At 49.8% G+C, this 64,857-nt stretch overlaps 2 protein-coding genes across 2 annotated transcripts; both read right to left on the reverse strand.

The window, feature by feature from the left end:
- Positions 1-8,876: 8,876 nt before the first annotated feature.
- On the reverse strand, positions 8,877-10,645 carry LOC143989290 (E3 ubiquitin/ISG15 ligase TRIM25-like). The gene has a single exon (XM_077489370.1). It carries the CDS (start codon positions 10,610-10,612, stop codon positions 9,062-9,064), a length of 1,551 nt encoding a protein of 516 aa, XP_077345496.1. The 5' UTR covers positions 10,613-10,645; the 3' UTR covers positions 8,877-9,061.
- Positions 10,646-23,258: 12,613 nt separating this feature from the next.
- Positions 23,259-56,283, reverse strand: LOC143986843 (uncharacterized). Its single transcript, XM_077485251.1, is given in 3 exon segments — positions 23,259-25,350; positions 54,614-55,512; positions 55,515-56,283. Coding segments are annotated over 3 exon segments (3,150 nt in total). The 5' UTR covers positions 56,131-56,283; the 3' UTR covers positions 23,259-23,715.
- Positions 56,284-64,857: the final 8,574 nt, after the last annotated feature.

Here is a 64,857-nt window from a genome sequence, read left to right on the forward strand (position 1 = left end):
ACTTATGGCTCCTTCTTGGCAGATATGGCCTGGAGGGGGGTTTCATTGATTGGCTCAAGATTTTGTACAAAGGGGCTGAAAGCTTTCCGCTAGTTAATGGTTGGGTCGGGCAACCCTTTGTGGTCGGCTCGGGTGTGCGTCAGGGGTGCCCATTGAGTCCTCTGTTATATGCATTTGCAATTGACCCCTTCATCAGAAGGCTGGAGAATGGGCCATTGTGTGGGGTACCTTTGGGCATCGCTGGTGAGCCTCCTTTGAAAGTTGTGGCCTATGCTGATGATGTTTCTGTTTTTGTCTCTGGGACTGGGGAGGCGCAGGAGGTGGTCTCAGTGATAACACAGTATTCAGAGGCATCAGGTTCAAAGGTCAACCAGGACAAGTGTGAAGCTTTCTGGATGGGCGTGGAAGGTGAGAGCTTTGTTCTCCCGGATGACTTCCCGGAGCCCCAGCAAAAAATTAGAGTTCTAGGCATTGAATTTGGCCCAGGTGACTATGGTCATGCAAATTGGGTGAACAGGCTGGAGAATGCCGATGCCAAGGTGGCAAGCTGGAAAGGTTGGCAGCTTTCCTTGAGGGAAAAGGTTGATCTGATCAAGACTTACCTGATTCCAATTTTTCTATATGTCAGTTTTGTTTGCGTTTTGCCAGCTTCTCTCTATACCAGGGTCTATACTTGTTTCTTCCAGCTGTTACGGGGGAACAGAATAAACCTTGTCAAAAGGAATGTGACTTACCTTTCTAGGCGGGAGGGTGGTCTAGGGATGATCAACCCTGTAGTCTTTTTCTCTCTGATGTTTGTGAAGTACAATCTTGGTAACATGTTGGCAGAGAGACCGCCTGGGTGGGTTGGTATTTTCCAGTCCTGGTTTAGGCCCTTTCTGCGAGACTGGGAAAATGGTGGGCCAGTGAAGAGCCTGAGGGTCAAGCATGATAAGCTCCCGGCTTATGTTGCCCCGTGTTTGAAAATGCTTCGGCAGTGGCAAGTAACGGCAGGAGAAGTCAGATCTCTTCCAAGGAAACTTCTTGAGAAGCGGATCATGAGCTCGGTTTTTTGCGAGCCACTGGCCTTGAGGGATTGCCCAAGCCTGGTTTTGGGGGTGGGTTTGCGGTTGATTAATTTGGAGAGAATCCCAATGAAGTTTAGGGATCAGGCTTGGCTTGCCTTTCATGGAAAACTATATGTGAAGGGCAACTTGAAGTTTCTTTCCATGAGTGATCGGGGCTGCCCGAGAGTGGAGTGTGGAGGAGTGGTGGAGTCCATGGATCACTTTCTACTTCAGTGCCCTTTTAATATAGAGGTGTACAAGAGGATGGGGAGGGCTCTGAGTATACCCTTCCTCCCCCATATGAGTTATGCAGAGTGGGTGTATGGGGCTTTCCAGACTCGTCGGGATTATGATTTGGAAACACTTTTTTTAGTTAGTTTAGTAGTCCGTTATTTCACGTGGAGCGCACGGTGTCAGGTATCCTTACGGGGTAAAATCCTCCCTGTGGAAGTGGTGGTGCAGAACATTCTGGGTGAGGCTGGGAAGATTCGGGGTCTTGAGAAAGACAGGTGGCAGCAGGAGGCCTGGATAAAGGCGTGGAGGAATATCAGGGCTCTGTAGCGGCTGCCTGTTGATCTCGGGGTGTGCGGCTTTCTTTGTATTCTTCTTTCACTCCCTTAGATTTTCAGATCCAATACAATTTTGATAAAAGGCTACATGCATGGTGACGGTGATGTTCCTTAGTCTGGCTCTCCCATAGGGATTATGTAATGCGCAATTTGTTTTGCACTGTTTATTTTGTTCTTGTTCTTTCTGGTTTGTATAGTCATATTCAATTATTTTGTAAATATGTTTTATTTATTTATTTATTATGGTTTTATTGTATATAAGTTGTTGTTTGTAAGATTTTCAATAAACAAAATTAACCCCTCATAATGGGCACAATAGGTGTACAGACCCAGGAAATCTGCACAGGGATGGTGGGAACCCCTCATAATGGATACAGACCCAGGAACTCAGCACAGGGATGGTGGGAACCCCTCATAATGGGCGCAGCAGGTTTACAGACCCGGAAACTCTGCTCAGGGATGATGGGAACCCTTCATAATGGGCACAGCAGGTGTACAAACCCTGGAATTCGGTACAGGGACAGTGGGAAACCTTCATAATGGGCACAGCAGGTGTACAAACCCGGGAATTCAGTACGGGGACAGTGGGAAACCTTCATAATGGGCACAGCAGCCAGCAGGTGTACAGACCCAGGAAGCTCAGCTCAGAGATGGTGGGAACCCCTCATAATGGGCACAGCAGGTGTACAGGCCCCGAAACTCAACACAGGGATGGTGGGAACCCCTCATAATGGGCACAGCAGGTGTACAGACCCAAGAACTCAGTACACGGATGGTGGGAACCCCTCATAATGGGCAAAATAGGTGTACAGACCTGGGAACTCGGCACAGGGATGGTGGGAACCTCTCATAATGGGCACAGCAGGTGTACAGACCCAAGAACTCAGTACACGGATGGTGGGAACCCCTCATAATGGGCAAAATAGGTGTACAGACCTGGGAACTCGGCACAGGGATGGTGGGAACCTCTCATAATGGGCACAGCAGCCAGCAGGTGTGCAGACCCAAGAACTCAGCACAGGGATAGTGGGCACCACTCGTAATGGGCACATCAGATGTACAGACCAGGGAACTCAGCACAGGGATGGTGGGAACCCCTCATAATGGGCACGGCAGGTGTACAGACCCAAGAACTCAGCATAGGGATGGTGGAAACCCCTCATCCAGCAGGAGTACAGACCTCAGTTTGTTTGTGCCCCCTCCAAAAAAATTTGAGCACCAGCCGTCTCTGAACACCAGCAAGCGGTGAAGGGGGGGGGGGGGGGGCTTCCAGCTGCTTCTAAAAACAATCCAGTGCCTAATCAGCCGCTCGGACCACTTTCATGAGAATGAGAATCACTGGCTGAAAAAATAAATACCAAGGTTATGGCTGATAGCTTCATCTATAACCAGTAAACCACTTCAAAGCCGCAATGTATATATATGTATTTAAAGCGGGACTGTACTGGGGAAAAAAATATTAAAAGCCAGCAGCTATAAATACTACAGCTGCTGACTTTTAATAAATGGACACTCACCTGTCCCGGGTTCCAGCGATGCCGATCGATCGCTCGGCTCTCGGCTGCTGCCGCCACCATTCTAGGTGAGGGAATCAGGAAGTGAAGCGAATCGGCTTCACTTCCCGGTTCCCTACTGCGCATGCGCGAGTCACGCTGCGCAATAGGAATTGTCCGCGCTGTCTCTGGGACCCGTGTGTGTCCCAGCAGACAGCGCGGCAGGACAGAAAGAGGCATACACTCCCACGGGAGTCTATGCCCGGAAGTGGGTGTAAATACCTGTCTTTGACAGGTATCTCCACCCCCCTCCCCCCTGAAAGGTGCCAATTGTGACACCGGAGGGGGGGAGGGTTCCGATCAGCGGAAGTTCCACTTTAGGGTGGAACCCCACTTTAAGCAGTTAAGATAACAAAGTAATTCAGATTCCACTTTTAAGGAAAACGGGGGCAATCCATTGACGAAATGTATGAAAACCGAAGAAAAAAAAAAAACTTTTCCCATATTGTATTAGTTTAGCTAGGAAAAAAAATGGTACATTAGATAAAAGGTATACATTATATTCCATATTTTCTATTTATAATTTTTCCTGTTTAAAATGACACTGATGAGTCTATTTAAAATAGAAAACAAAAAAAAAAAGACTCCAATTTGTCCAATGATTCTGCATGTACTGTATACAGCGGGGAGGGGGGGGGGGGCAACCTTTTGAGCACAGTGTGCCGAAAAATGTTTTCAAAAAATGTCATCTTCACACTCTCCATCATGAAAAGGATCTGTCACACCACTGTAACCCCCTGCACATCTGCCCCACCACTGTAACCCCCTGCACATCTGCCCCACCACTGTAACCCCCTGCACATCTGCCCCACCTCTGTAACCCCCTGCACATCTGCCCCACCTCTGTAACCTCCTGCACATCTGCCCCACCTCTGTAACCTCCTGCACATCTGCCCCACCTCTGTAACCTCCTGCACATCTGCCCCACCTCTGTAACCTCCTGCACATCTGCCCCACCTCTGTAACCTCCTGCACATCTGCCCCACCTCTGTAACCTCCTGCACATCTGTCCCACCTCTGTAACCTCCTGCACATCTGTCCCACCTCTGTAACCCCCTGCACATCTGTTCCACCACTGTAACCTCCTGCACATCTGTTCCACCACTGTAACCTCCTGCACATCTGTTCCACCACTGTAACCTCCTGCACATCTGTTCCACCACTGTAACCTCCTGCACATCTGTTCCACCACTGTAACCTCCTGCACATCTGTTCCACCACTGTAACCTCCTGCACATCTGCCCCACCACTGTACCCCTCTGCACATCTGCCCCACCACTGTACCCCTCTGCACATCTGCCCCACCACTGTACCCCTCTGCACATCTGCCCCACCTCTGTACCCCTCTGCACATCTGCCCCACCTCTGTACCCCTCTGCACATCTGCCCCACCTCTGTAACCTCCTGCACATCTGTCCCACCTCTGTAACCTCCTGCACATCTGCCCCACCACTGTACCCCCTGTACATCTGCCCCACCACTGTACCCCCTGTACATCTGCCCCACCACTGTACCCCCTGTACATCTGCCCCACCACTGTAACACCCTGCACATCTGTCCCACCACTGTAACCCCCTGCACGTCTGCCCCACCACTGTAACCCCCTGCACATCCGTCCCACGTCTTTTTGCAAGGTTTCCACATCTTGCGGAGAAGTTATTGCCCTGCTTAGCTTAGTATCGTCCGCAAATACAGAGATTGAACTGTTTACCCCATCCTCCAAGTCATTGAACAAAATAAATAGGATTGGTCCCAGGAGCCTCGGGGACCCCTATACCCACCTCTGACCATTCCGAGTACTCCCCATTTATCATCCACCCTCTGAACTTGCCCTTGTAGCCAGTTTTCAATCCATATACTCACCCTATGGTCCATTCCAACGGACCTTATTTTGTACAGTAACCGTTTATGGGGAAGTCTGTCAAATGCTTTTGCAAAATACAGATACACTACGTCTATTGGCCTTCCTTTATCTAGATGGCAGCTCACCTCCTTATAGAAGGTTAATAGATAGGTTTGGCAAGAAGTATTCTTCATGAAACCATGCTGATTACTGCTAATAATACCGTTCTCATTACTAAAATCTTGTATATAGTCCCTTATCATCCCTTCCAAGAGTTTACATACTATTGATGTTAGGCTAACTGGTCTGTAATTCCTGGGGATGTATTTTTGGTCCTTTTTAAATATTGGTGCTACATTGGCTTTTCTACAATCAGCTGTTACCATTCCAGTCAGTAGACTGTCAGTAAAAATTAGGAACAATGGTCTGGTAATTACTTTACTGAGTTCCCTAAGTACCCTCGGATGCAAGCTATCTGGTCCCAGTGATTTATTTATGTTCCCCAAGTCTAATTTTAATTCTGTCTTCTGTTAACCATGGAGGTGCTTCCTGTGATGTGTCATGAGGATAAACACTGCAGTTTTGGTTACTGAAGCTCCCTGATACCCTAGTGAAGACTGAGAAGAACAATAAATTCAATACCTTCGCCATCTTCCCATCCTTTGTAACCAGATGTCCTTCCTCATTCTTTATGGGGCCAATATGGTCTGTCCTCCCTTTTTACTGTTTACATACTTAAAGAATTTCTTGGGATCTTTTTTGCTCTCCTCCACTATGTGTCTTTCGTGTTCTATCACAGCCGTCCTTATTGCATCCTTACATTTCTTGTTGCATTCTTTATAAAGTCTGAATGCTGATGATGATCCCTCAACCTTGTATTTTTTTAAGGCCTTCTCTTTTTCTTTTATATGCATTTTTACATTGGAGTTAGGCCATCCAGGACTTTTGTTCGCTCTTTATTACCCAATGGGATGCATTGGCTAATGCCCTTATCCCCCTATATATGCTCTTAAAGCAAACCCATCTCTCCTCCATGTTCTTTGTTCCTAAGGTTTTAGCAAAATTCATGCATTCTAACAAGGTTCGTAGTTTAGGGAATAATAATAATAATCATCATCATCGCTATTCTTGAAATGATACATTGTGGGTGATATGATAATGAGGTTTCGAAAAAAAAATTGTGTTAAAACTCTCAAAACTGGTATGTGTATATATTGAATGATACCATGCATTACAATTTTTTTAATCGTAAATGGAGAAAAAAAATGATATTCTAACAGTCATCATCATCGCTATTATTGAAATGGGTGATGTGGTAACCTAATGAGAAAAAAAAATTGAGTAAAAACTCTCGAAACCCGATATGTGTATTTATTGAACCATACCTTATACAATCTGATTGTACAATCGTAAAATGAATAAAAAAAAAAAGTAAATAAAAAAAAAAAAAAAAAAAAAGATAAAATAATAGCAGTAGTAGTAATAATAATAATAATAATTGATCATCATCCCTATTATTTAAATGATGCATTATGAGTGACATGGTAACCTAATGAGAATGAAAAAATAAAATTGGGTAAACGCTCTAAACTAGTATGTTTATATATTGAACCATACCTTTTATATAATCCGATTGTACAATTCCAAAACGGATTTAAATCATTTTTTTAAAAGAAGTAAATTAAAAAAATAATAGCGTAATAGTAATAACCGCTATTATTGAAATGATGCATTGTGGGTGATATAGCAACCTAATGCGAAAGAGAAAGGAAAAATTGGGCAAAAACTCTCAAAACTGGTATGTGAATACCGTATATACTCGAGTATAAGCCGAGATTTTCAGCCTCTTTTTTGAGGCTGAAAGTGCCCCCCTCGGCTTATACTCGAGTCATCGCTGTCTGTCTGCCCGATCAGCGTGTCGAGCAGACAGACAGCGGCCATTCTAGGATTCAAAGGCCGCGCCTCCGTCTCCGCCTTCGCCTGTGATAGGCGGAACACTGAATTTCCCAGCAGTCTGTGTTCCGCCTATCACGGACGTCCTCTCATCCTCGTCCGTAGTATGAGGATGAGCGGACGTCCATGATAGGCGGACCACTGACTGCTGGGAAATTGAGTGTTCCGCCTATCACGGACATCCGATAGGCGGAACACTCAATTTCCCAGCAGTCAGTGGGAAATTGAGTGTTCCGCCTATCACCGACGGAGGCGCGGCTTTTGAATCCTAGAATGGCCACCGACGAAGAGCTGCGGGACGGGCCGGGACGCAGGCCGGGACGGGACGCAGGCCGGGACGGGACGCAGGCCGGGACGGGACGCAGGCCGGGACGGGACGCAGGCCGGGACGGGACGCAGGCCGGGACGGACACAGGCCGGGACGGACACAGGCAGGCTGGACACAGGTAGGCTGCACGGACACACACACACACACACACACACACACACACACACACACACACACACACACACGGATGCATGCACACACAGGGATGGATGGACACACACGGATGCATGGACACACACACACACACACACACACACACACACACACACACACACACACACACACGGATGCATGCACACACACAGGGATGGATGGACACACACACACACGGATGCATGGACACACACGGATGCATGGACACACACACACGGATGCATGGACACACACACACACGGATGCATGGACACACACAGGGATGGACGACACACAGGGATGGACAGGCATGTCTCACCCTCGGCTTATACACGAGTCAATAATTTTTTCCAGTTTTTTGGGGGTAAATTGGGGACCTCGGCTTATATTCGGGTCGGCCTATACTCGAGTATATACGGTATATTGAACCATACCATACATTATGATTTTTTTTTTAAATCATAAAACAAACTATATAATAATATAAAGAGAAAAGGAACAAAGTGGATATCAGACTGTACAGGCCAGACAAGGAGCTTGATACATTATAAAAATAAAGTTTTATTTGGTAATTGTTAAAAAAGATCGTATAACATGTACAAGGCTTTAAATGAGTAAAAACAACAGCAAACAAATACAACCAATACTTGAAGAGTACACTGTGCATAATCATATACCAAGAATTAAATACTGGTATGGTAAATCTTCATGTGTCAATGCATTTCACCATTTGCTTCGTTAGGGCTCATGGAAAGTATACAGTATAATAATAATAATCATCATCAGCATCGCTAATATTGAAATAATACATTGTGGGTGATATGGTGACCTAATGAGAATAAGAAACATTTTTTTGGGTAAAACCCTCTCAAAGCTAGTATGTGTATATATTGAACCATACCTTATACAATCTTATTGTACATCATAAAACAGATTTAATTTTCTTTTTTAAATAAGTAAATAAAAAAAATAGGAAAAAATAATAGCACAATATTATTATTAATAACAATAATAATTATCATCATTACTATTATTGAAATGATGCATTGTGGGTGACCTGGTAAAGATGAGAAAAAAAAAAATGGGTAAAAACTCTCGAAACTGGCATGTTGAACCATACCATGCCTTATGATTTTGTAAATCGTAAAATGGATTTTATATATATATATATATATATATATATATATATATATATATATATATATATATATATATAAAAATCAGTAAATAAACAAAATAGAAAAAATAATAGTAATAACAATATTAACAATAATAATATTACTAATTACTATTATTAATAATAATGATAGTACTAATGGTATGTGTGTGTGTGTATGTATATATATATATATATATATATATATATATATATATATATATATATATATAATCTATCCCCATACCATACCTTATGATTTTTTAAATCGTAAAATGGATTATATATTAAAAAGAAAAAGGGAATAAACAAAATGGAAAAAATAATAATAGTAATAATATTACTAACTACTATTATTAATAATAATGATAGTACTAATAACAATCATAATCACGCTTGTTAAAATGGTACATTCCTAATATTTCCCCATTCAGAATAATGTCATTGGTGTCTAGACAGATTAAGAATATCACATCCCCCTTCAATCCAATGATATATATGAATGCCATACACCCAACACAGCATAGAGGGGCTCAGTGAAGGTGGCAGTGAAGGTGTGGAGGTGGCGGAGGGGGGCACCCATATAGAAGGAGATCTGTCCGGCCTCATAATCCAGATATACCCGGACTCGCTTACCAGGAACAACATAACGGAGCTCGGTCTCATTTTTGTCATGTACTGCTTTATATTTTGAACCCTTTCTGCCCAAACCCCAGGACACGTCATTCCTTCCAATCAAGGAGTCTCCACCATCCCTGTCTATACTGGCATAACACATCCCAATAATCCAGTTACTGGATCTTTGGAGATCTACTTCCCAGTAATGTTTCCCTGAGGAGAAACTCCGACTGCCTAAAACTTGATTATAATCCATAAATCTCTCCTCAGTATATAGAAGAGGTTGGTATGGACCTGCCTTGGTTGCAGTCTTCTTGTCATATGAGATAGATAGATCAGTATGAGCCGTGTCCTCATCCAATAAAATGTCTACAGCTTTCTGTATAACAATCCCCCCAATTACACCAGTTATTATATCCGATAAACCTGTGCTGATCATATGTGAGACCCCATACAGATCCCTTCCATCATGAAGGAGTTTATCATGTAGCCCTCTGTACTCATCTTCACCATCCTCAGTATCACACAAGTCACCTGTGTCCGATTTCCGTAGGACGGTCAATGGATCCGTCATGGGCCACAGCTCCTGTAAGGGGTGCAGCTTCCCGGACAGCTTCTCCATCTTTAACTCCAACTGCTGGATCAGATCATTGACTAGATATAAGATCTGCTCTGCCGAGGAGATCTCACTCAGGACTTTCTCCTCCAGGTCTTCCATACGTCTACTGAGGTCTCTGGACAGGGCAGTTACTCTCTCTAGTTCTCTTTGTGCTCTTCTCCTGTATTCCTGCAGACTCCGGACTCTTTCTTCTGTCTTCTCTCTCTTAGTAATCAGTTTCTCCAGATTATTTGTCAGTTTCTTCTTCTTCTTCATGAAGGCCTCTTCCAATGTCTCTACCTGGTGTCCTCGATGTTCTCCAGTTATAGCACAGGTGGCACAGATGGCAGCAGAGTCCTCGGTGCAGTAATACTCCAGGATCTTCTTATGGACGGGGCATTTCCTGTTCTCCGGGGTGGTGGTGGGGTCACATAAGACGTGTTCTGGTGACCTACTGTGGACTCTCAGGTGGTCATAACATATAGAAGCTTCACAAAGTAGGCAGGATTTCACGGCAGGTACGGAGGTGTGAATACAGTAAGTACAGAAGATGCCGGACTTCTCTGGTTCTGGTGGAGCAGATAGGAAATGCTGAGTGATGTTACGTAGAGTGATATTTCTTTGTAGTGGAGGTCTCTCCTGGAACTCTTCCCTGCACTGAGGACAGGAATAACCTTCAGACTCCTCCTGTGTATCAAACACACGGTCAATGCAGAACCGGCAGAAGTTGTGTCCACATTTCAACATGACGGGATCCGTATAAATGTTCAGGCAGATGGTACAATACAGCTCCACTCTCAGGTCTGAGGACGCCATCGCTGATAGAAGAGAGAGAATGAACAAGGTTCCTTTTTATTCTCCAAATTTAGTTGACCAGTGAGGGAGGTTCCTCCACAGAACAAGGCTAAGAATGTGGCCAATGTGAGCACAAAGGAGATGTAAATGTCACAAAACACAGCTGAAAGGCAATTGAAAAAAAAAAAAAAAAAAAATCAATGGTCCCACCCAAAAACAAACCAAACAATGGAAACTCTGCCAATTCTGACACTTTTTACATACGTTTAAAAATCAGCATTTTGTTTTTTTGCTAAAAAAATAATTTAACATTATATTTTTTGAAAGTAGAGACCCTGGAACTTAAAATGGTGGATGTTCCAATTTTTTTAAGTCACACGATATTTGTGCAGATTTTTAGAAAAAAAAAATACACAATTTTATTGCATACAAACACAATATAATACCCAATTTTTTTGGTAAAATATAAAAGATGATGTTATGTCACTCTTTTAAAATTGCACATGCCTGTGGAAGGGCGACAAACTTCGGTACCTATAAATCTCCATAGGTGACAATTTAAAAAACGTTTGAAGGTTACCAGTTCAGCGTCACATAGGAGGTCTAGAAGTGTTGAGTTTGGTGTGATCGCCGTTAATATATACTTGCGGGACCTACGCGAGCGCTCCCATTTCTGCGTGAGCATGGTAGTTCTTTACATTTTTTTTATATTATAACTTATTTTTTAATTTTAATTAATATTTATTAATTTATTTAATGTTTTATTATTTAATAATAAAAAAAATACACTGTCCTTTTAATTGTTTCTTTTTTAATTAACTTTATTGCTATCACAAGGGATGAACAACATCTTTTGTGATAGCATGGGCCATGACAAGTCCTCTTTATGGAGAGATCTAGGCTCTATTAGAAACCATATCTCTCCTCTGGCCTCCAAAGCATGGGATCTAACCGAGATCATTACGATTGAATGCTGTATTACCCGGTAATGGTAATGTACACAACAAACTGACTCCGGAAGCGACAAAATTCTTGTTGCTTACGGTTTGTTACATGATAGAGAGGAGGAAGATTATTATTATTATTCAGGATTTATATAGCACCAACAGTTTGCGCAGCGCTTTATAATATGAGGGCAGACAGTACACTTACAATACAAATCAATACAGGAGGGATCAGAGGGCCCTGTCTAGAAGCTGTATTACCCGGTAATGGTAATGTACACAACAAACCGACTCCGGAAGCGACAAAATTCTTGTTGCTTACGGTTTGTTACATGATAGAGGGGAGGAAGATGCATCCATATATTGATCAGCGGTGATCCCTGGCTCTCCGATCTCTTTGGAAAGCCTGGTAAAGGTGGCAGGAAGCGGCCGGATTGGGCCCCCATCTTCACTCTGTAAAAGTGATCGGGTGGCTGTATAGCCACTGGGATCACTTCTAAACTTGGCCATTGATGGGTACAAAAATTGTCCAAATATTTGTTCAATAAGGCTTGATCATTCGACTTTCTAAATGTTGGTGGGCTCATATGGATTCTTGAGATGCAAAGATTTATGGCAAATATACCTCAAAGAGTAACGTTGACATTTTTTTGTGGAAACAAACTATTTTTGAAGTGCGAGGAGTGTAATCGATTGGGAATAACACAAAAAAATGAAACTGCACATAAGCGCGTGGAAACGTAACCCTCAGAAGGACAACAAAGTTCTTTCCCTCCGTATGTTCCTCCATAAATGGTACTTCATAAAGAGGAATGCCAGGAAAGAGCAGTGGAAGGGTTTCATTGCACAGTAGATACCACTTGGCATCCAATATACTTTTATATAATAGAATTATGGGGAAAAAAAATGGAAACCATATTGTAGAAGGCACCTGAGGTCACCGCATGGAGAGGCAAAGTTCCGGGACGAGTTTAAAATGAATTCACTTAAATGGCAGAAACCAGGAATGGGATGAAATACATGGGTTCTGTCTAGAAACTAGATTGTGGGGGTGGACACGGGCCCCCCGGGGGTGGTTTTCACAATAGAGCCCTACACAGGTTCAGATTTAAGGAACTTGCATGCAAGTTGTCTTCAAATGTCTCACCACAGGGGGGCCTTTCAGACAATACGGACACTTTGGGCTGAATGGGAAACCAGTGATTGGAATGGTAATGGGTTTTCGGGCAGAAAGGTGCGCCGACCAAATCCATTAACATCCAAAAGCCATCATCATTTATTATTCAAGAGCACTATTTAACCTTGTGAAGACCAGGCCTTTTTCTGACACTCTTGTTTTCATGTAAAAATCCATTTTTTTTTTTCCTAAAACTAAAACACTTAAACCCCTAAACTTATAAAATTCTATATTTTTTTTTAGAAGAGACCCTAGAGAATAAAATGGCGATCGCTGCAATTTTTTATGTCACGCAATATTTGCGCAGCGGTTTTTCAAACACAATTTTTTTTTTTTATAAGAAATACACTTTAATGAATTTTTATTGCAGAAAAAAAATAAAATATATAACTCATTTTTTTGATTAAAAAAATGATGATGTTACACCGAGTAAATAGAATACCTAACACGTCACTTAAAATCGTGCACGCTCTTGGAATGGCGATACGCTATGATACTTAAAAATCTCCATAGGTGATGCTTTAAATTTTTTTTTTTTTTTTTAAAGGTTACCAGCTTAGAGTGAGAATTATTCCTCTCGCTATAACATTTGCATTGTTACATTACATGTGTGGGGCGAACACCGTTTACTTACGTGTGCGTGACGTTTGTATGCATTGGCTTCTGCGCACAAGCACGGAGGTATGGGGGCGCTTTATTTTTTTTTTCTCCTTTATTTAATTTTACACTGTCCCTTTTAATTATTATTTTTTGGATCATTTTTACTCCTATCACAAGGAATGTAAGAATCCCTTGAAAGGGGTTCTTACATTCCTTGTGATAGGAGTAAAAATGATCCAAAACAAAAAACTAAAGGGACAGCGTAAAAATAAATAAATGAGAAAAAAAATAATAATCTAATAAGGGATGACAGGTTCTCTTTACGGAGACCCCAAATCTCTCCTCTAGTTTTGAAAGCATCAGATTAAAAAAAAAAAAAAAATGGATCTTATGCTTAAAAAAAAAATAAAAAAAAAATGTTCACCCTAGGATGGATGTGACAACATGATGTCACTCCATTCCTCTTAGATCATCTCCTCACCTCCTGTGGTCAGCCATGCAAACTGTCGGGTCATTTCCCCCCAGCTAGCTGGTAAGAACAGTAAGCCCAAGAAACACCAGTGAGCGGCAGGGGAGGGGCACCCCTCCTGCTGTTTCTAAAAGTGACCCAGCGACTAATCAGCCACTTGGATCACTTTTATAAGAAAGAGAATTGCCTGCTGAAAAAAAAAAAAAATTGGGGTTATGGCTGATAGCTTCAGCCATAACCACAGTAAACCCACTTCAAAGTCACAACGTATACACGATTTTGTCAAAAGTATTGGGACACCTGCCTTTACACGCACATGAAATTTAATGGCATCCCAGTTTTAGTCCGTAGGGTTCAATATTGAGACGGTCCACCCTTTGCAGCCATAACCGCTTTAACTCCTCTGGGAAGGCTGTCCGCAAGGTTTAGGAGTGTGTCTATGGGAATGTTTGACCATTCTTCTAGAAGCACAGGTTAGGCATGTTGATGTTGGGTGAGAAGGCTTGGCTCGCAGTCGCCGCTCTAATTCATCCCAAAGGTGTTCTATCGGGTTGTGCAGGCCGGTCAAGTTCTTCCACCCCAAACTCGCTCATCCATGTCTTTATGGGCCATGCTTTGTGCACTGGTCCAAATCATTTGGTGGAAGGGGGATGATGGTGTGGGGGTTGTTGTTTTTTAGGGGTTGGGCTTGCCCCCTTAGTTCCAGTGATGGGAACCATTAAGGAGTCAGCATACCAAGACATTTTGGACAATTTCATGCTCCCAACTTTGTAGGAACAGTTTGGGGATGATCCCTTTCTGTTCCAACATGAGTGCACAAATCAAGGTCCATAAAGACATTGGGGTGGAGAAACTTAACTGGCTTGCACAGAGTCCTGACCTCAACTATACCTTTGGAATGAATTAAAGCGGAGACCGCGAGCCAGGTCTTCTTTTCCAGCATCAGTGCCTGACTTCACAAATGTGCTTCTGGAAGAATGGTCAAACATTCCCATAGACAAACCTTGTTTACAGCCTTCCCAGAAGAGTTGAAGCTGTTATAGCTGCAAAGGGTGGGCCAACTCAATATTGAACCTTACGGACTAAGACTGCGAATGCAATTAAACTTGCTTGTGTAAAGGCAGGCGCTCCAATACTTTTGACAATATAGTGTATATACTTCTCAGTAATGTCGCCTTGAGGAAAACGAGAGAGAGAGAGAGAGAGAGAGCCCCTCCTCACATCAGGGTCCCCAGAGAGCCCCTCCTCACATCAGGGTCCCCAGAGAGCCCCTCCTCACATCAGGGTCCCCAGAGAGCCCCTCCTCACATCAGGGTCCCCAGAGAGCCCCTCCTCACATCAGGGTCCCCAGAGAGCCCCTCCTCACATCAGGGTCCCCAGAGAGCCCCTCCTTACTTCATAGTCCCCAGAGAGCCTCCCCTTACTTCATAGTCCCCAGAGAGCCTCCCCTTACTTCATAGTCCCCAGAGAGCCTCCCTCTACATCAGGGTCCCCAGAGAGCCTCCCTCTACATCAGGGTCCCCAGAGAGCCTCCCTCTACATCAGGGTCCCCAGAGAGCCCCTCACATCAGGGTCCCCAGAGAGCCCCTCCTCACATCAGGGTCTCCAGAGAGCCTCCCCCTTACATCAGGGTCCCCAGAGAGCCTTCCCCTACATCAGGGTCCCCAGAGAGCCTCCCCCTTACATCAGGGTCCCCAGAGAGCCTCCCCCTTACATCAGGGTCCCCAGAGAGCCTCCCCCTTACATCAGGGTCCCCAGAGAGCCTCCCCCTTACATCAGGGTCCCCAGAGAGCCTCCCCCTTACATCAGGGTCCCCAGAGAGCCTCCCCCTTACATCAGGGTCCCCAGAGAGCCTCCCCCTTACATCAGGGTCCCCAGAGAGCCTCCCCCTTACATCAGGGTCCCCAGAGAGCCTCCCCCTTACATCAGGGTCCCCAGAGAGCCTCCCCCTTACATCAGGGTCCCCAGAGAGCCTCCCCCTTACATCAGGGTCCCCAGAGAGCCTCCCCCTTACATCAGGGTCCCCAGAGAGCCTCCCCCTTACATCAGGGTCCCCAGAGAGCCTCCCCCTTACATCAGGGTCCCCAGAGAGCCTCCCCCTTACATCAGGGTCCCCAGAGAGCCTCCCCCTTACATCAGGGTCCCCAGAGACCCCCCCCCCCTTACAACAGTGTCCCCAGAGAGCCTCCCCCTTACATAAGGGTCCCCAGAGACCCCCCCCCCTTACAACAGTGTCCCCAGAGAGCCCCTCCTTAAAACAGGGTTCCCAGAGAGCCTCTCCCTTACATCAAGGTTCCATGAGAGCCCCTTTAGATTAGTGTCCCCAGAGAGCCTTTCCCTTACATCAAGGTTCCCAGAGATTCCCCTCTTACATCAGGGTCCCCAAAGATCCCCCCCTTACACCAGGGTCCCCAGAGAGGCCCCCTTACATCAAGGCCCCCAGAGAGCCTCCCCCCACATTAGACAAACAAGATATTTGGGGGGCACACCCTAAAGAAATGCATAAAGATGGTGCTGCCATAAGACCATACAACAGAATAAAAATATTACAGCGCACACATGCAAAACTAACATTTACCCCCACATTAGGGTCCCCAGAGAGCCCCTCTACTTATATTAGGGTCCACAGAGAGCCTCCCCCTACATTAGGGTACCCAGAAAGCCTCCCCTTACATCAGGATCCCCAGAGAGCCTCCCTCTACATTAGGGTACCCAGAAAGCCTCCCCCACAGTAGGATCCCTAGAGAGCCTCCCTTTACATCAGGGTCCCCAGAGAGCCCCCCAAAGGTAGGATCCCTAGAGAGCCTCCCCTTACATCAGGGTCCCCATTTGTGCCTCTCCTTCCATCAGGGTCCCCAGAGAGCCTCCAATTACATCAGGGCCCCCAGAGAACCTCCCCCATCAGAGTCCCCAGAGAGCCCCCGCCCCTTTACATCAGGGTCCTCATAGAGTCTCCCCCTGCATTAGGTTCCCCAGAGAGCCTCCTCCCATATTAGGGCCCCCAGAGAGCCTCCCCTTACATCAGGGTCCCCAGAGAAACTCCTCTCATATTAGGGTCCCCAGAGAGCCTCCCTGCTTTCATCAAGGTGCACAGAAAGCCCCTCCTTACATCAGTGTTCCCAGAGAGGCCCTCCTTGAATCAGGGTCCCCAGAGGGCCCCTCCTTACATCAGGGTCCCCAGAGGGCCCCTCCTTACATCAGGGTCCCCAGAGAGCCCCTCCTGACATCATGGGCCCCAGAGAGCACCTCTTGACATCAGGGTCCCCAGAGAGCCTCCCCTTACATCAGGGTCCCCAGAGAGCCTCCCCCTACATTAGGGTCCCCAGAGAGCCTCCTCCCATATTATGGTCCACAGAGAGCCTCCCTGCTTTCATCAGTGTTCCCAGAGAGCCCCTCCTTAAGCCAGGGTCCCCAGAGAGCCTCCTCTTACATAGGGGTCCACAGAGAGCCCCTCCTTGCATCGGGGTCCCCAGAGAGCCTCCCCTGACATCAGGGTCCACAGAGAGTCTCCCTGCTTTCATCAAGGTGTCCAGAGAGCCCCCCTCCTTAAATCAGGGTCCCCAGAGCCCCCCTCCTTAAATCAGGGTCCCCAGAGCCCCCCTCCTTAAATCAGGGTCCCCAGAGAGCCCCTCCTTAAATCAGGGTCCCCAGAGAGCCCCTCCTTAAATCAGGGTCCCCAGAGAGCCCCTCCTTAAATCAGGGTCCCCAGAGAGCCCCTCCTTAAATCAGGGTCCCCAGAGAGCCCCTCCTTAAATCAGGGTCCCCAGAGAGCCCCTCCTTACATCAGGGTCCCCAGAGAGCCTCCCCCCATATTAGGGTCCCTAGAGAGCCTCCCCCCATATTAGGGTCCCTAGAGAGCCTCCCCCTACATTAGGGTCCCCAGAGAGCCTCCTCCCATATTAGGGTCCCCAGAGAGCCTCCTCCCCTATTAGGGTCCCCAGAGAGCCTCCTCCCCTATTAGGGTCCCCAGAGAGCCTCCTCCCCTATTAGGGTCCCCAGAGAGCCTCCTCCCCTATTAGGGTCCCCAGAGAGCTTCCTCCCATATTAGGGTCCCCAGAGAGCTTCCTCCCATATTAGGGTCCCCAGAGAGCCTCCTCTTACATCAGGGTCCCCAGAGAACCTCCTCCCATATTAGGGTCACCAGAGAGCCTCCCTGCTTTCATCAAGGTGCCCAGAGAGCCCCTCCTTACATCAGGGTCCCCAGAGAGACCCCCTTACATCAGGGTCTGAAGAGAGCCCCTCCTCACATCAACATCCAAAGAGAGCCCCCCTTACATCAGGGTCCCCAGAGAGACCCCCTGACAGGGTCCCCAGAGAGCCTCCCCCTACATCAGGGTCCCCAGAGACCCCTCCTTAACATCAGGGTCCCCTGATAGTCTCCCCTTACATTAGGGCCCTCAGAGAGCCTCCCCTTACATAAGGGTCCCCAGAGAGCCCCCCTTACATCAAGGCCCCCAGAAAACCTCCCCTTACATCAGGGTCCCCAGAGAGCCCCCCTTACATTAGGGTCCCCAGAGAGACCCCCTGACAGGGTCCCCAGAGAGCCTCCCCCTACATTAGGGTCCCCAGAGACCCCTCCTTAACATCAGGGTCCCCTGATAGTCTCCCCTTACATTAGGGCCCTCAGAGAGCCTCCCCTTACATAAGGGTCCCCAGAGAGCCCCCCTTACATCAAGGCCCCCAGAAAACCTCCCCTTACATCAGGGTCCCCAGAGAGCCTCCCCCCCACATTAGACAAACAAAATATGTGGGGGGCACAACCTAAAAAAATGCATAAAGATGGTGCTGCCATAAGACCATACAACAGAACAAAAATATTACAGCGCACACATGCAAAACTAACATTTACCCCCATGTTAGGGTCCCCAGAGAGCCTCCCTACTTATATTAGGGTCCACAGAATGCCTCCCCCTACATTAGGGTCCCCAGAGAGCCTCCCCTTACATCAGGATCCCTAGAGAGCCTCCCTTTACATCAGGGTCCCCAGAGAGCCTCTCCCTTCCATCAGGGTCCCCAGAGAGCCTCCAATTACACCAGTGTCCCCAGAGAGCTTCCCCTTACATCAGGGTCCCCAGAGAGCCTCCCCTTACATTAGGGTCCCCAGAGAGCCTCCCCTTACATTGGGGTCCCCAGAGAGCCTCCCCTTACATTAGGGTCCCCAGAGAGCCTTCCCTTACATTAGGGTCCCCAGAGAGCCTTCCCTTACATCAGGGTCCCCAGAGAGCCTTCCCTTACATCAGGGTCCCCAGAGAGCCTTCCCTTACATCAGGGTCCCCAGAGAGCCTTCCCTTACATCAGGGTCCCCAGAGAGCCTTCCCTTACATCAGGGTCCCCAGAGAGCCTCCCCTTACATCAGGGTCCCAAAAGAACCTCCTCTCATATTAGGGTCCCCAGAGAGCCTCACTGCTTTCATCAAGGTACCCAGAGAGCCCCTCCTTACATCAGGGTCCCCAGAGAGCCCCTCCTCACATCAACATCCTCAGAGAGCCCCCTTACATCAGTGTTCCCAGAGAGGCCCTCCTTGAATCAGGGTCCCCAGAGAGCTCCTCCTGACATCAGGGTCCCCAGAGAGCCCCTCCTGACATCAAGGTGCCCAACGAGCCTCCCCCCACATTAGGGTCCCCAGAGAGCCTCCCTACTTACATCAGGGTCCCCAGAGAGCCCCCCCACAGTAGGATCCCCAGACAGCCCCCTTACAACAGGGTCCCCAGAGAGCCCCCCCCTTACATCAGAGTCCCCAGAGAGCCTCCCCCTATATTAGGGTCCCCAGAGAGCCTCCCCCTATATTAGGGTCCCCAGAGAGCCTCCCCCTATATTAGGGTCCCCAGAGAGCCTCCCACTATATTAGGGTCCCCAAAGAGCCTCCCCCTATATTAGGGTCCCCAAAGAGCCTCCCCTTACATCAGGGTCCCCAGAGAGCCTCCCCTTACATCAGGGTCCCCAGAGAGCCTCCCCTTACATCAGGGTCCCCAGAGAGCCTCCCCCTACATTAGGGTCCCCAGAGAGCCTCCTCCCATATTAGGGTCCCTAGAGAGCATCCCCCTACATTAGGGTCCCCAGAGAGCCTCCTCCCATATTATGGTCCACAGAGAGCCTCCCTGCTTTCATCAGTGTTCCCAGAGGGCCTCCTCTTACATAGGGGTCCACAGAGAGCCCCTCCTTGCATCAGGGTCCCCAGAGAGCCTCCCCTGACATCAGGGTCCACAGAGTCTCCCTGCTTTCATCAAGGTGCCCAGAGAGCCCCCCCCTTACATCAGGGTCCCCAGAGAGCCCCCCCCCTTACATCAGGGTCCCCAGAGAGCCTCCCCCCATATTAGGGTCCCTAGAGAGCCTACCTACTTACATTAGGGTCCACAGAGAGCCTCCCCCTACATTAGGGTACCCAGAAAGCCTCCCCTTACATCAGGGTCCCCAGAGAGACCCCCTTACATCAGGGTCCCCAGAGAGGCCCTCCTTATATCAAGGCCCCCAGAGAGCCTAATCGTACGCCAGGGTCCCCAGAGAGCCTCCCTACTTACATTAGGGTCCAAGGAGAGCCTCCCCTGACATCAGGGCCCCCAGAGAGCCTCCCACCACATTAGGGTCCCCAGAGAGCCGCCCTACTTACATAAGGGTCCACAGAGCCTCCCCCTACATTAGGGTCCCCAGAGAGCCTCCCCTTACATCAGGATCCCCAGAGAGCCTCCCCCTACATTAGGGTATCCAGAGAGCCCCCCCCTCCACAGTAGGATCCCTAGAGAGCCCCTTCTTACATCAGGGTCCCCAGAGAGCACCTCCTTACATCAGGGTCCCCAGAGAGCCTCCCCTTACATCAGGGTCCCCAGAGAGCCTCCCCTTACATCAGGGTCCCCAGAGAGCCTCCCCTTACATCAGGGTCCCCAGAGAGCCTCCCCTTACATCAGGGTCCCCAGAGAGCCTCCCCTTACATCAGGGTCCCCAGAGAGCCTACTCCCATATTAGGGTCCCCAGAGAGCCTCCCTGCTTTCATCAAGGTGCCCAGAGAGCCCCTCCTCACATCAACATCCCCAGAGAGCCCCTCCTCACATCAACATCCCCAGAGAGCCCCTCGTTAAATCAGGGTCCCCAGAGAGCCTCCTCTTACATAAGGGTCCACAGAGAGCCCCTCCTTGCATCAGGGTCCCCAGAGAGCCCCTCCTTGCATCAGGGTCCCCAGAGAGCCCCTCCTTACATTAGGGTCCCCAGAGAGCCCCTCCTTACATTAGGGTCCCCAGAGAGCCCCTCCTTACATTAGGGTCCCCAGAGAGCCCCTCCTTACATTAGGGTCCCCAGAGATCCCCTCCTTACATTAGGGTCCCCAGAGAGCCCCTCCTTACATTAGGGTCCCCAGAGAGCCCCTCCTTACATTAGGGTCCCCAGAGAGCCCCTCCTTACATTAGGGTCCCCAGAGAGCCCCTCCTTACATTAGGGTCCCAAGAGAGCCCCTCCTTACATTAGGGTCCCAAGAGAGCCCCTCCTTACATCAGGGTCCCCAGAGAGCCCCTCCTTACATCAGGGTCCCTAGAGAGCCTCCCTACTTACATTAGGGTCCACAGAGAGCCTCCCCCTACATCAGGGTATCCAGAGAGCCCCCCCCCCCCAAAGTAGGATCCCTAGAGAGCCTTCCTTTACATCAGGGTCCCCAGAGAGCCCCTTTGCAACAGGGTCCCCAGAGAGACCCTCCTTACATCAGTCTCCCTAGAGATCCCCCCTTACATCAAGACCCCCAGAGAGCCTAATCGTACGTCAGGGTCCCCAGAGAGACTCCCACCACATTAGGGTCCCCAGAGAGCCTCCCTACTTACATAAGGGTCCACAGAGAGCCTCCCCTTACATTAGGGTACCCAGAGCGCCTCCCCTTACATTAGGGTACCCAGAGGGCCTCCCCTTACATTAGGGTACCCAGAGGGCCTCCCCTTACATTAGGGTACCCAGAGGGCCTCCCCTTACATTAGGGTACCCAGAGGGCCTCCCCTTACATTAGGGTACCCAGAGGGCCTCCCCTTACATTAGGGTACCCAGAGGGCCTCCCCTTACATTAGGGTACCCAGAGGGCCTCCCCTTACATTAGGGTACCCAGAGGGCCTCCCCTTACATTAGGGTACCCAGAGGGCCTCCCCTTACATTAGGGTACCCAGAGGGCCTCCCCTTACATTAGGGTACCCAGAGGGCCTCCCCTTACATCAGGGTACCCAGAGGGCCTCCCCTTACATCAGGATCCCCAGAGAGCCCCCCCCCCACAGTAGGATCCCTAGAGAGCCTTCCCTTACATCAGGGTCCCCCGAGAGCCCCTTTACAACAGGGTCCCCAGAGAGCCCCTCCTTACATAAGGGTCCCCAGAGAGACCCCCCTGACATCAGGGTCCCCAAACAGCTGACTCCGCCCCTTGCAGAGGTTCGGCTGTACCTGGCTGGAGGAGGTGGGAGGCAGCGATCGGCAACTCTATGGTGTGCACAGGCAGGGGGTCTCCCTGGGGCTTGTAGTTCTTCTCCCGAGTGTATATAGTGGAGAGGAGAGGGGCATCTGACTTAGGCATGTACCAGCAACAGTGTACAAGCAGAGCGACTCACTGAAAGCAAAACTGACCCCTGCCCGGTTCAGAGTCCCCTCCCTTCTCCACTGTATACACTGACATTCGGGAAGAGAGAACTACAAGCCCCAGGCAGATCACCATAGAGCTGCCGACCGCCGCCTCCCACCTCTGCTTTCTAACTGGCCAGCCAGAGGTGCAGGGGGAGATGCCGGGTCTTGGGCCCCCCCCCCCCCATAGCGGCAGAACGTCAGGGCCCAGTCACAGGTGTGACTGCAGCTACCCCTAAAGTTCCGCCACTGTACAAAAGTAACATTGTTTATAAACATTGAGCAGATGGGAGATAAACAATGTTAGAGCTACAAAAGTAACATTGTTTATCTCCCATCTGCTTAATGTTTATAAACAATGTTACTTTGTATCTCTCTAGCTGCTGTCTGATCAATGTTTATAGAGAGATATAAAGTAACATTGTTTATAAACATTGATCAGACGGGAGATGGAGAGATATAAAGTAACATTTTTAACGTTGATCAGACAGCAGATAAACAGTGTTGCTTTGTATCTCTCCATCTCCTGTCTGATCAATGTTTATAAACAATGTTACTTTTGTATCCGTCTATCTGCTGTCTGATTAATGTTGATAGAAAGATACAAAGTAACATTGTTTATAAACATTGATCAGACAAGACATAGAGATACAAAAGTAACATTGTTTATAAACATTGAGCAGACAAGACAGAGATACAAAAGTAACAACATTGTTTATAAACATTGAGCAGACGGGAGATGGAGAGGTATAAAGTAACATTGTTTATTTTCATTGTTCAGGTAGGAACTAAAAAAAAAAAAAAAAGGAATAAAATGTATATCTTTTTATGTACAATACTAATATTTTTTTTTTAAAACCCAAACTAATCAAAATAGAAAAAGTTTTTTTTTTTCTTCAGTTTTGTTACTTTTTAGTCTATGGATTGCAGGAGAAATCCTTTATAATAAAAATGAACGATAAAAGAATAAGACTTTATACTACTAGTTATATATTTACAATAAATGGTGAGTCTCACTCCTCCTGTTGTAAACTTCTCAATATAAAATGAAAGAGAGAATGGATCTTCCTCGTTATATCATCAGGGGGTGGGCAGAGCTGGGAACTCAATGCAAAACCTACCAGAGAGGGATTTAGCCAAAGCAGGATCCACACAAAATTATATTACTATACTTATGGGTTTGATGGGAGCGAACTGCTAAGCATGGTGCCAGTGGGCAAAGCTATATGGGTTGCTGGCTCCAGGGTATAGGATGGGGGGGGGGGTTGCTGCCAATCACTGGGATCTGGGACAACATTTTACAATATTCTCCCATACAGAATGATGTCTCCAGTGTCTGATTTATCACATCTCCCCTTCAATCCAACGAGATATATGAATGGCATACCCCCAACACAGCATAGAGGGGCTCGGTGAAGGTGGCGGTGAAGGTGTGGAGGTGGCAGAGGGGGTCGCACGTATAGAAGGAGATCTGCCCGGCCTCGTAATCCAGATATACCCGGACTCTTTTCACGGGAGTGCTGACGTAAATGTCAGTCTCATGATCGTCATGCACGGCAATATACTTTCGACCCTTCCTGTCCAAACCCCAGGACACGTCATTCCTCCCAATAATGGAGTCACCCTTGTCCCTGTATATACTGTCATAAGCCATCCCGATGATCCAGTTATTGGATTGTTGGACGTAGACTTCCCAGTAATGTCTCCCCGAGGAGAAACTCAGATCGGCAAAGACTTGATAATAATCCACAAATCTCTCCTCGTTATCTGGGCGATTCAGATCATTTCCCACCTTGGACGCACTCCTCTTATTAGACGAGATTAATACATTGTTATGAGCCGTGTCTTCATCCAAAAACATGTTTACAGCTTTCGGTATATAGATCCCACTAATTAAACCACTTATCACGTCAGGGAAACCAGCGTGGAGTACATACGAGACCTCATTCATATCCAGATCCCAGGTGAGCTTCTCCTTTCTCCCTCTTTCAGCATCAGCAAAATCATCATCTTCATCCTCAGTCTCACCCAAGTCACCTGCGTCTGGTTCCTGAAGGACGGTCAATGGATCCGTCGTGGCGCACAGCTCCTCTAAGGGGCGTATCTTACGGGACATTTTCTCCATCATTAATTCGAACCGCTGGATCAGATCATTAACTGGGCTTAAGATCCGCTCCGCCTGCCTGGAGACCTCATCTAGGACTTTCTCCTCCAGGTTCTCCAGACGTTTCCTGAGCTCTCTGAACAGGGCAGAGACTCTCTCCGCCTTAACATCGGCTTTTTTTTGTACTCTTACCTTGTGCGCCTGCAGACCCCAGACTCTTCTTTCTGTCTTCAACCTCTTAGTAACCAGTTTCTGAAGATTACTTATCAGTTTCTTCTTCTTCTTGGTGGAGGCCTCCTCTAGGGTCTCCACCTGGTGTCCTCGATGTTCTCCAGTTAAACTGCAGCAGACACAGATACAGGCAGAGTCCTCGGTGCAGTAATACTCCAGGATCGTATTATGGACGGAGCATTTCCTGTCCTCCGAGGTGCTGGTGGGGTCACATATGACGTGTTCTGGTGACTTGCTGTGGACTTTCAGGTGGTCATCACATAGAGAAGCCTCACAAAGCAGGCAGGACTTCACGGCGGGTACGGAGGTGTGAATACAGTAAGTACAGAAGATGCCGGACTTCTCTGGTTCTGGTGAAGCAGATAGGAAACGCTGAGTGATGTTACGTAGAGTGATATTCCTGTGCGGCGAAGGCCTCTCCCGGAACTCTACCCTGCACTGAGGGCAGGAGAAACCTTCAGACCCCTCTTGGCTATCAAACACTTGGTCAATGCAGTCCTGGCAGAAGTTGTGTCCACATTTCAACATGACGGGATCCGTATAAATGTTCAGACAGATGGAACAGTCCAGCTCCTCTCTCAGGTCTGAGGACGCCATCCCCGACGGGCAAACAGAGCAACGACTATCAAAGTCCCCTTTTATCCAAAACCAGTTTCCCTAGCAATTTCCTGCATAGGGGAGGGGGGAGGAGGCCGGGAATGTGCTCGGTGCTTGCACAAAGGAGATCACAAAGGTCGCAAACAGGGCTGGAACAGAAATGAAAAAAAAAGCCAGCAATCTCCCCCCCAAAAAAAACAAAACGAATTTAACCGCCCAATCATAAGCAGGGTTGCCTCGTCACATGCAGCCTGATTGGCTGCAGTCCTAGATTTCAAAAGCTGCAAAGCTCTAGTCGGTGACCCGGAAGTGTAGCCCAGCTGTCAGTTTTCCCTTCTGCCAGTAGGTGGTGTAGTGTCATATTTTGCTCCCCGTCATAGAATGCTTCAGAAGTGACGTTGCGGCCAGGATTTTAACACTGCGCATGCGCGATGCGTTCCAAACGCTTGCGCCATGCGTTCCAAATGATTTGCCACAATGCAGATCAGTTAAACGGTCAGATAATGTTAGAGGAGTGAGGGGAGGTAATCCCCCTCCCTGAGCTACAGTTACCTGCTCTCTCTCTCTCTCCGCCGCTCTCTGCTCTGTCTAAAGTTAATGTTACGATTACCTCCCCTCCGACGGTTTCACTGAACTACATTGTCGGAAATCCTCTGGAACGCATGGTGCAAGCATTTGGAACGCATCGCGCATGCGCAGTGTAACATTCCTGGCCACAACGTCTTTTCCGGAGCATTCTTTGATGGGGAGCAAAACATGACACTACACCGGCACCAGTACCTCAGAGATTTTGAGTAATGAATAGTCATATATGCAGTTTGTGTTCAGGAGGATTAACCCCTTGCTGGTGGGTGAGGCCTCCCCCCCTTGTTTCCATGATAATGCTTTTCTCTCTTTTGTTCACTCTGCAGACGAAGAGATCTACAAGCAGTGATATTTGCTTTGGATTGCCATGTTAGAAAACTGTTTATTTTGTCCGTGTTGCTGATTTGTTTTTAACCACTTGCCACCCAGGCCAATTCTGACATTTCTCTCCTACATGTAAAAATTATTTATTTGCTAGAAAATGACATAGAACCCCCCAAACATTATATATATATATATATATATATATATATATATATATATATATATTATATTATTTTTTTTTTTTTTTTTTTTTTTTTTTAAGCGAAGACCCTAGAGAATACAATGGCGGTTGTTGCAACTTTTTCTCTCGTGCTGTATTTGCGCAGCAATTTCTTTTTTTTTTTTGAACGCTTTTTTTCTTTTTGGGGGGAAAGAAATAGTTTTTTGCTTTAAGAAAAAAAAAAAGTAAAGTTAGCCCCGATGTTTTTGCATATTGCAAAAGATGAAGTTACGCCGAGTAAACAGATACTTAACATGTCACGCTTCAAAATTGCACACAGAATGGCGCCAAACTTCGCTACTTAAAAATCCCCATAGGCGACGTTTGAAATTTTTTTTTACTGGTTTTGAGCTACAGAGGAGGTCTAGGGACAAAATGTTTGCTCTCGCTCCAACGTTCGCGTCGATACCTCACATGTGTGGTTTGAACACCGTTTTCATATGTAGGCGGGACTTACGTATGCGTTCGCTTTTGAGCGTGAGCACACGGGGACAGGGGAGCGCTTTAACATTTTTTTTATTTTTTATTGTTAATTATACTTTCTTTTTTTTAGTTTGACACTTTTTTGAAAAAAAAAAAAAAAAAAATTGATCACTTTTATTCCTATTACAAGGAATGTAAACATCCCTTGTAATAGGAATATGACATGACAGGTCCTCTTTATAGTGAGATGGGGTCATTAGGACCCCCCCATGTCCCCACTAGGCTGGAAGCCTGAAATAAAAAAAATAAAAAAAAAAAAAAAAAAAACGATCGCCGCTTCCCAGCCGAAGCTGCGCCGTTTTATTTAAAGGGGCATTCCGGCCAAATTCTTTTTTTTTTTTTTCTAAATCTGCAGCTACAAACACTGTAGCTGCTGACTTTTAATAAGCACACTTGCCCATCCAGCGTTCCCGTGATGTCGGCCGCCCCAGAGGCCAATCCATCCATCGGATCGGCTGCCGGCGCCTCCATCCTAACCAAGGGAAACAGGCAGTGGAGCCTTGCAGCGTCACTGCCTGTTTCCTACTGCGCATGCGTGAGTCGCGCGGCGGTTTGTGAACGGCCCCGTTGTGTTCTGGGACACACATGTCCCAGAAGGCAACGAGGCCGCTCACCGAAGAGGAGGAAGCGCCGCGGAATAGGTAGAGGCCGATTAGGAAGACAGCCTAGCAACAGCGTTTCAGGTAAGTGACATTTTTTTTTGTTATTTTATTTTATTAATGCAATTTTATTTTTGGGTGTGGCCCTCCACTTTAATGCAGAGGCCGGGCGTGACATCATAACATCGCGTCCGGCCTCCGACGATCATAGAGACACTGGCGACCATCTAGTCCGCCGGAAATCTCTTTGATCAACATCCGGGGCTGGCGGATCCTCTGTCCGACTCACCGATCGTAGCGGTGAATCGGTAGAAGCACCAGAGGGTGGCGGGAGGGGGGGGGGGACTTGGCAATACATTTTTTTTTTTGACATTTGAAAAAATGCAAAAAAAAAGTCGTTTAACAGCTATGGGCGGAAGTGACGTTTTGACATCGCTTCCACCCTGCAATGGTATGTAGACGGGTGGAGACCATCTTGCCCTCACTCGTATCCATACCTTGGCTTGCAAGAGGCCCTGATCACTTCCGCTGCTGCTGACAGCTCCAGTAAGGGCACAGGAGAGTGGCGGGAGGGCAGCTCTCTCCCGCCGCTGATAAAAGTGATGTGGCGGCGAATCCACCTCAGAGACCACTATTATCGGAAATCAGACCGACGGCTGAAGACGAGTATATCGGGGTTATGGTAGCTAGCTGCTGCCATAACAGAGATATCTCCAGGGCCGGACTGGCCTGTGCAGTGCACCGCTCCTCTCTCTCTTGTGGATCACATTGCTGACTGGCTCTGTGTTCGGCGGCAGCGCTGTAACACAGTCCCCTTCCCCCCCCCAGACTGGCTCGTGTGATAGTAGATAGAATCAATGTTCCGCCTATCACACGAGCCGGACTGGGGGGGGGCGGGACTGTGTTACAGCGCGGCCGCCGAACACAGAGCCAGCCAGCGCTGTAATCCAGAGGAGGAGATGCCCATCCATAAAGCCCGCCCTGTGTGCCACAGTGCCTGGACAGGAGGATCGGCAGGGGGGGGCTGCATATAGGATCTGAATGCTTGATTCTCTTCCTCTCCCTCCTGCAAGCATTCAGCGGCTGCATGCAGGAATATAGAAAGCTCATTTCCTCTATATGCCCCCCCCCCCCCGATTCTCCTCCTATCCAACTTATTTTACTGCCCCCCCCCCCGCCCACAGTTCTCTCCTCCCCTGTTCTTTCCCCCCCCCCCACTCTCCAGTTCTCCCCATCCTTCTCTAACCACCATCCCAGTGCTCTCCAGTGCCCCCCCGTTCTCCTCCCCTCAGTGCTCTCCATTCCCCCCAGTGCCGCCCCGTTCTCCACCCCCAGTGCTCTCCATTCCCGACAGTGCCCCCCCGTTCTCCCCCCCCCAGTGCTCTCCACTCCCCCCAATGCTATCCCCCCTGTTCTTCCCCTCGTGCTCCCCCCCTGTTTTTTCCCCCCAGTGCTCTCCACTCCCCCCAGTGCCCCCCGTTCTTCCCCTCGTGCTCTCCCCCCCCTTTTCTCCCCCCAGTGCTCTCCCCCCCTGTTTTTCCCCCAGTGCCCCCGCCGTTCTTCCACCCCAGTGTTTTCAACTCCCTGTTCTTCCCCCCAGTGCTCTCCATTCCTCCCAGTGCTCTCCCCCATGTTCTCTCCCTCCCCCAGTGCTCTCCACTCCCCCCAGTGCTCTCCACCCCTGTTCTTTCCCCCCCCAGTGCTCTTTACTCCCCCCAGTGCTCTCCCCCCCCAGTGCTCCCCCCTGTTCTTCCCCCCCCCCCCCAGTGCTCTCCACCCCTTTTCTTCCCCCTCCCAGTGCTCTCCACCCCTTTTCTTCCCCCTCCCAGTGCTCTCCACTCCCCCCAAGTGCTCTCCCCCCTGTTCATTCCCCCCAAGTGCTCTCCCCCCTGTTCATCCCCCCCAGTGCTCTCCACTCTCCCCAGTGCTTTTCCTCCCTGTTCTCCCCCCAGTGCTCTCCCCCCCCCTATTCTTTCCCCCCCCAGTGCTCTCCAACCCTGTTCTTCCCCCACCCCAGTGCTCTCCACACCCACCCAGTGCTCTCCTCCTGTTCTCCCCCCCCCAGGGATCTCCACTCCCCCCAGTGCTCTCCCCCCTGTTCTTCCCCCCCCCCCAGTGCTCTCCACTCCCCCAGTGATCTCCCCCCCTGTTCTCCCACCCCCCACTGCTCTCCACCCCTGTTCTTTCCCTCTCCCGTGCCCTCCACCCCCCCACAGTGCTCCCCCTGTTCTTTCACCCCCAGTGCTCTCCACTCCCCCCAGTGCTCTCCCCCGCCCCCATTTCCCCCAGTGCTCTCCACTCCTGTTTCCCCCCCCAGTGATTCCCCCTGGGCTCTCCACCCCTGTTCTTCCCTCACCCCAGTGCTCTCCACTCCCCCCAATGCTCCCCCCCCTTGTTCTTCCCCCGCCCCAGTGCTCTCCACCCCTGTTCTTTCCCTCCCCCCAGTGCCCTCCACTCCCCCTAGTGCTCCCCCCCTGTTCTTTCCCCCCCCCCCAGTGCTCTCCACTCCCCCCCAGTGCTCTTCCCCCCCAGTGCACTCCACTCCTGTTCTTCCCCCCCAGTGCTCTCCACTCCTGTTCTTTCCCCCGCCCCAGTGCTCTACACTCCCCGCAGTGCTCCCCCCTGTTCTTCCCCCCCATGCTCTCTCCCCTTGTTCTCCCCTCCAGTGCTCTCCACTCCACCCAGTGCTCTCCACCCCTGTTCTCCCCCCCCCCCCAGTGCTCTCCTCCTCTGTTCTTTCCCCCCCAGTGCTCTCCACTCCCCCCAGTGCTCTCCCCCCAGTGCTCTCCACCCCTGTTCTTCCCCCTCCCAGTGCTCTCCACTCCCCCCAGTGCTCCCCCCCAGTGCTTCCCCCTGTTCTTCGCCCCCCCATTGCTCTCCACCCCTGTTCTTCCCCCTCCCAGTGCTCTCCACTCCCCCCAGTGCTCTCCCCCCTGTTCATCCCCCCCCCCCCCCCCAGTGCTCTTCACTCTCCCCAGTGCTCTCCCTCCCTGTTCTTCCCCCCCCCAGTGCTCTCCACCCCTGTTCTTCCCCCACCCCAGTGCTCTCCCCCTGTTCTCCCCCCCCCCCCTGTGCTCTCCACTCCCCCCAGCGCTTTCCCCCCTGTTCTGCCCCCCCCCCCCCCACTGCTCTCCACCCCAGTTCTTTCTCTCTTCCCGTGCCCTCCACTCCCCCCCAATGCTCCCCCCCTGTTCTTTCACCCCCAGTGCTCTCCCCCCCCCCCCCATTTCCCCCCAGTGCTCTCCACTCCTGTTCTTCCCCCACCCCAGTGCTCTCCCCCTGTTCTCCCCCCCCCCTGTGCTCTCCACTCCCCCCAGCGCTTTCCCCCCTGTTCTGCTGCCCCACTGCTCTCCACCCCAGTTCTTTCTCTCTTCCCGTGCCCTCCACTCCCCCCCAATGCTCCCCCTGTTCTTTCACCCCCAGTGCTCTCCTCCCCCCCCATTTCCCCCCAGTGCTCTCCACTCCTGTTCTTCCCCCTCCCAGTGCTCTCCCCCCCAGTGCTCCCCCCTGTTCTTCCCCCCCCGTGCTCTCCACCCCTGTTCTTCCCCTCCCAGTGCTCTCCACTCCCCCCAGTGCTCTCCCCCCTGTTCTTTCCCCCCCAAGTGCTCTCCCCCCTGTTCATTCCCCCCCCAGTGCTCTCCACTCCCCCCAGTGCTCTCCCCCTGTTCTTTCCCCCCCAAGTGCTCTCCCCCCTGTTCATTCCCCCCCCCAGTGCTCTCCACTCTCCCCAGTGCTCTCCCTCCCTGTTCTTCCCCCCCCCCCCCAGTGCTCTCCCCTTGTTCCACTCCCCCCAGTGCTCTCCACTCCCCCCAGTGATCTCCACTCCCCCCAGCGCTCTCCCCCCTGTTCTTTCCCCCCCAGTGCTCTCCACCCCTGTTCTTTCCCTCTCCCCATGCCCTCCACTCCCCCCCCTGTTCTTTCACCCCCAGTGCTCTCCACTCCCCCCAGTGCTCCCCCCCATTTCCCCCCAGTGCTCTCCACTCCTGTTCTTCCCCCCCCCAGTGCTCTCCACTCCCCCCCCAGTGCTCTACACCCCCCCCTGTGCTCTCCCCCAGTGCTCCCCGCTGTTCTTTCCCCCCCCCCCAGTGCTCTCCCCCCTGTTCTTCCCCCACCCCAGTGCTCTCGACTCCCCCCAGTGCTCTCCCCCTGTACTTTCCTCCCCAGTGCTCTCCCCCTGTCCTTTCCCTCCAGTGATCACCCCCCTGTTCATTCCCTCCCCCCATTTCCCTCCACTCCCCCTCAGTGCTCCCCCCCTGTTTTTTCCCCCCCAGTGCTCTCCACTCCCCCCCAGTGCTCCCCCCCCCAGTGCACTCCACTCCTGTTCTTCCCCCCCAATGCTCTCCACTCCTGTTCTTCCCCCGCCCCAGTGCTCTACACTCCCCCCAGTGCTCCCCCTGTTATGGATTGTTTAATACTTTGATTAAATGACTATTTTTCTGTTCTTCCCCCCCCCCCCCAGTACCCTTGTTCTCCCCTCCAGTGCTCTCCACTCCCCCCGGTGCTCTCCACCCCTGTTCTTTCCCCCCCAGTGCTCTCCCCTCCTGTTCTTTACTCCCCTAGTGCTCTCCACTCCCTGTTCTTCCCCACTCCCAGTGCTCTCCACCCCTGTGCTTCCCCCCAGTGCTCTCCACTCCCCCCAGTGCTCTCCACTCCTGTTCTTCCCCCCCAGTGCTCTCCACTCCCCCCCAGTGCTTCCCCCCTGTTCTCCCCCCCAGTGCTCTCAACCCCTGTTCTTCCCCCACCCCAGTTCTCTCCACTCCCCCCAGTGCTCTCCCCTTCTTGTTCTTCCCCCGCCCCAGTGCTCTACAACCCCCCGTGCTCCCCCCCAGTGCTCCCCCTGTTCTCCCCCCCCCAGTGCTCTCCCCCCTGTTCTTCCCCCACCCCAGTGTTCTTCACTCCCCCCAGTGCTCTCCCCCTGTACTTTCCCCCCCCCGGTGCTCTCCACTCCCCCCAGTGCTCTCCGCCAGTGCTCTCCACCCCTGTTCGTTCCCTCCCCCCAGTGCTCTTCCCCCCCCCCAGTGCACTCCACTCCTGTTCTTTCCCCCCAAGTGCTCTCCCCCCTGTTCATTCACCCCCCCCCAGTGCTCTCCACTCTCCCCAGTGCTCCCTCCCAGTTCTCCCCCCCCCTGTGCTCTCCCCCCTATTCTTCCCCCCCCCCAGTGCTTTCCACGCCTGTTCTTCCCCCACCCTAGTGCTCTCCCCCTGTTCTCCCCCCCAGTGCTCTCCACTACCCCCAGTGATCTCCACTCCCCCCAGCTCTCTCCCCCCTGTTCTTTCCCCCCCAGTGCTCTCGACTCCCCCAGTGATCTCCCCCCTGTTCTCCCCCCCCCCCCACTGCTCTCCACCCCTGTTCTTTCCCTCTTCCCGTGCCCTCCACTCCCCCCCAATGCTCCCCCCTGTTCTTTCACCCCCAGTGCTCTCAACTCCCCCCAGTGCTCTCCCCCCCATTTCCCCCCAGTGCTCTCCACTCCTGTTCTTCCCCCTCCCAGTGCTCTCCACTCCCCCCAGTGCTCCCCCCTGTTCCCCCCCCACCAGTGCTCTCCACCCCTGTTCTTCCCCCTCCCAGTGCTCTCCACTCCCCACAGTGCTCTCCCCCCTGTTCTTTCCCCTCCCAGTGCTCTCCACTCCCCACAGTGCTCTCCCCCCTGTTCTTTCCCCCCCAAGTGCTCTCCCCCTGTTCATTCCCCCCCCCCCCAGTGCTCTCCACTCTCCCCAGTGCTCTCCCTCCCTGCTATTCCCTCCCCAGTGCTCTCCCCCCCTATTCTTCCCCCTCCCCCAGTGCTTGCTCTCCACCCCCTGTTCTTCCCCCACCCCAGTGCTCTCCACTCCCCCCAGCGCTCTCCCCCCTGTTCTTTCCCCCCCAGTGCTCTCCACTCCCCCCAGTGATCTCCCCCCCCCCACTGCTCTCCACCCCTGTTCTTTCCCTCTCCCCGTGCCCTCCACTCCACCCCAGTGCCCCCCCCTGTTCTTTCACCCCCAGTGCTCTCCACTCCCCCCAATGCTCCCCCCCATTTCCCCCCAGTGCTCTCCACTCCTGTTCTTCCCCCCAGTGCTCTCCACTCCCCCCCAGTGCTTGCCCCCTGTTCTTCCCCCCCAGTGTTCTCCACCCCTGTTCTTCCCCCACCCCAGTGCTCTCCATTCCCTCCAGTGCTCTCCCCCCCTTGTTCTTCCCCCCGCCCCAGTGCTCTACACCCCCCCGGGCTCTCCCCCCCCAGTGCTCCCCCCTGTTCTTTCCCCCCAGTGCTCTCCCCCCTGTTCTCCCCCCCAGTGTTCACCACCCCTGTTCTTCCCCCACCCCAGTGCTCTCCATTCCCTCCAGTGCTCTTCCCTCCAGTGCTCTCCCCCCCTTGTTCTTCCCCCGCCCCAGTGCTCTACACCCCCCCGGGCTCTCCCCCCCAGTGCTCCCCCCTGTTCTTTCCCCCCCAGTGCTCTCCCCCCTGTTCTTCCCCCACCCCAGTACTTTCCCCCCCAGTGCTCTCCACTCCCCCCAGTGCTCTCCACTCCCCCCAGTGCTCTCCCCCTGTCCGTTCCCCCCAGTGATCACCCCCCTGTTCTCCCCCCCTGTGGTCTCCACCCCTGTTCTTTCCCTCCCCCCAGTGCCCTCCACTCCCCCCAGTGCTCTCCCCCCTTGTTCTCCCCTCCAGTGCTCTCCGCTCCCCCCGGTGCTCTCCCCCTGTTCTTTCCCCCCCAGTGCTCTCCACCCCTGTTCTTTCCCCCCCAGTGTTCTCCACTCCCCCCAGTGCTCTCCCCCCAGTTCTTCCCCCCCGTGCTCTCCCCTCCTGTTCTTTACCCCCCTAGTGCTCTCCACTCCCTGTTCTTCCCCACTCCCAGTGCTCTCCACCCCTGTGCTTCCCCCCAGTGCTCCCCCCTTTTCTTCCCACCCAGTGCTATCCCACCTGTTCTTCCCCCCACTGCTCTCCCCCTGTTCTTTCCCCCCAGTGCTCTCCACCCCTGTTCTTTCCCCCCCAGTGCTCTCCCCCCTGTCCCCCCCCCGTGCTCTCCACTCCCCCCCAGTGCTCCCCCCAGTGCTCCCCCCAGTGCTTTCCACCCCTGTTCTTCGCCCACCCCAGTGCTCTCCACTCCTCCCAGTGCTCCCCCCGCTCTCCACTCCCCCCAGCGCTCTCCTCCCTGTTCTTTCCCCCCCAGTGCTCTCCCCTCCCCCCAGTGATCTCCCCCCCTGTTCTCCCCCCCCCACTGCTCTCCACCCCTGTTCTTTCCCTCTCCCCGTGCCCTCCACTCCCCCCCCAGTGCTCCCCCCCGTTCTTTCACCCCCAGTGCTCCCCCCCATTTCCCCCCAGTGCTCTCCACTCTTGTTCTTCCCCCCCAGTGCTCTCCACCCCTGTTCTTCCCCCACCCCAGTGCTCTCCACTCCCCCCAGTGCTCTCCCCTCTTGTTCTTTCCCCGCCCCAGTGCTCTACACCCCACCCGTGCTCCCCCCCCAGTGCTCTCCCCCCTGTTCTTCCCCCACCCCAGTGCTCTCCACTCCCCCCAGTGCTCTCCCCTCTTGTTCTTTCCCCGCCCCAGTGCTCTACACCCCACCCGTGCTCTCCCCCCCAGTGCTCCCCCCTGGTCTCCCCCCCCCCAGTGCTCTCCCCCCTGTTCTTCCCCCACCCCAGTGCTCTCCACTCCCCCCAGTGCTCTCCCCCCCAGTGCTCTCCCCCTGTACTTTCCCCCCCAGTGCTCTCCACTCCCCCAGTGCTCTCCCCCTGTCCTTTCCCGCCAATGATCACCCCCCTGTTCTTCCCCCCCCCCCCCGTGCTCTCCACCCCTGTTCTTTCCCCCCCCAGTGCACTCCACTCCTGTTCTTCCCCCCCCACTGCTCTCCACTCCTGTTCTTCCCCCGCCCCAGTGCTCTACACTCCCCCCAGTGCTCCCCCCCGTGCTCCCGTGCTCCCCCCTGTTCTTTCCCCCCCAGTACGCTCCCCCTTGTTCTCCCCTCCAGTGCTCTCCACTCCCCCCGGTGCTCTCCCCCCTGTTCTCCCCCCTGTTCTTTACCCCCCTAGTGCTCTCCACTCCCTGTTCTTTCCCCCGAGTGCTCTTCCCCCTGTTCTTCCCCCCTCCAGTGCTCTCCACCCCTGTGCTTCCCCCCAGTGCTCCCCCCCTGTTCTTCCCCCCCAGTGCTCTCCACTCCCCCAGTGCTATCCCCCCTGTTCTTCCCCCCAGTGCTCTCCACCCCTGTTCACCCCCCCCCCCGTGCCCTCCACTCCCCCCCGTGCTCGCCCCTGTTGTTTCCCCCCAGTGCTCTCCACTCCCCCCAGTGCTCTCCCCCCTGTCCCCCCCAGTGCTCTCCACTCCTGATCCCCCCCCCCCCAGTGCTCTCCACTCCCCCCCAGTGCTTTCCACCCTTGTTCTTCGCCCACCCCAGTGCTCTCCACTCCCCCCAGTGCTCCCCCCTGTTCTCCCCCCCCCAGTGCTCTCCACTCCCCCCAGTGCTATTCCCCCTGTCCCCCCCCCAGTGCTCTCCACCCCTGTTCTCCCCCCCATGCCCTCCACTCCCCCCGTGCTCGCCCCTGTTCTTGCCCCCCCCAGTGCTCTCCACTCCTGATCTCCCCCCCCAGTGCTCTCCACTCCACCCCAGTGCTCCACCCCTGTTCTTCGCCCCCACCCCAGTGCTTTCCACTCCCCCCTGTTCTTCCCCCCCAGTGCTCTCCCCCCTGTTCTTTCCACCCCAGTGCTCTCCACTCCCCCAGTGCTCTCCCTCCTGTTCTTCCCCCCCCCCAGTGCTCTCCACTCCCCCCAGTGCTCTCCCCCCGTTCTTTCCCCCACCCCAGTGCTCTCCACCTCTGTTCTTCCCCCTCCCAGTACTCTCCACTCCCCCCAGTGCTCTCCCCCCCTGTTCATTCCCCCCCAAGTGCTCTCCCCCCCGTTCATTCCCCCCCAAGTGCTCTCCCCCCTGTTCATTCCCCCCCAGTGCTCTCCATTCCCCTGAGTTCTCTCCCCCCCTGTTCTTCCCCCTCCCAGTGCTCTCCACTCCTCCCTGTTCTTCCCCCCCCAGTGCTCTCCACCCCTGTTCTTCCCCCCCCCCAGTGCTCTCCACTCCTGTTCTCCCCCCCCAGTGCTCTCCACTCCCCCCAGTGCTCCCCCCCAGTTCTTGCCCCCTGTTCTTTACCCCCCTAGTGCTCTCCACTCCCTGTTCTTTCCCCCGAGTGCTCTTGCCCCTGTTCTTCCCCCCTCCCAGTGCTCTCCCCCCCCCAGTGCTCTCCACTTTCCCCAGTGCTCTCCACCCCTGTTCTCCCCCCCCATGCCCTCCACTCCCCCCCGTGCTCGCCCCTGTTCTTTCCCCCCCAGTGCTCTCCACTCCCCCCAATGCTCTCCCCCCTGTCCCCCCCAGTGCTCTCCACTCCTGATTCCCCCCCCGTGCTCTCCACTCCCCCCCAGTGCTCCCCCCAGTGCTTTCCACCCTTGTTCTTCACCCACCCCAGTGCTCTCCACTCCCCCCAGTGCTCCCCCCCTTGTTCTTCCCCCCAGTCCTCTCCACTCCTCCCAGTGCTATTCCCCCTGTTCTCCCCCCCCCCCAGTGCTCTCCACCCCTGTTCTCCCCCCCCCCCCCCGTGAACTCCACTCCCCCCGTGCTCGCCCCCCCCCCAGTGCTCTCCACTCCTGATCTTCCCCCCTGTGCTCTCCACTCTGCCCCAGTGCTCCCCCCCCAGTGCTTTCCACCCCTGTTCTTCGCCCCCACCCCAGTGCTCCCCCCAGTGCTCTCCCCCTGTTCTTTCCACCCCAGTGCTCTCCACTCCCCCAGTGCTCTCCCCCCTGTTCTTTCCCCCCCCCAGTGCTCTCCACTCCCCCCAGTGCTCTCCCCCCAGTTCTTTCCCCCACCCCAGTGCTCTCCACCCCTGTTCTTCCCCCTCCCAGTGCCCTCCCCCCTGTTCATTCCCCCCCTCCCAGTGCTCTTCACTCCCCCCAGTGCTATCCCCCTGTTCTTTCCCCCCCCCCAGTGCTTTCTACCCCTGTTCTTCGCCCCCACCCCAGTTCTCCCCCCCTGTTCTTCCCCCCAGTGCTCTCCCCCCTGTTTATTCCCCCCCCCCCAGTGCTCTCCACTCCCCCCAGTGCTCTCCCCCCTGTTCATTCCCCCCCCCAGTGCTCTCCACTCCCCCCAGTGCTCTCCCCCCTGTTCATTCCCCCCCCCAGTGCTCTCCACTCCCCCCAGTGCTCTCCCCCCTGTTCTTTCCCCCCCAAGTGCTCTCCCCCCTGTTCATTCCCCCCCAGTGCTCTCCATTCCCCCGAGTGCTCTCCCCCCTGTTCTTCCCCCCTCCCAGTGCTCTCCACTCCTCCCAGTTCTCCCCTCCCCCCCAGTGCTCTCCACCCCTGTGCTTCCCCCCCCCCAGTGCTCTCCCCTGAGGAATATGTTGTATTCACCGCCGCCGCCTGTGAGAGAGTGTGTTCACCATAGGCAGTGAAATCAAACAGGCTTTAAAGGCATATTACTGAGGCGCTGTTTTTCCCTTATTTATGTGAGTAGCAACTTTTACATATAAGAAAACCTTGGATTTTAAACTGGATTACACTATGTACGTTTCATTTTTATTTACAACGAGGGAATGAGAAGTAACTGGATGGTAACCGGAGCAGCTCTACATAGCTACACAGGGGCTCACACTGTGGAGGCGATTTAACCCCTAATGGGGCAAGTCAGCTGGTGAGTGCGGAATATTGTCCTATGCATGGAAATCGCATTGGTTGCAACCCAGAACACACCAAGCACTGAGCACATTGTCACTTTACAGAGGAACTTTCTGTTGTTAATCTCTGCTGTTTGGACTTTCCTTTTTTGAATTCCTTTGGATTATTTTATTTTATTTGTTTCATGTTTCCAATTTTGCGATTTCACAATCTGGGATGCTTTGTGATGGAAGTTAAAGCATAAAGTACTGTATTAATAGTTTTTTGCACCAATTTAAGCACATAGCACTTTTTTGACAGTATAAACTGTGGTCCTTAGAATGCACATGTGCACTTTCTAACACTGCAATTTTCTAGCGACTATATATGTTTAAATATCGCATACTTGTATACATTTTTTATATAGATTTGTATTTTGTATGCAATTTGCAAATAACCATTCAGTAATTTGGGTGATAGACACATTTATTCAGTTACACATTCTCGTTTACATTGGCCTTTACATGGCACAGGTGTACTATTAAAAAAATAGGCGAGTGCCGTAGCTACCACCCAGCACTTTACGCCTATTTCCAATCTGCTAGGTTGGTCACATATGGTAGTGGCAGCTCCCCTCTGTCGTCCACATATATTCTTTCATATTGTTTAATTTTTTCACACTTTTTTTAACATTTTTTTGTTTCCCCTATACACCTTTTATACATGTTCCCACATATCTGTTTTTATTTAATATTTCCAGGAATAATTTTGCTTCCATAGCGCACCTTACCCCCCCCTCTTTCCCCCCCAGTGCTCTCCACCCCTGTTCTTTCCCCTCCCAGTGCTCTCCACTCCCCGCAGTGCTCTCCCCCCTGTTATTTCCCCCCCAGTGCTCCCCCCAGTGCTCTCCCCCCAGCTCTCCCCATCACTATGCAGCCCTCACCCCAGTGCTCTCTAGTCCCCCATTCTCCCCACCCCTATTCTTTCTTGCCCGCTGGTGCTCTCAAGCTCCACCCATCGCTTTCCAGCCCCCCCCCCCCCAGTGCTCTCTATCCCCCCGTGCTCTCCACCCCTGTTTTTTTTGGCTCCCCCCAGCACTCTCCACTCCCCACCCCTGTACTCTCCACTCCCCCCTGCATTTTGCCCCCACCCATATGCTCTCCAACCCTGCCAGTGCTCTCCACCCCCCATAGTACTCTCCAGCCCCCGTGCTTTCCACCCCTGTTCTATCTGGCCCCCCCAGTGCTCTTCACCACCCCACTCTCTTAGTCCCCCCAGTGCTCTCAGCCTACCCCGCTCTCCACCCCTGTTCTTTTTGTTCCCCCCAGCGCTCTCACACTCCCTACCCCTGTGATCTCCACTCCCCCAGCTCTTTGCCCCCACCCATGTGTGCTCCAACCCCGCCAGTACTCTCTGCTTCCCCTTCTCTCCAGCTCCCACCCAGTGCTCTCCACTTCCCCAGGAACAGAGGACTTGCTGACTGGGGCTGGAAAATGAGGACGGCTGAAGGTGCAGGTGGCCAGGGACCACTCCATCTCACAGCAAACAGATCCTCTGGAAGAAGCACCGTCCCCATCCAAAACGACAACAGACCCTGCCTGCTGCTGGCCGTCATGGATATCCTGCTGGCATGCCAGGTACCCTACCGAGCATCAACAATACACCTTCCCACAGACTGGGACCGCAGACTGGAACATGGGGCACAGGAGGGGCTGCAATGATGGGGACAGTGAGACTGCATTCACGGCACAGTAAAGCTGCATTTGATGGACACAGTGAGGCTGAATTGATGGGCACAGTGAGGCTGCAATGGTGGGCACGGTGAGTCCGCATTTGTGGGCACAGTGAGACTGCATTCACGGGCAGGGTAAAGCTGCATTTGGTGGGCACAGTGAGGCTGCATTGGTGGGCACAGTGAGGCTGCATTGATGGGGACAGTGAGGTGGCATTTGATGGGTACTGGTGAGGCTGCAATGAGCTCTTGCATCACGTCTGCAGTCTCTGAGGGAGTCTGGAGGGGAGTCAAGAGTGGGAGCGCCGCCGGGATGGGGGTCATGGGGGGTGTCAGACTTCTGTGGACTGTGGATGCTGTTGGGCTGGTATAATAATGCTGTGAGGCTGGTATGAAATCTTTTCCAGGGCTGGTTTTTATTCCCAGTCCGTCCCTGATAAGGGTTGACTCTATCCAATTTTATCCCGTTCCAGTCTGGGACAGATCTGACATTTCTCACATACCTGTAAAAATCAACTTTTTTTTACAAGAAATTGCTTAGAACCCCCAAATATTATATATTTTTTTAAGCAGAGAACCTGGAAAATACAATAGCTGTTATTGCAATTTTTTATGTCGCATGATATTTGTACAGTGGTTTTTTAAATGCAAATTTTCATAACAAGATACACTTTAAAGTGGCGCTCCAGTCTCTTAAGTGAAAATTAAAAGTCTGCTTCTGACTTTTAACCGCTTCAAACCCGGAAAATTTTACCCCTTTCTGGCCAGAGCACTTTTTGGCACTGCGCATGACAATTGTGCGGTCGTGCGACATTTTACCCAAACAAAATTTACGTCCTTCCCCCCCCCCTCACCCACAAATAGAGCTTTATTTTGGTGGAATTTGATCACCTCTGCGGTTTTTATTTTTATTAACAAAAAAAGCGACAGAGCGACAATTTTGAAAAAAAAAGCAATAATTTTTACTTTTTACTATAATAAATATCCCCCCCCCCCCAAAAAAAAAGAAGAAAATTATATATATATATATATAAAACTTTATTTTTTCCTCCATTTAGGCCGATATGTATTCTTCTACATATTTTTGTTTAAAAAAATCGCAATAAGCATATATTGAATTGGTTTGAGCAAAGTTATAGCGTCTACAAAATAGGGGATAGTTTTATGGCATTTTTATTATTATTATTATTTTTTTTAAGTTGTAATGGCGGTGATCTGTGATTTTTTATTGTGACTGCGACATTATGGCAGACACATTGGACACTTTTGACACTATTTTGGACCATTGTCATTTTTACAGCAATCAGTGCTATAAAAATGCACTGATTACTGTGTAAATTACACTGGCAGGGAAGGGGATAAATGCTAGGGGGCGATCAAGGGGTTAAGTGTGTCCTAGGGATTGATTCTAACTGTGGGGGGGGGGGGGGCTACTACTTACATGACAGCTATCGCCAAAGGCGGCAAATTTAAAGGAACGTACCTGTATGCCCATTTGCCTACCTGTGTCATTCTGCCGATGTATATCTGTGTGTGGCGGTCGGGAGGGGTTAATAAACAGCCACTCACCTGTCCCACGATCCAGTGGCATGCTCACCCCAGCCGGCTTCTGCACACAAGCACAGAGGGGAGGGGACGCTTTATTTTTTTCTCATTTATTTTATTTTTACACTGTCCCTTTTTATTTTATTTTTTTGGGTTGTTTTTAATCCTATCACAAGAGAAGATAGGATTACATCCCTTGTGATTACATCCCTTGTGATAGAAATTACATCCCTTGTGATAGATAAGGGATGACAGGTCCCTCTTTATGGAGACCCCAAATCTCTCCTCTACTTTTGAAAGCATCAGATTAAAAAAAAATGTTCACCCTAGACTGGAGGTGACGACATGACGTCACTCCAGTCCTCTTAGAACTCCAGTTCCTCTTAGGTCATAGAGGTGGGGAGAGACAATCAACACCCCTCCTGCTATTTCTAAAAGCGATCCAGCGACTAATCAGCCACTTGGATCACTTTAAGGCCGGGTTCACACCATAGCGATGCGGGAACGCCGCGAATCCGCGGCGTTTTCCCGCATTGCACACCTCCCGCCGGCAGTTCACACTGCCCCTATGCGGACGGCTGGGAGTGTCAATGATATGTTAATGACACCCCCAGTTCCGTCCGCATATCGCAGTGCGATCTGCAGACTCGCACAGGAATCGGATCGCATGGTGTGAACACCCATGCGATCCGATTCTGTTGCGGACCAAAAAAAGGGTCCCGTGCGAGTTTGCTGCGGGAGCGATGCGAATTCAGCCATACTATCTGTATGGCTGAACTCGCATCGCTACGGAGATCGGATGTGATTTGCACTGCAGTGCGAATCACATCCGGATCTCCCCCCGCAGCAGTGTGAACCCAGCCTTATAAGAAATTGCCAGCTGAAAAAAAAATGGGTCATGGCTGATAGCTTCAGTCATAACGCCAGTAAACCACTTCATAACACATCCCAATTCTCCAGTCATTGGATCCATAGCCATCTACTTCCCAGTAATGGGGAAAAATTTGGAAAACTAAATAATAATGGAAACCAAAACTGGCCATAGATGATTTTATTTTTTTGAGCTAGAGCTGAACGAAAGAAAAAAAAATAGAGAAAAAAAGGCTGCAACAGCTGATCAACAAAAGTTTTCCAACCTTCCTATTCGACAAAGGTGGGCAACAGATAAGTGCAGGGCCGGGACAAGGGGTGGGCAGGAAGGGCGGCTGCCCTGGGCACTGTGGTATCATGTTAGATGGGGGGGGGGGAGGCACCGCAATAAGGTTGGGGAAGGAGATTTGTGTTGAGAGGGGAAATTTGGCAGGGGATAAGAATTGTTCTAGAACACCTCCCTAAATGTCGCCTCCTAGGAAAGGTGATTTGAGGGGATTTGTGTTGGGAGGGGGAATGGTGGAAGATGATTTGTGCTAGGGGTGGGGGTTTGTACTAGAAAAGGTGGATGAGAGGGATTTTTTTTTGTTTTTGTTTGTTTGGGGGGGGGGGGGGGATTTATGCCAGCGGGGATGATTGGAGTTATTTGTGCTAGGAGTGAAATTTTGGAAAGGATTTGTGCTAGGATGGGGGATTGGAGAGAATTTGTGCTGGGAGGGGAATTTGGAGTGGGGGCAGAGGATTTGTGCTCACAGGACAAATTTGAGGGGTAGAGGATTTGTAATAAGAGGGGGGAATTTTTATTAGGGGGTAAGGTGGATTTGTGCTGGGGGCATATGGGGAATGAGAGGATTTGAGCTGGGGGGGGCAAAGATTTGTGCTGGGAAGGGGATTTCAGCAGGGGTGGATTTGTATGGGGGGGGGGGTATGCTTGGGGGGTAAGCATGTAGATTGGTTCTCAATTTCTTTTTTAGGGGAGGGGACTTTTGCTGACACATAATGCTCATAATGTATCTACCCTTTATTGCTGGTTTTCTGTAATACAGGCATCTGCAGGAGTTAAAGTGGGTGTTGTGTGCCTCCAGCACAGTATACACCTGAAGATGCCCCTTATTGCTGGTGTTGTCTGTTGCATGTCTTGCATATTAGCCTTTAAAATTAGCACTTTTGATTTTGAACGTTTGAGTCCCATAGATTTTAATAGGGTTCTAAAGTTCATACGAATTGTAGGTCCGTTCGAATGTTTTGGTACGAACCGAACCGGGGGGGGGGGGGGGGGGGGGTGTTCGGCTCATCCCTAAATTGTTTTATATTCCCAGTTCAGTACTTCGAAGATCAGTTTTTTAGATCTTGTAATTGAGAGATCGAAACAACAATTTATATTTAGCACCCACTTCAAATCTACCGACAGAAATGGTTTCATACCAACGGACAGTTGCCACCATGAGTCGTGGCTAAGTTTGGTCCCCAAAAGTAAATTCCTGCATCTTCGCAGGATTTGTACTGATACTGGCACCTTTCAGATACAAGCTAATGTCTTAAGAGAAAGGTTTATTGAGAAAGGGTATAACCAGGTTGAAGTATATAACGATCTTTGTAAAGTTTTGAACACCGATCGAGCTTCACTGTTGGATGATGGACTGGGTGAGGCGGATGAGAGGCGGATGAGAGTTTCAAATGGTCGTTTCTCACAACTTTTTCAACTCAACACAAGCAAATTAAGACCATTTTTGAACAACATTGGAGAATTCTGAGAAACGATGGGATTTTTGCTTCTATTTTGCCAGAAAGACCGAAGGTTATCTATCAAGGAGTGCCCTCATTAAAAAATAAGATCGCACCTACCATCATTAATCCTCCTATCAGGCCATCTTTTTTTCGTAATTGGACTGGGTATTACCCCTGTAAAAAATGTTATGTGTGTCATTGCAATACGTGTGGCCAACAAAGTACTAAAGAATTTAGATCCACGGTCACTAACCAGGTTTATACAATTAAACAATTTTGTACTTGTGCCACGACCAACGTTGTCTACTTATTGACTTGCCCTTGTGGCAAGCAATACGTAGGCCGCATGACTAGGTCCTTTACAGCTAGGGTCAGTGAGCACATCAACAAAATTAAACTTGGAAGCATTAAACACACAGTCCCTCGACATTATCGAGAGCATCATGCTTGAGATCCAACAGGGACACAATTTTTAATCATAGATGGATACATCGCACCGTGGAGGGGGAGGGGGGGGTGCTAATACCAGGGGTGTATCTAGATTGGAAACTTTCTGGATATACGAGCTACAGAGTTCTCACCCACAGGGAATGACTATAGAGTGGGATATCAATTCCTTTATAAACAAATCATGATTTAATGCAGAATATGGAGATTGAAGATACAAGGAACGTTTAATTTTTTATTTTTAATGATGTATTTTTTCTTTTTTCTTCTTTAACCACTTAAGCCCCAGACAGGGGCGGGCTGGGCTGGGGGGCAGGGATGCAATTGCCCCCTGGGCTGCTCTAATTCCCTATAAAAAGGCTGATGTGCTGCCAACTGAGCTGGGAACTGCACAGCTGGGAACTGCACATGTGCAGTTCCGCAGTTGGCCACATGCTACTGCTCAGGCGACTCCGGAGAGAGGCTGACAGGGCTGGATAACAGCCCAGAAGCGTGCAGAAACGTTTGTGCTGTGAGCGGACATCTGTCCTGTCACAGTGCTGTCCCCGGTGTTCTGGCAGATAGTGTCCTGCCATCATATAGTGTCCGCCCTGTAGTGCGCATGTGCAGTACGGGGCAGATGAAGCTTCGGAAAATCTCCGAAGATGAACGGCACCTGCGCCGTGAGTGGAGGTGTTAGCCCCCCCATCCAAGCGGACACAGGGTTGTGAAAATTAGAGGGCCCCTCGTGGACGAGCTTCGCTCACCGTGCTTCGGGCTCGGCCTCGCTGCGCTTGGCTCTTTTTATTCTAATTCTATGTCCACTTGGATGGTGGGGATAGAACCTGGACTCACAGTGCAGGCGCCGTTCATCCTCACCTATTTTCGGAATCTGTGTGTGCTGTGTACTGCGCATACACAGTACACAGCGGACACTATCCGATGGGGGGCCTTATATGATAGGACACCGGCTTCTGAGTTGACAGTCTGTGTCCATTGCGAGCACAGCCAAATGGAAGAGGGTGGATCCGCTCCGCCTCCTCCAGCCCCCTCTCTCACTGTGCCCGCCCACACTCTCAGCAGCCTGTGTGCTGCGTCTGAATAGGATGTGTGGGCGGGAACATTTAAACAGAGCAGACAGTGCTTTCTATGGGACGCTGTGATGACTGAGCCTCGTGCTTGGTCCTTCCTTCCAAGTGAGTGAGCTGTGACCAGCCTCTCCCCCTCTCTGCAGATAAGGAAGTTTCTTTCAGCAGCATGTGCAGTACTTGCTCCTACGATGTGGGCTCACACTGGTGTGCTGCACTGTTGCTGATCTCACTGTCTTCCTGCATGTTCCCCCCCCCCTCAGTCAAATGCAGCCACACTGTGCCCACCAAATGTAACCTCACTGTGCCCATCAAATGCAGCCACACTGTGCCCATCAAATGCAGCCACACTGTGCCCACCAAATGTTACCTCACTGTGCCCACCAAATGTAGCCACACTGTGCCCATCAAATGCAGCCATACTGTGCCCATCAAATGCAGCCACACTGTGCCCACCAAATGTTACCTCACTGTGCCCACCAAATGTAGCCACACTGTGCCCATCAAATGCAGCCATACTGTGCCCATCAAATGTAACCTCACTGTGCCCACCAAATGTAACCTCACTGTGCCCATCAAATGCAGCCACACTGTGCCCACCAAATGCAACCTCACTGTGCCCACAAATGTAACCTCACTGTGCCCACCAAATGTAACCTCACTGTGCCCACCAAATGTAACCTCACTGTGCTCACCAAATGTAGCCACACTGTGCCCATCAAATGCAGCTACACTGTGCCCATCAAATGTAACCTCACTGTGCCCATCAAATGCATCCACCCTGTGCCCAAATGCAGCCTCATTGTGCCCATCAATTGCAGCCTCATTGTGCCCATCAATTGCAGCCTCACTGTGCCCATCAATTGCAGCCTCATTGTGCCCATCAATTGCAGCCTCACTGTGCCCATCAATTGCAGCCTCACTATGCCCATCAAATGCAACCACACTGTGCCCATTAAATGCAGCCTCACTGTGCCCATCAAATGCAGTCTCGCTGTGCCCATCAAATGCAGCTACACTGTGCCCATCAAATGTAACCTCACTGTGCCCATCAAATGCATCCACCCTGTGCCCAAATGCAGCCTCATTGTGCCCATCAATTGCAGCCTCACTATGCCCATCAAATGCAACCACACTGTGCCCACCAAATGCAGCCACACTGTGCCCACCAAATGCAGCCACACTGTGCCCATCAAATGCAGCCACACTGTGCCCACCAAATGTAACCTCACTGTGCCCACCAAATGTAACCTCACTGTGCCCATCAAATGCAGCCACACTGTGCCCACCAAATGCAACCTCACTGTGCCCACAAATGTAACCTCGCTGTGCCCACCAAATGTAACCTCACTGTGCCCACCAAATGTAACCTCACTGTGCCCACCAAATGTAACCTCACTGTGCCCACCAAATGCAACCTCACTGTGCCCACCAAATGTAACCTCACTGTGCCCACCAAATGCAACCGCACTGTGCCCACCAAATGCAACCTCACTGTGCCCACCAAATGTAACCTCACTGTGCCCACCAAATGCAACCGCACTGTGCCCACCAAATGCAACCTCACTGTGCCCACCAAATGCAACCTCACTGTGCCCATCAAATGCATCCACCCTGTGCCCAAATGCAGCCTCATTGTGCCCATCAATTGCAGCCTCATTGTGCCCATCAATTGCAGCCTCACTGTGCCAATCAAATGCAACCACACTGTGCCCATTAAATGCAGCCTCACTGTGCCCATCAAATGCAGCCTCGCTGTGCCCATAAAATGCAGCTACACTGTGCCCATCAAATGCAGCCACAGCGACCCCCAGCAGCATTTAACCATCACACCCCCTGCTCGCTCGCTGTCTGACTGGCACTTACCGCATCTTGGTGGCGGGTCAGGCAGCGGCTCCCGTGTCCTCCATGCTTCCTCCTGCTAGATGTCCAATAGGAGCGCCTGACCTTCCAGCCGATTAGGTGATGGGTATTAGACCTGCGCTATCCTGATTGGTGTAGAGCCGGTTCAGTGTTAAAAATGCAAATATTCATTTGCTTTTCTAATGCACCTGAATGAAGAGTCCACCCTATTTTGAAGCCTATTAGAGCCTATGGCTCTAATCAGGTGCAGGAAAATGTGGAGCAGGGTCTCTCTCTCTCTCACTGTGCAGGGAAATGTGGAGCAGGGTCTCTGTGTGGCATAGCTTTACTCACAAAGTGACCCTGCCGGCCAAGATGCGTTTGTTCCACTGCTGGCCTCTATTGTCTGAAGTGGTTGCTGGGATTGCCTGGCATCTAGCAACCAGTGATGTCACAGTCCCCAGGAGGAAAGTGGGGCTGAGGCAGGCCCCAGCATTCAGAGCGGAGGAGGATCTTCTGCCTCCTCCATGCCTATTAGTGTTTTATCCACCCACCTCCTCCCTCCATCTTCTCCTGTGCGGCGGCATGCCCCTAGGAGCCTGCCTGAGGGAAGGGAACTGTCATTGACTGACAGTGCCAGAAGCACCTCTCCAGAGTCAAACTGCCTGAGGTGAGGTCGGGAGCAGTGAATGAATTAGAACATATGTGTAATGTGGCGCATGTGTGTCATGGGAGAATGAGCTGGCAGCAGAGGAGGAGATCACATCCTTAAATCTCAGCCAGGGTTCATGCTGGGACTTTTAGTCCTTTACTTTTGGGGATGTGACATCCCAAAAGTGAAGGACTACAGGTCCCAGCATGAACCCCTCAGAGCTCAGGACCTAAGGGGACACATCCTTAGATCTCAGGGGTTCATGCTGGGACTTGTAGTCCTTCACTAGTTGGGGGGGTCAAATCCTTAAATCTCAGGCGGTAATGCTTGGACTTGTAGTCCCTCACTAGTTGGTCGGGGAGGGGTCAGGTCCTCAGCTCTGAGGGATTCATACAAGAACTTGTTTGCACTTTAGTTCCTGGAGGCCATGGTGGTACAGGTCCTCCACGGGCCCTGGAGGGCTACATTGTCCTCCCTGAACCCCCCCCCCCCCCACCTTTGTGATCATGGAAAACCTTAGTCTGTTTTCCCGATCCATCACTTTGCCACCACTGGTTCTATGGGCCACTTGACTGGACTTGCCCCCCCTGGCCTAAGGCTGCCAGCCCTCCCCTGGCCCCGGACCAATTTGCAGCCAAAGGACCAAGCCCCCTTTTTGCGATTTGGCACTGTGTTTCGCTTTAACTGACAATTGCGCGATCATGCAACGTGGCTCCCAAACAAAATTGGCGGCCTTTTTTTCCCCACAAATAGAGCTTTCTTTTGGTGGTATTTGATCACCTCTGCGGTTTTTATTTTTTGCGCTATAAAAAAAAATAGAGCGACTATTTTTGAAAAATTTAATATTTTTTACTTTTTGCTATAATAAATAACCCCAAAAAATATAAAAAAAAATTTTTTTTTTTTCCTCAGTTGAGGCCGATACGTATTCTTCTACATATTTTTGGTAAAAAAATCGCAATTAGCGATTATTGATTGGTTTGCGCAAAAGTTATAGCGTTTACAAAATAGGGGATAGTTTTATAGCATTTTTATTAATTTTTTTTTTTTTTACTGGTAATGGCGGTGATCAGCGATTTTTATTGTGACTGCGACATTATGGCGGACACATCGGACATTTTTGACACATTTTTGGGACCATTGTGATTTATACAGTAATCAGTGCTATTTAAACGCACTGATTCCTGTGTAAATGACACTGGCAGTGAAGGAGTTAACCACTAGGGGGCAGTGTAGGTTTTATGTGTTTTTTTTATTGTAGGGGGCGTGGCCTGGCATGTGATGTCACTGATCGTCTTTCCCTATAAAAGGGAAGAGACGATCGGTGGCAGCCGAAGTAGGAAGCACGGGGAGGTTTGTTTACACAGACCTCTCCTCGTTCTTCAGCTCTGTGACCCGATCGCGGGACACCAGTGGCGATCGGGTCCGCTGGTCCCACGGCCACAGTTCACGGAGCTCAGGACCAGGTCGGTGCCATTCTGCCGGCGTATATGGGCGTGAAACGGTCCTTAAGTGGTTAATTTTTAATGTTTATAGTTTAATTAATCTTTCTGATCAATTTTGATCATTATAGATTGATATTGATATTGATCTAACTACCAATTTTTGTACACAACGTACTTCTATGGTGTTACGGAATGAGATCAACTTGTCCTTACACTTTTTTATTATAGTTTGTATTATAGCTTTAAGATTGTCCAATGATGACCCCATTTAACAGACGTGCCAATTAGTTTAACATTTTTATTCATTTCTTAATTTTTCATCTTTTCTACACCGTCTTTTAAAGAAGCGGCATGATGTCATTAATCAATTATGGTGTCCGTTGTCATGACAGTGCGTGGACTTGTCGCGCATGGCTATTTGCTGACACGTTAGCCTTGGTTAGCCTTTTTTTGCATCAGGGATATGGTCCGTGTATTGGTCGATGGGCGGAGATGATGTGGCCTAGCCTCGCTTTCATGATGAGGCTTGGTTACAGATTCGCCATGATGCCTATTGGCTGGACGGAGGTGACGTGACTGAGCCCCGTCTCTGTGGCGAGGCTTGGTTATAGATCCCCCAAGATGTCCAATAGATGGGCGGAAAAGACATGACCGGGCCTCGTCTCTGTGGCGAGGCTTGGTTACAGATCCACCAAGATGTCCAATGGACGGGTGGAAGAGACATGACCGGGCCTCGTCTCTGTGGCGAGGCTTGGTTACAGATCCACCAAGATGTCCAATGGATGGGCGGAAGAGACATGACCGGGCCTCGTCTCTGTGGCGAGGCTTGGTTACAGATCCACCAAGATGTCCAATGGATGGGCGGAAGAGACATGACCGGGCCTCGTCTCTGTGGCGAGGCTTGGTTACAGATCCACCAAGATGTCCAATGGATGGGCGGAAGAGACATGATCGGGCCTCGTCTCTGTGGCGAGGCTTGGTTACAGATCCACCAAGATGTCCAATGGAGGGGCGGAAGAGACATGACCGGGCCTCGTCTCTGTGGCGAGGCTTGGTTACAGATCCCCCAAGATGTCCAATGGACGGGTGGAAGAGACATGACCAGGCCTCATCTCTGTGGCGAGGCTTGGTTACAGATCCCCCAAGTTGTCCAATGGAGGGGCGGAAGAGACATGACCGGGCCTCGTCTCTGTGGCGAGGCTTGGTTACAGATCCCCCAAGATGTCCAATGGACGGGTGGAAGAGACATGACCAGGCCTCATCTCTGTGGCGAGGCTTGGTTACAGATCCCCCAAGTTGTCCAATAGAAGGGCGGAAGAGACATGACCGGGTCTCGTCTCTGTGGCGAGGCTTGGTTATAGATCCCCCAACATGTCCAATGGATGGGCGGAAGAGACATGACCGAGCCCCGTCTCTGTGGCGAGGCTTGGTTACAGATCCCCCAAGATGTCCAATGGACGGGCGGAAGAGACATGACCGAGCCCCGTCTCTGTGGCGAGGCTTGGTTACAGATCCCCGAAGATGTCCAATGGACGGGCGGAAGAGACATGACCGAGGCCTCGTCTCTGTGGCGAGGCTTGGTTATAGATCCCCGAAGATGTCCAATGGACGGGCAGAAGAGACATGACCAGGCCTCGTTTTCATGGCGAGGCATAGTCACGAATTCTAACCACGTTTATTGGAATTTACGGAGTTCGTTCCTGGACATGTCGGTTTGATCTATTCAGCCAGTTTGACGGTGAAGCAAATTTCTGATTACTTTGGCCTTATGTTAATATAGCGCTCCGCATAAATCTCTTCCGGGTATAGCCGGAGATGATGTCATGCGGCGCGTATTTCCGGTGTGTCTAGTTTAATATGGGGGTCGTCATATTTATTTAAGCGGTGGAGTTGTAGGGGCGTCCATACCCCAGATGATGACTAGTTAGTCTAAATGCGTCAGGTGGACCCCCCTACATACATCGCTTAATACCGGTACTTGTTTTTATGTGCTTATATGATCTTTCTAAATGTGATTATTGACTTTTAGTTTTACTTAATAAATTACTGCTTAAACGGTATCACGCTATGCAAGCTTTATTGCATGACGTATGCTATGTGGTTCCGACCCTTCGCCTTCTATATGAAGTTTTACATATCCCATTGAAGCTTGAATTGTTGATATGGATTTGCCGTCCTGAGTCCCGGATCGGCTACATCCATTTGGGTTATTAAAACCTATAAGCCTATTTGACCTGGGCGGTATATGCCTTTCCAGGTCAATATAATCTGGTAAGCCTCCTCTGATCACGATGGTGGTGGTGATACTATACTTTCTTTCAAGATTTCACTCACAATTGGATTCAATTGGAAATAACATATTATGGACTATATATGGTCAGGTTCCTCAGAGACTGATTGTCCTCATACCCTGTTATGTGCCATATGCATATTTACTTTGGACTTTTTCATTCATACACGTGTTTAATGACGTGTTTAATGATTATTTAATCATTATCATTAATATTTTAATATTTTTCACATCTATGGTTGATGTCATATCACATAGTATTTTATTTTTACTCATTAGAGCTGTGTATATATATATATATATATATATATATATATATATATATATATATATATATATATAAAAGGAAGGCTACCTCACTGAGGATCAATAGAACAGTCATATCGGAGAGTGAGGTGAAAATTCTCTAGCGGCTCTTTCAGAAACTATCTTGAAATCATAAATACAAAGTAGTATTGTTTATAAACATTGATCAGACAGGAGATAGAGAGATACAAAGTAACATTGTTTATAAACATTGATCAGACAGGAAATAGAGAGATGCAAAGTAACATTGTTTATAAACATTGATCAGATTGGAGATAGAGAGATACAAAGTAACATTGTTTATAAACATTGATCAGACAGGAGATAGAGAGATGCAAAGTAACATTGTTTATAAACATTGATCAGATTGGAGATAGAGAGATACAAAGTAACATTGTTTATAAACATTGATCAGATTGGAGATAGAGAGATACAAAGTAACATTGTTTATAAACATTGATCAGATTGGAGATAGAGAGATACAAAGTAACATTGTTTATAAACATTGATCAGATTGGAGATAGAGAGATACAAAGTAACATTGTTTATAAACATTGATCAGATTGGAGATAGAGAGATACAAAGTAAGATTGTTTATAAACATTGATCAGATTGGAGATAGAGAGATACAAAGTAACATTATGTATAAACATTGATCAGATTGGAGATAGAGAGATACAAAGTAACATTATGTATAAACATTGATCAGATTGGAGATAGAGAGATACAAAGTAAGATTGTTTATATGCATTGATCATAGGAGAGATAGAGAGTTACAAAGTACCATTGTTTTTTAAACATTGATCAGATAGGAAATAGAGAGATACAAAGGAACATTGTTTATAAACATTAATCAGATTGGAGATAGAGAGATACAAAGTAATATTGTTTATATATATATATATATATATATATATATATATATATATATATTGATCAGACGGGAGATAGAGAGATACAAAGTAACATTGTTTATAAACATTGATCAGACGGGAGATAGAGAGATACAAAGTAACATTGTTTATAAACATTGATCAGACGGGAGATAGAGAGATACAAAGTAACATTGTTTATAAACATTGATCAGACAGGAGATAGAGAGATGCAAAGTAACATTGTTTATAAACATTGATCAGATTGGAGATAGGGAGATACAAAGTAACATTGTTTATATGCATTGATCAGAGGAGAGATAGATACAAAGTAAGATTGTTTATAAACATTGATCAGACAGGAGAGAGAGAGATACAAAGTAAGATTGTTTATAAACATTGATCAGACGGCTGATAGAGAGATACAAGGTAACATTATGTATAAACATTGATCAGACGGGAGATAGAGAGATACAAAGTAAGATTGTTTATTGTCATTATTCAGGTAGGAACCTAAAAAAAAAATATATAGAATAAAATGTATATCTTTTTATCTACAATACCAATATTTAAAAAAAAATTAATAATAATCAAAATAGAAAAATAGCATGTTTTTTTTTTTTCCCAGTTTTGTTACTTTTTAGTCTAGGGATTGCATTAAAAAATAAAATCATTTTTGCAGGACAATATCACCAAAAAAAAGCCTTGTTTGTCCTAAAATTGTATATTTGTTACTTTATTATCTCAATTATAGAGAAAGATAGCCGCGAATAAACCGACCCCTAGTAAAAATTGCTCTTCTCCATGGAAGGGGTATATAGGGCGGGGAGCTGAACTGGTTAAGCTCATTGATTATGATTATTAGCAAATGCGTTGCGTGTTTAGATGCATGGGGGTGCCATTCAGAATGATTGGCATCCCTGTGCGTCTCCACAGAGTTTTTTGGCTGCGGGTGCAGGAACAGCTGGCATTCCTGTACCCGCAACCACTCACCACGGTGTGAACATAGCCATAGCGATTCATTATATTACTGATAGATTTAGGTACTGACACATTATAACAGTAAAAGTATTGGAGGAGAGACCCTTTATAATAAAAATGCATGATAACAGAAACACTTTATACTAGTGATAAATTTACAGTAAATGGTGACAGTCTCACTCCTCCTGTTGAAAACTCAGTCATATAAAACAAAAGAGACAATGGATCTTCCTCGTTATATCATCAGGGGGTGGGCGGAGCTGGGAACTCAATGCTGGGGGTCAATGAGAAACCTACCAGATAGGGATTTAGCCAAAGCAGGATCCACACAAAATTGCATTACTATACTTATGGGTTTGATGGGAGCGAACTGCTAAGCATGGTGCCAGTGGGCAGAGCTACCCTGTTTCCCCAAAAATAAGACCTAGCGTGATTGTTGGAAATGGCTGCAATATAAGCCCTTCCTGCCCAAATAAGCCCTAGTTAAAGTCCTTGTAGGTCTTATTTTCATGGGTAGGGCTTATTTGGGGGGTAGGGCTTATATTGCAGCCATCACCGACAATCACGCTAGGTCTTATTTTCAGGGAAACAGGGTATATGGGTTGCTGGCTCCAGGGTATAGGATGGGGGTTACTGACAATCACTGGGATCTGGGGCAACATTTTACAATTTTCTCCCATTCAGAATGATGTCTCCAGTGTCTAAGCAGATTTATCACATCCCCCCTTCAATCCAATGATATATGTGAATGCCATACACCCAACACAGCATAGAGGGGCTCGGTGAAGGTGGCGGTGAAGGTGTGGAGGTGGCAGAGGGGGTCGCACATATAGAAGGAGATCTGCCCGGCCTCATAATCCAGATATACCCGGACTCTTTTCAGGGGAGTACTGACGTAAATTTCGGTCTCATCATCGTCATGCACGGCATTATACTTTTTACCCTTCCTGTCCAAACCCCAGGACACGTCATTCCTCCCAATAAGGGAGTGATAATCGTCCCTGTATATACTGTCATAACACATCCCGATGATCCAGTTATTGGATTGATGGACGTCGACTTCCCAGTAATGTCTCCCCGAGGAGAAACTCCGATTGCCTAAAACTTGATTATAATCCATAAATCTCTCCTCAGTATCTGGGCGATTCTGATCATTTCCCGTCCTGGATGCAGTCTTCTTATCATATGAGATACATACATTATTATGAGCCGTGTCTTCATCCAATAACATGTCTACAGCTTTGTGTATATAGATCCCCCCAATTACACCAGTTATTACATCAGGGAAACTAGTGTGGAGTACATGTGAGACCCAAGCCACATCCAGATCCCCTCCATTATGGAGGAGTTTATCATGTCGCTTTCTGTCCTCATCATCTCCATCCTCAGTATCACCCAAGTCACCTGCGTCTGGTTCCTGTAGGACGGTCAATGGATCCGTCGTGGCGCACAGCTCCTCTAAGTGACGTATCTTACGAGACAGTTTCTCCATCTTTGATTTGAACTGCTGGATCAGACCATTAACTGGGCTTAAGATCCGTTCTGCCTGCCTGGAGACCTTACCTAGGACTTTCTCCTCCAGGTTCTCCAGACGTTTCCTGAGCTCTCTGAACAGGGCAGCGACTCTCTCTGGACTCTTTGTTCTGTCTTCTCTCTCTTAGTAATCAGTTTCTGAAGATTATTTATCAGTTTCTTCTTCTTCTTCTTTATAAAGGCCTCCTGTAGGGTCTCCACCTGGTGTCCTCGATGTTCTCCAGTTAAACTGCAGGACATGCAGATACAAGTAGAGTCCTCGGTGCAGTAATACTCCAGGATCTTCTTATGGACGGGGCATTTCCTGTCCTCCGGGGTGGTGGTGGGGTCACAGATGACGTGTTCTGGTGACTTGCTGTGGACTCTCAGATGGTCATCACATAGAGAAGCTTCACAATGCAGGCAGGATTTCACAGCAGGTATAGAGGTGTGAATACAGTAAGTACAGAAGATGCCGGACTTCTCTGGTTCTGGTGGAGCAGACAGGAAACGCTGAGTGATGTTACGTAGAGTGATATTCCTGTGCGGTGAAGGCCTCTCCTGGAACTCTTCCCTGCACTGAGGACAGGAGAAACCTTCAGACCCCTCTTGGGTATCAAACACACGCTCAATGCAGACCTGACAGAAGTTGTGTCCACATTTCAACATGACGGGATCCGTATAAATGTTCAGGCAGATGGAACAGTCCAGCTCCGATCTCAGGTCTGAGGACGCCATCGCTGACAGCGGAGAGCGAAATGAACATCAAAGTTTCGTTTTCTCCAAAACCAGTTACTCCGGTTAGGCAATTACCTGTATAGGGCGGGGCTGGGAATGTGTCCAGTATCTGCAGAAAGGAGATCAAAGGTAACAAACACGGCTGAAACAGAAATGAAAAATTCAGCAATCTCCCCCCCCCCCCCCCCCAAAAAAAAAAAAACGATCTATCATAAGCAGGGTTGTCTCGGCAAATTTAGACCGATTGGCTGTAGTCAGTCAATGCTAATTCCTAGTCTGACTTTGTTCGGCTATTCGGAAGCTCAGCCTGGCTATCAGTTCTCCCTTCTGCCAGTAGGTGGCAGGGGTACCCCTGGCATTAGTGTGAGTATGGGTAATAAATATTCATATATGCAGAATTATGTTTGTGTTGGGGAGGATATATCCCTCCCTGGTGGGTGAGGCCTTCACCCTTGTTTGCGTGATAATGCCGTTCTCTCTTTTGTTCCCTCTGCAGACGAAGAGATCTACAAGCAAGCGGCAGTGATATTTGCTTTGGATTGCCATGTCAGCCAAAACAGTTAGAAAACTGTTTATTTGTGTGTAGCGGCCATAACCCTTTGTAGGGCGGCCCTAACTTACTGGGCTTACCGGTTACCTCCGCTTGGCTGGTTCTTTCACGTCTAGGGGTTCCCAGGGTTGATGCCCAACAACTTGAACGCTGACACAAATAAAGTCCTTTTGAAAGGTTTTATTTTGCAGTAATAACATTCAATAACACAGTCTCTCATGGGAATAGAGGGCACGGGTGAAGAACTCAGGCACCTTGAAACTGCCGATCTAACAAAGTCTCTAATTCCACCCAGAGAGTAGCCACTCGCAGCTTCAAGGCTGAACAGATCTCTAGCCAGAGATTATGGCAGTCAGCACGATGACTCAAAACTTGGAACAATCCTATGAACGTGTACAAGTTGTAACTGCGGGTGAACAGGAACCTTTTTCTTCAGTACCTGGAACGTTTTCTGTCTCCTCAATGGTACTGGAAAAAGCGTGGATTCGTCAATGTCCTTCCCAACTCAATAACCAGGCACTTCCCAGGATGCCACTTGCCGGTCCTCCTCCAAAGAGTCCTCCCCCGGTCACTTCCATGAGCTGTGGTGCCCCTCCAAGCCGAGAGCACACCCGGACACCTTGAATCCTCCCTCAGTTACTGAGCCTCGGACCAGCTGGGTCCGAGACTCGGGAACAGACGGATCCCTACCCCAGACCAGACGGGTCCATTGGGGGTAACTAACAGGAACATGTTGCGGGATGTTGGACACCCTCATGGGGCTACCCCGGTCCTGGAACCAGAACAGACCACTCGGGCCTCACAAACTCCTCTGTTGAACACATGACCTCAACCTCTTAAGTACCCCTTCCCAGACTCCTCAGCGGGGCCGGCACTCCCACTGATTGGTTCCGAGAAGGCTGATACTCAAAACGTCCAACCAGACCTGGTTCTGGCCTGTCATGTGCACCTCACTGCTCACATGACCAGGCAGAACTTCCAACACAGCCCAGCCAAACTGATGTCAAGGACAACCTACGTAATTAACCCTCAGAACCCCTACTGTTCTGAGGCAAAAACTAAATTTTCACCTGTATGACACTTTGTCCAAAATGTCATCCGCTACATGTGTTTTTCTTTTTTTTTTTTTTTGCAATATATTTTGTAACAATGTGTCTTTCCTTCTTATCCCCTTTCTCATCATGGCCAGGTCTAGGGGGGTGCTGGGGTGGGCTGCGACCCCCCCCCCCAGATTTCAGTTGCCCCCTCCAAAAGACTTGAGCTCACCCCCACCTGAGCCCAGGCCCCATAAGGTCCACATGTGGCACCCGGGTTTGCAAGCGGTACATATGGGTTGGTACTTTTTTTTCTTTTAACCAGTTCCAGTCCGGACCAGTTCTGACATTTCTCTCTTAAAGAGGGATTCCACCTACAAAAAAAATATTAAAAGCCAGCAGCTATAAATACTACCGCTGCTGACTTTTAACAAATGGACACTCACCTGTCCCGGGGTCCAGCGATGCCGGCAGCCGAGGCCGATCGATCGCTCGGCTCTCGGCTGCTGCCGCCACCATTCTAGGTGAGGGAATCAGGAAGTGAAGCGAATCGGCTTCACTTCCCGGTTCCCTACTGCGCATGCGCGAGTCGCGTAGCGCAATAGGAATTGTCCGCGCTGTCTCTGGGACCCGTGTGTATCCCAGCAGACAGCGCGGCAGGACAGGAAGAGGCATAGACTCCCACGGGAGTCTATGTCCGGAAGTGGGTGTAAATACCTGACTTTGTCTTCCGATCAGCGGAAGTTCCACTTTAGGGTGGAACCCCGCTTTAACTGTAAAAATCAGCTATTTTTTTGCTAGAAAAATGACTTAGAACCACCAAACATTGTATATATATTTTTAATCAGAGAACCTGGAGAATAAAATGTTGCTGCATTTTCTTATGATATTTGCACAGCGGTTTACCAATAGTAAAATTTCAGAACATAATACACTTCAATGCGTTTTAGTGCACACAAACACATTATAATACCCAATAAAAAAAAAAAAAAAAACATAAAAGATGATGTTATGCCACGTAAATAAGTACTGAACGTGCCACACTTTAAAAGTGCGCACGCCCGTGCAACGGCACCAAAATATGGTACCTAAAAATCCCAACAGGTAATGAATTAAAAGCCTTTATAGGTTACCATTTTATAATAACACAGTAGTTCTGGCAATAGAATTATTGATCTCGCTTTGACGTTCGCAGGTATACCGCACATGTGTGGTGGGATCACGGTTTACATACGTGTACTGCCGTGTGCTTTCCCATTTCTACGTGAGCAGGGCTGCTGATAGGGGGATACCAGGGCCGGACTGGGGATAAAAGCCACCCCTGGAAATAATTTCATAGCAGCTCCATACTATTATTATACCAGCCCAACCACATAACATCATTATTTTCTTGTTTGCAAAAGGGAAAAAACTTATTTTTTTAACCGCTTCAGCTCCGGAAGATTTTACCCCCTTCCTGACCAGAGCACTTTTTGGGATTCGGCACTGCGTCGCTTCAACTGACAATTGCGCGGTCGTGGGACGTTGCACCCAAACTAAATTGACGTCCTTTTTTTCCCACAAATAGAGATTTCTTTTGGTGGTATTTGATCATCTCTGCGTTTTTTATTTTTTGCGCTATAAACAAAAATAGAGCGACAATTTTGAAAAAAAAACGCAATCGTTTTTACTTTTTTTATATAATAAATATTGCCCAAATATATATAAAAAAAAAATAATTCTGAGTTTAGGCCGAAATGTATTCTTCTACATATTTTTGGTAAAAAAAAAAACGCAATAAGCATACATTGGTTTGCGCAAAAGTTATAGCGTCTACAAAATAGGGGCTAGTTTTATGCCATTTTTATTTTATTTTTTTATTAGTAATGGCGGCGATCTGTGTTTTTTATTGTGACTGCGACATTATGGCGGACACATCGGACACTTTTGACACTATTTTGGGACCATTGTCATTTTTACAGTGCTATAAAATTGCACTGATTACTGTGTAAATGACACTGGCAGTGAAGGGGTTAACCAATAGGGGACGATCAAGGGGTTAATGACAGGGAGCAGTAGATCTCTGTCATTACACAAGGCAGAACAGGGAACTGCCTTGTTTACATAGGCACTTCCCTGTTATGTGGCTCCGTGACACGATTGCCGGGAGGCCGGCGGACATCGAGTCCACGGGTGCCGCGGGCACGGTCACGCTGGGCTAGGTCAGATGCTGCAGATGGTAGAGGAGAGGTCAGAGGCTACAGATGGTACGGGAGAGGTCAGAGGCTGCGGGTGGTACAGGAGAGGTCAGAGGCTGTGGATGGTAAAGGAGAGGTCAGAGGCTGTGGATGGTACAGGAGAGGTCAGAGGCTGCGGATGGTACAGGAGAGGTCAGAGGCTGCGGATGGTAGAGGAGAGGTCAGAGGCTGCGGATGGTACAGGAGAGGTCAGAGGCTGCGGAGGGTAAAGTAGAGGTCAGAGGCTGCGGATGGTACAGGAGAGGTAAGAGGCTGCGGATAGTAGAGGAGAGGTAAGAGGCTGTGGAAGGTACAGGGGAGGTCAGAGGCTGCGGATGGTAGAGTAGAGGTCTGAGGCTGTGGGTGGTACAGGAGAGGTCAGAGGCTGTGGAGGTACAGGGGAGGTCAGAGGATGCGGATGGTAGAGGAGAGGTCTGAGGCTGTGGGTGGTACAGGAGAGGTCAGAGGCTGTGGAGGTACAGGGGAGGTCAGAGGCTGCGGATGGTAGAGGAGAGGTCAGAGGCTGCGGATGGTAGAGGAGAGGTCAGAGGCTGCGGATGGTAGAGGAGAGGTCAGAGGCTGCGGATGGTAGAGGAGAGGTCAGAGGCTGCGGATGGTAGAGGAGAGGTCAGAGGCTGCGGATGGTACAGGAGAGGTCAGAGGCTGCGGAGGGTAAAGTAGAGGTCAGAGGCTGCGGATGGTACAGGAGAGGTAAGAGGCTGCGGATAGTAGAGGAGAGGTAAGAGGCTGTGGAAGGTACAGGGGAGGTCAGAGGCTGCGGATGGTAGAGTAGAGGTCTGAGGCTGTGGGTGGTACAGGAGAGGTCAGAGGCTGTGGAGGTACAGGGGAGGTCAGAGGATGCGGATGGTAGAGGAGAGGTCTGAGGCTGTGGGTGGTACAGGAGAGGTCAGAGGCTGTGGAGGTACAGGGGAGGTCAGAGGCTGCGGATGGTAGAGGAGAGGTCAGAGGCTGCGGATGGTAGAGGAGAGGTCAGAGGCTGCGGATGGTAGAGGAGAGGTCAGAGGCTGCAGATGGTAGAGGAGAGGTCAGAGGCTGCAGATGGTAGAGGAGAGGTCAGAGGCTACGGATGGTAGAGGAGAGGTCAGAGGCTGCAGATGGTAGAGAAGAGGTCAGAGGCTGTAGATGGTACAGGAGAGGTCAGAGGCTGCGGATGGTAAAGGAGAGGTCAGAGGCTGCGGATGGTAAAGGAGAGGTCAGAGGCTACGGATGGTACAGGAGAGGTCAGAGGCTGCGGATGGAACAGGAGAGGTCAGAGGCTGCGGATGGAACAGGAGAGGTCAGAGGCTGCAGATGGTACGGGAGAGGTCAGAGGCTGCGGATGGAACAGGAGAGGTCAGAGGCTGCAGATGGTACAGGAGAGGTCAGAGTCTACAGATGGTACAGGAGAGGTCAGAGGCCGCTGATGGAACAGGAGAGGTCAGAGGCTGCGGATGGTACAGAAGAGGTCATAGGCCGCGGATGGAACAGGAGAGGTCAGAGGCTGCGGATGGAACAGGAGAGGTCAGAGGCTGCGGATGGTACGGGAGAGGTCAGAGGCTGCAGATGGTACGGGAGAGGTCAGAGGCTGCAGATGGTACAGGAGAGGTCGGAGGCTGCAGATGGTACAGGAGAGGTCAGAGGCTGCAGATGGTACGGGAGAGGTCAGAGGCCGCGGATGGAACAGGATAGGTCAGAGGCCGCGGATGGAACAGCAGTGGTCAGAGGCTGCGGATGGAATAGGAGTGGTCAGAGGCCGCGGATGGAACAGGAGAGGTCAGAGGCTGCGGATGGTACGAGAGAGGTCAGAGGCTGCAGATGGTACAGGAGAGGTCAGAGGCTGCGGATGGTAGAGGAGAGGTCAGAGGCTGCAGATGGTACAGGAGAGGTCAGATGCTGAGGATGGTACAGGAGAGGTCAGAGGTTACAGATGGTACAGGAGAGGTCAGAGGCTGAGGATGGTACAGGAGAGGTCAGAGGCCGCGGATGGTACAGGAGAGATCAGAGGCTGCGGATGGTACTGTAGAGGTCAAAGGCTGTGGAGGGGACGGGTCCGGTCTTACCCAGCCGTAAGAAGAGGCGCATGCCACAAGGCAAGACCTCACTGAGCGCCAGTGCTTTGCACTTAAATGTCACTACGCATGCACTCGCCTTTCTGAAAATTGCCACGCGTGTACAGGCTTTCCCAAGCACGGCTAGCTTCGGTCAGAGGTGGCACCCTTCACAGTTGCATGTCGGCCCGGCCCCACAGCCATATTTTTTTCAGGTGGCGCTGCCCTCAAAGTGGCCCAGGGTAGCCGGCAACCGGCCCACCGGGAAATTTCCCGGTATCCCGGTAGGCCATTTCAGTCCTAGGGGGTACCACTGGTTCTCCTGTAGGGGGCCCAGGCCCACAAGGGGGGGGGGGGCGGGATGGCAGAAATATTGAGGCGGGGGGCAAATGATGCACTGTGTGTCTCTCCCTGCAGCAGCTGAAAGCTGGCAAGAGGGAAAGAAAAAGGCTTTCAGCTGCTGCAGGGAGAGACCCAGGGCATCATTCTGTAATTGCCCAACCCCCTCCCTGATCCCCCTTCCTGTCCTGCCCACTTCTGATTCCAGTATGTACCTCCCCCTGTGCCATGGCCACCCTCCCACAGCTCTGCTGGCTTCCCTCTCCAGCTGGCTGCTGCGGGTACATAGGGGGATGTGAAGGAACTGAAGAATCTGTGTCCTCAATCCCTTTTTCTGTCTCAAAGGAGAGATGTCAGGGATCTGTTTAGACTGCTGATATCTCACTCATGCCCCTCCAACGGTGTTGGAAAAAAAAAAATTGTAAAAAAAATAAATAAAAATGTAAAAAATAAATTGTAAAAAATAATTTTTAAAAATTGCAAAACAAAATTATTTTTTTAAATAATTAAAAATAATTTAAAAAACTGTAAAAATAAAAAGAAAAATTGTAAAGAAATACTAAAAAAAGGAAGGGGTCATTGAAATGGGTTCTCTGGTCCGAACAGCGTGGGCCCTGTCAGGTGTATATTAAAAATAAATAGTGTATTATATAAGTATTACATTTTTGTTTTTTAAAGTGTCCACCCCCCCGATGCTTGCACACAAAGGCGAACTCATACGTAGGTCACACATGCATATGTAAACAGTGTTCGCCCCGGACATGTGATGTATCACCGTGAACTTTATAGCGAGAGCAATAATTTGAGCACCAAAGCTCCTGTGTAACCCTGAACTAGCAACTTGTAAAAGCATCGCCTATGGAGATTTTTTAGGTCACATCGTTTGCCACTGTTCTATGGGCATACACAATTTTTAACCACTTAAGGACCGGGCCTCTTTTTGAGATTTGTTGTTAAGTTAAAAACAGTTTTTTTTTTGCTAGAAAATTACTTAGAACCCCCAAACATTATACATTTTTTTCTAACGCCCTAGAGAATAAAATGGCGGTCGTTGCAATACTTTCTGTCACACCATATTTGCGCAGCAGTCTTACAAGCGCATTTTTTATGGAAAAATACACTTTTTTCAATAAAAAAATAAGACAACAGTAAAGTTAGCCCAATTTTTTTTTATATTTTGAAAGATAATGTTACGTCGAGCAAATTGATACCCAACATGTCACACTTCAAAATTGCGCCCCCCTCATGGAAGGGCGACAAACTTTTACCCTTAAAAATCTCCATAGGCGATGTTTAAAAAATTCTACAGGTTGCCTCTTTTGAGATACAGAGGAGATCTGATTCTAGAATTATTGCTCTCGCTCTACCGATCGTGGCGATACCTCACATGGGTGGTTTGAACACCGTTTTCATATGCGGGTGCTACTCACGTATGCGTTCGCTTCTGCACGCGAGCTCGGCGGGACGGGGCACGTTTAAAAAAACATTTATTTTTTTCTTATTTATTTTACCTTTTATTTTTTATTTTTACACTGTTCTTTTAAAAAACAAATGTGTCACTTTTATTCCTATTACAAGGAAGGTAAACATCCCTTGTAATAGAGAAAAAAGCATGACAGGTCCTCTTAAATATGAGATTTGAGGCCAAAAAGACCTCACATCTCATATTAAGTGCTCATGCACACGGATGTTTTAAAAAACTGGCTGCAAACCTAGCTACGACGCCTGGAAATATCGGTGTTAAAAACGCGATTTTTACTGCGTTTTGCATTGGCGTTTTTGCGCGTTTTTTAGCGTTAGCGTTAAGTAACGTTTTTTAAAGAAACACATCTCTTGGCTATAGCACTCCCAAATTTCCCACAATGCCACAGAAAATAAAGAAATTATGTTACGCGTTTATGCGCGTTTTTCCGCGATTCGCGTTTTTACAACTCTAGCAACGCACCACGGAACGCATTGGTCCTGTTTTTTTTTTTAAAGCTTAAAAACGCCTATGCCGTTTGCAGCTCAAAAACACCTAGGTGGGCATGAAGCCATAGACTAACATGGACAGGCGTTTTTAAGCTGCAAAAAACGCTCCAAAAAGCGCCTGTAAAAACGTCCGTGTGCATGAGGCCTTACACCAAAATGCAAAAAATAAATAATTGTCATTTAATTTTTTTTTTTTTTAAATGGCTCTTTAAGAGCTATGGGCGGAAGTGACGTTTTGACATCACTTCCGCCCTGCAATGGTATGGAGACGGGTGGGGGCTATCTTCCCCTCACTACCCAGTATGGAACAACAATTGATCTCCTCTGTTGCTGTCGGCGGCTCAGGTAAGCGGCGGAGGGCACCGGCGAATCCACCGCAGAGACCACTATTATCGGAAACCGGCCAGCCGGCCGAAGAAGAGGATACTAAGGTTATGGCAGCTAGCTACTGCCAAAACAACGATATTCCTCTACAAAGTTGGGACGTTTATCGGCGTGTGGCGCTCCGGAAGTGGTTAAGCATGACATGTTAGGTATCTATTCACTCGGCGTAACATCATCTTTAATAT

The sequence above is a fragment of the Lithobates pipiens genome, unplaced genomic scaffold (assembly GCF_037356315.1).
Source record: "Lithobates pipiens isolate NorthernLeopardFrog02 unplaced genomic scaffold, aLitPip1_a1.2 Scaffold_18, whole genome shotgun sequence".
NCBI lineage: Eukaryota > Metazoa > Chordata > Amphibia > Anura > Ranidae > Lithobates > Lithobates pipiens.

What these genes read in the sequence shown, in the direction of transcription:
- LOC143989290 (XM_077489370.1), bottom strand. Translation starts at nt 10,612, where the DNA reads ATGGCGTCCTCAGACCTGAGAGTGGAGCTGTATTGTACCATCTGCCTG.